Here is a 72,089-nt window from a genome sequence, read left to right on the forward strand (position 1 = left end):
TTTCTGGTGGGGCAGGTATGAGATTGTTTTGAAAGCGAAGAAACTCCACATTTCAGTGTAGAGCCATTTTTCAATTTATTTAGTTTCATATTCTGTGCTGTACCAGGATTCATTATACCAAAGATGGCATGCCCACTGTTCACAGCAGCTGCAGTGCATTAACCTAATGGATTGGAATTATGGGTTGCCGTAGGAATTGTCTGTTTTGTGCCAAATCCAAATGTAAACCCTACTGTGAAAAGTCTTGACATTATTAAATCAGATAAAATACAATGTGTTTGGAGTGAGGGAGGAAGAATATTGAGAAAGGGGAAAGGAGACATATGGCTAATTTTTAAAATATTATAAGGTTACTCATTGGAAGCTTCAGACATATCTATAAATGATGACTAAATAAACACAAGCTGGTGAACCTATTGGACCAGGGAAGATTGTGACCAACAAAGTTCATAAGAGAGGTGTAAAGACAGTAGTGCCTGGAGACACTGCAACTATAAAACTATGGACAAAATGAAAAGATGGGAGGAATAATATAATGTAATATGCAGTTGAGCATTTGGAAGATAAAAGCTGATTGACCATGAGCTGCTTGACGAAGTAGCAAGAGCATAACAGATTTGACAATGGGGGAAGATATACGTGGTTTGAAAAGAAAATATCGCTCAGGGAAGAGGAAACTGTTGGAGCTGTATATTTAAGAGGAAGGAAAGCTTGTCAGGCAGAGACTCAGGTCTCAAGCCATCTTCTGGAAAAGATTGCTGATATAACTTGAACCTCTTGGCTTAAATTCCATACCTCAATAAAACAGCTCATAATGTTGGAGATTATATCTGTGTGACTGGGTATATAATGACATCTACATTCATGGGCTCATAGATTTTCAAGGCCAGAAGGAAACATTATGATCATCTGGCCTGACCTGCATAGCACTAGCAAGGGATTTACATTCAGATTCCTGCTTCTAGCTCAAATCTTCTAGAGAACTGTCAGTAAAAATAGAATAGATATACTTGTCACTGAAACAGTACCAGAATTCTTAATACTTATATTAGTAATCTGCCTCATACTGTACTTTGTCTCATATGGCATGTGGCTTTTTTCTCCATCTCCACAAAGTGGGCATAGAAAAATCTGTTGGGCAATAGGGGAAGCCATCTTGCACTCCCATTCCAATAATGCATACAACTGAAAGACACATGCCATTATGCAGATTTGTTCTGAGACATTCTTGTCAGTGTTAAAAAGAATGCTATTGGTTTTGTCTGCTTCCACTTGAAGGGCCAGTGCTTCATTTTTTTTTTTTTTTTTGGAAAGCAACAAGAACTTTTGGTTGCCTTATCAATAATGGTAACCCAATACTGTTGTTGTTGTTGTTGTTGTTGTTGTTGTTGTTGTTGTGTTCCTTCAAGTTGTTTCCAATTTATTTCAACCCCAAGGTGAACCTATCACAGGGTTTTCTTGGCAGGATTTTTTCAGAGGAGGTTTGCTTTTGCTCTCCCCTGCGGCTGAGAGAGTAACATGCTGGCTCTCTAAATGAAAGTCTAAGAGCTGGAACAGACTGGCATAAAAAGTTGGCTTCCAGTTGGCTCGGGGGCATATGCATGACTCACACCCCCAAGCCAGCTGCACACTGCCTGGCTGCCCACAAGTGGGCCGGTTTCCAAGCACTCTGGTGGTGTAGTGTTTAGATGCTGCACACCGCTGGAGTACCTTAAAGCCATGGTGGGGCAGAAAAACTGGCTTTTTGCTAATGCAAAAAGGAGAGACTCTTTGCTGCTTTTTTTGGGCCCACAAAAAGGCAGATTGGGGCCATGGCTTCAGGGTGTCCTGTTTCACCCTTAAGTTAAAGAGATGACAAGTTTTACATTTCCTAGCTAGGTCTTTATTCAAATCCTCATTCTTTTAAAAACATTTTTATTTATTTTACAATTAGATGCATTATCATATTATGTAAACAATACTTCCATTCACTGTCAAAAATGCAGTACATACAAATTACTTATAAAGTCTATTGAAAAAAGTATGTTAAAAAGATCAATATCTTGCACTTCGTACTGTCTCACTGTCTTGTGTAAAATATTTTTTGCATTGCTTGTCAGCTTCTATTTTTTGTATTTTCCTATAGTTACTTCAGTACAAACAATGATAACTTAAGTTTAATATGTTTCCAACAAACTTAATATGTTTCCAACAAAGTTCATAAGAGAGGTGTAAAGACAGTACTGCCTGGAAACATTGCAACTATAAAACATTTGCTATTAAAAACTATTCCCTTCTTCCCTTACAGTATTCAATAATTGGGTTCCATTCTTGCTCCACCTTTTCTTGGCCACTGGAATGCGGCCAAATGGCTGATAAGACCAGCTTAGTTCCCAAGCAAATCCCAGTGTGAAGCAAAAGACAGTCTCTGATTCTAAATCCAGAAGCACAAGAGATATTACCAAGAGATTTGTCCAGAGGTCCAAGGTCCAGGGTATCAGATAGGCAGGTCAACAAGGCATTCCAAAGGTCAAGGGTTCCAGAAAGTCAAGATGGGTCAGCAGTCCAAGAAGCAAGGTTTTAGTTCAAAGAGTAATGGGAACCAGAGATAGAGTACTTTCCTCAAGAAGGTCAGATAATCACTGGCAACTAAAGAAACATCATACAGCTGTTTATATGGGCATGCTGCAGGCGTTCAGGTCTGATTGCCAGGGCGTTTCTGATAAAGTTTCCACCACCTTCAAAGGCACTTCCTTTTGGCTCTATGCTGACTGAAGGTAGGCTCACTCCCTTCATCCTCCTCCATGTCCAAAGACTCTGCCACAGGGAGACTAGGCTGCTGAGCCTCCTGAGAGGCCACAGACTCTGCTGGAGAGGGCACAGCAGAGCTAGGGCCAAACTTATGCTCCACAGTTGCAGACTCAGGTCCCAGAGGCTCTGGCTCATCTTCTGAGTTCTCCGAGTCCTCCTTTAGGCTGGGCATGACAATTTCCCATTTATTGCATTGGTTAATTTATCCATTTTAGTCTTTATCTGTCTAAGAGCTTTAACAGCCATTCGTCTGTAGCTGGGATATGTTCTGTTTTCCACTTTTGCGCAATAAGCATTCTTGCAGCAGAAACCATATATAGGATTTTTCTCCAACATTTTCTTGCAGGTGCATGCGTTATTTTGTTTGTCATATTGAGTAGATAGATTTCTGGTATCATTCACAATTTTATATTCAGTATTGTTTGATTGTTACAATAATAATAATAATAATAATAATTTGCATTCCATTTTTTCACAAAGGAATCAAAGTGGATTCCAACAGTATAATTAAAACATCAAACAATTAAAAATTACAGTTTTAAACCCCCCCAAACCCCAACTCTCCCCCAATAATAAAAACAATGATCAACCCATAAAAAGAGATTAAACATCCAAATTTAAAACTGTCCAATAGGAATACACTAAAATTTTAGGCAGATTAGCACAAGAAATGAGGGGTGTGTGTGTGAATGAATGCATCCCCAGATCTTCCTTATATGTGGACAACACCACCATATGTGATACCAAGTTCCAATGGTTGTTCCATGTTTCCATGAGAATTGTCGGATATTTACTTGGAAAGGCTTGAAATAACTTGAGTATTGTATAGCATTTAAAGGAAGAATGAAAGTAAATCTTTTTGTTCTTTTATCTTAAACTTTTATCTTTTTCTTTCAATCTTTTTTCTTTCTTTTTATGTATTTAGTATATCTGAAAACTTTCAGTATTTTTTAAAAAATTATTAGCAATGCATAGCTTTCTCTAACTGCCATGTTGGGAGATGATAGACAGAAATCTGCTACAAAGGTGTGTGTTACTAAACTCATGTGTTTTGTGGAGATGATTTTCAATCAAAATGTTAGTTGCTCTCTTGATGCTGTCATGAGTTATATGAGGAGTCTATCCTCTTTGAAGCAGACTTTGGAGATTATCGCTGCACCTCTGGTGCCCAACTTATCTCTTCCAAATTTGGCTCAAATTCAGAAGTTAGGCTGATTTTATTACACAACCTTTTCTGTCAGAACGGCTTCCCGTTGCCTCCAGGGCTGAATTTGGGGCCCGTAAGTCTATTCATAGGAAGGTTCCAAACTGGAAAAAAATGGCCTCTGAAGCGACTTACGGGGCCCAAATTCAGCCCTGGAGGTAACGGAAAGCAATTTTGACCAAAAAGGCCATGTTTCCTAATTTCCTAATCAGCCTAATTTTCAAATTTGAGGCAAATTCAGAAGAGGTAAGTAAGGCGCTAGAGGCGGTGCAGTAAAGTCCTTTGAATGTAATTTTTTTATATAGTCATTTTATAAAGTGTTACAGATTCATCTGATTCTTAGAACTAAGCTGTAGATAATACTTCTTTTAGTATGCCTGGAGTGGCAGGATCTCCAGTCCACCTAAGCATAAGCAGGTTATGTTGCTACATGTTAACATGGTTGTCAGGTGGATAGAGTTGACATATAATATAAACTTTTCTAAGCATTTCCCCCCTTACTTAAGACAATAAAGATGTCCTCAGTGTATTGCCACAAATTAAAGGGTTTATCACTTGCCTCATTAAGGATGTTATTTCCTAGTTTACCTATGCACAGATTTTCATAAGAAACAGCCATGCGGCTACTCTTAGCTGCACACCACATGACCTCAACTTAGAGGATAATACCATCATCCACTAGAGACAAATTACCTTGTATGCAGCTTAATTTCTTTTTAGCAATGAAGATAGAAATGTTTTGCTTATTATTATATTTTTCAATCCTGTTTGTTAATTATCACACCTCTATCTGTATATATTCATAAAGGATAAAATTAACTAAGCCTTTTCCACTTCATTATTACATGTATTTGTTAGCAGCTACCAAAGCAGAGAATCAGCAATGAAGAACATCTAAGAGAATAATCACTATAGATACACAAAGCATCAATAACAAATCATTAATGGCTACAAAGTTGCCAGGATTAAATGAAAAAAGAAAAAAAAACTTGATGGGGAGGTGATTTTCAGTCTATTGGCAACTCAAAAATAAGCTCTCAATAACTCCTCATGTTTTTTTCGTTGCATGTTAAATCTGAGATGGCTTGTTTCTCTTAATCAGAACAATCATGCTGGAAAAAAAAAGTATTTGTATTTCATGTCTGAGGGGGAAAAAGGATTTTAGCTCAGCCATGCTATGTCAAGGTTCTGATGAGTCCTTGCATGGCAGCTGAACAGTGTGTGAGAGAGTGAAAATGAATGACTGTCAGATGGACAGAGATGGACAGTCTTCTGATGAAAAAGAAAATCGCACGTCTGAATGTGGTAACAAGAGAGAAGAATTTCTGGTTATAAGTATGAGGTATGTATGATTATTGAGGAAAATCCTGTGAAAAATGACAGGATGGCATACTGGTAAGAATAGTGCCTAAATGACTGAAATGATGGAAAACTAGGAATGCATATGCGAATCTAGATCAGATCATTTAGCTTTCCCTGTTAGTTTTTGCTTGTCTCTATATTACAGTATCATTACAATATTTTATATCTGACTTTCTGAATCTGAAGAAAATCTAATGGAAAATGGAAAATCATTTTAAACCATTTAAAATTATTTTAAAAATTAAATAGATTTTTACTAGCTGAAAAACATAGCAATCAGTTTAAAAGTTGTTAAAATACCTTAAAATCTTATAAATACACAGATATGGAGAACACAATTAAATCGTAAATGCTTTGATAAAAAGCCATGGTTTAAGATGACACCAGAATGAAACCCGCATTAGTGCCAGTTGGGCTTCCAGTGGCAAGGTGTTCCATTACTGAGCTGCCACAGCAGAGAAGCCCTTCCCCGGTGTTCCCACATAGCGTATTGCTCCCACTGGTGGGACACAAAAAGAAGGCTGCTTCAGCGCCTTGAATTCATAAGCATATTGGCAGCCTTTACAGCAGTGTTGTATAGTTACAAAGGTTCCCATCAGCAGTCTAGCTGATTTCCAAGTCATCTTCCAAGTCATTGTTGTTTGTCATCATCATCATCATCATAATCACCATATTTATTTATTTCCTACCTGCATCTCTGAATGGGTTGAGGCAGGGAACAAGGACAGGTTAAACAACACATAAGATGCAAGGTAAAAATACATAATATTGGTTAAAAGAGTATAAAAAAATCAATACGTATTTTTTTTAAAAAAAACACTTCATACTCATAACTTAAAAATCATCTGGATAGGCCTGTCAGAAGAGACAGGTCTTTACTTCTATTTTGAATTCAGGAAGTAGCATTCCATATCTAGGGGTGAACAAGAAATTGTTATCTGCACAACAGTTTTCAGTAAATTTCCTCCAGAGGACCTGTGTGTATGACATGGATTACACAAGTAGAAGAGGTACCATAGGTAATCTGGAACCAAACCATGTAGAGCTTTAATGGAAACCAACAATGCCTTGTACCTTGCCTGGAAACTATTTGGGAGCCAGTGATGTGATTGCAATATTAGTACAATGGGATCACTCAGAGCTGTGTCAGTAGCCCCCAAGCTAGGGTTGCCAGGTTTGTCAAACAGAAAGATGAGAGCCCTCACTGTTGCTAGGACAATTCAAGATTGGCCAGCACATGCAAGACAGGCCTACATAAAGCCCACCTGAAATACTGTTTGAAGATGGCTGCTTTGAGAATTCCAGCCTTGCACAGGTTTAGAGATCCTGCAGGAGTCTGGAACTCTCCCCACTTTCTATAAAGCCTGCTTCTTGTGCTACTTGTCTCAGTCACATGGGAGTGTAGCACTGAAATAAATAAGAGCTGGTCATAGAATCATAGAATCGTAGAGTTGGAAGAGACCACAAGGGCCATCCAGTCCAACCCCCTGCCATGCAGGAACTCTCAGTCAAAGAATCCCCGACAGATGGGCATCAAGCCTCTATTTAAAGACCTCCAGGAAAGGAGACTCTACTGCACTCTGAGGGAGTGTGTTCCACTGTTGAACAGCCCTTACTGTCAGGAAGTTCCTCCTAATGTTGAGGTGGAATCTCTTTTCCTGTAGCTTGCATCCATTGTTCTGGGTCCTGTTGTCTGGAGCAGCAGAAAACAAGCTTGCTCCCTCCTGGTGTCAGAGGCTTGCAATAGATGGACTGCTGCAACATTTTTAAATGTAATTTGAGATAATTTTGCTGCATACCAAATACTCAGGTTGTTGGTCTGTTGTGAACATGGCTGGAGTCTGTGTGTCATGCTTTCTCTTGATCAGAACTATGGGATTTTGGATCCTGTACCCCAAAGACAAAAATATATCCAACGTAGTCCCAAGGACCTCTTCTGGATCCACCAGACCCTGGTAATTTGCATCAGCATCTCCCCATATGTAGCCCTGCCTGCAAGACATACTTATTTAAGAGCTAAAGATTCTTTGTTTAATGAAAAGAAAGAAGTCCTGATATGTCCTTATGAGTCACTGAATCATACTTACTCATTGAACCATTACACGAGACTGGCATCCTTAAATGCACAATTGCTTGGGACCCTGTCTTATTCTATTTAGTGGCATTTATTTGAAGAAAACATGTCAAGGATCAAGCTGCAGTCTCTCATTCAAAAGGTGAGTCTGAGTCTCCATTGTGCTCTTGCCTGAAGTTTTTCTTGCTGTTTCTGCTTGATTCTGCTACTATGGGTGATTCTGGCCCGGGACAGACCTCCTCCAAAGGGCAGCCTGCTGATGGCCTATTTTCCTCTGCAGGGAAGCCACAGCCGCCAAACTGGGCGGCTTCTCTATGGAGGAAAAAGAACCTTTTTTTTAACCGTAGGGGTGGCGTAACAAGTGTGCCACTGGCACACTCATTATGTAAGCGCCGCACGGCAATGTGCAGATGCTGCATGGCACTTACATAATAATGGTGGCACCCATTTACACAGATTACAGCCATTGTTACGCTGCCCGTATGTAGTAGGGTTTGGGATCATGCAGTTGGCGCAATCTCTAACCCTAAAATCGGCACCGGTTTGCCACTTGTTGGCAGTCTGTACCATGCCTCTATTACTTTGGGTGCTAACGGTTTCAGTGCTGTAGGGTTCTGTGGTATTTATTTGCACTGCTCAATATTGATTGACCTTCTTCAGTATGTGCTTCATGCAGTGCAAATTAATTATACAGATATCTCACTCTCCCTGGCATTGTTTTCACTTGGCCTGACAAAACTACCCTGTCATTTGTTTCTATCATCTCCATTTTTGATTTTTAGTTCATAAAGCACGCACTTGACATTCTGTTTCCTTTGTCTAGAGGGCAAAACAAGGCCTGCAAAGTAATTATGTTTAAAACAATGACAACAACAAGTCCCTGTGTGCAATGTTGTTATGCTGCCATAGAATACAGTGAAAATACAGATCCCTGGCATGTTAACAATGCATGAGTAAGTACAATGGTGTGGCAATCAGCACCAACTTTTTAAAATGAGTTACTAGTACCTATTTGTGTTGAACAAACATGGTATGGATCTGTAACCAAAGCACATACAAAGTTGGCATGTTTCTGATGCCACTTGTTTATTAAATGGTCACTCCCCCACATCTCTCTCACAGATAGATCAAAATAATTTACATTATGGCCTTATCCACAGAAATGCCATTCTTAAATAGTGCAACATGGTCTCTTATCTAGACTAAGAAGAGTGCTCCAAGGAATTTGATGATCCTACTTTGTACACCCACTCTAGATCTTTGTTTCTCCTCTATCCATATCAAGCCACTGAGTCAGTTTCACAGCAACAATCTATAAAGGATCAACTTCCATGGGGAAAGTCTTGTCGAGCCTCTGAATGTGATAAAGAGTTTCCAGGGCTCCACATCATACAGGGGTTTTCCCAAGACACAAAAATCTCCCCACTACAAACATTTGACTTGAAAATGAGGAGGGTGCTGACAGTGATAGGTGGCCAGAGCTGTCTGTACTCCTCATCTCATGCAGGTGCTGGATCAATGGTGGGATGAACCAGGAAGAGGAGCACAGGGCATTAATTATCTGCTAATGGTAATATTGGAACAGCTAAATAACACAGCTGATGTGACTTCTCCAAATTAAATAAGCATAAAGAGATAAACACATGCATACACATTTCTTCAGGCTTCCAGCCAGGTCAACAGGAAGAGTAAAGAAGCATCTGTACACATCTCATCATGTCTGAAAGGTACAGTTTAGCCTAGATCTCATCAAAATTCTAATTTGAATGTGAAGCATTTGTCATCAAGGAGGATGGTTTTGGGTGTCCACCTGGTTCAGAGAACACAACTCTCAATACACATGGAAGGAGTTTGCTGTAACCTTTGCTCCTTCAAAAAGAAAGTAACATGGGGGATAAGAAAGAACATTGGGCTCTAGGTGTAAAAAAGTCATATGCACTTAAAATTTATCTAAAATTCTTAAACAAACAAACAAACAAACAAACAAACAAGCTTCATTTATATACCGCTTGATACCGCCTAAGCAGTGTCTAAGTGGTTTACAACTGTAAGCTAATTTGCCCCCAACAACCTGGGTACTCATTTTAGTGACCTCAGAAGGATGCAAGCCTGAGTCAAGCTTGAGCCCTTTTGCTGGTCTTGAACTCGCAACCTTGTGGTTTTGAGTGAGTGGTTGCAGTACAGGCATTTAACCACTGCACCACCAGGGCTCCTTAATGGTTAACATTTTGAACCACCAAGCCTAATTTCACATGGGTATAAAACATTTACACTATTATATATTGATTGGAAAGACTGGTTTACTCTGGCAAACAATATTGTCAATTTAATATATGATATAATTGTTTCTCAGTATGTTCAGTGGCCTCCCATATAAGGCTTTTTGAGTCCTGTTGCAGTTACTGGGCAAATTGTTGCCTTTGAAATTCAGTACATCATGTTGTTGGACTCTGCAGTGTCATTTTATCTGCATCAAGATGATCATAGCTATTTTATTCTTTTGAGTAAATTTCACTTCCATTTCAGCTGCCTATCTTACTGCACCAGGAGCACAGATGTCTGGAAACACTTTTGAAAAGGAGGCAGACATGCTTTGTAGAAATGGAGGTAGATGTGCTTTGTCAAGTCTGAAATGACATTAGCCAGCCTTATGTTATTGGTTTTCTGGGTGGCACAGGAGGTGGTAACAGAATCAGAGTTGTTATGTAATTCACATTTTGCTTCATGTCTGTGCTCCTAGAGGGCCTCTGCAGCCAACAATGAAATCATTGGTAATTTTACTTTCATACATCACAAAACCAGCCAAGTATGCAAAGGCTGTATCAGTACTAGAACAAACCTCCTAAGTCCGATAAGGACTCCACAAGTGTGTTTTCCAGCATCCACACACTTGCTGTAGCTTTGGCACTCTGTTGCTGTAGAAACAGTGCCATCATGCCAGATAGCCAGAAAGAACTCTAGAACAGCTGGTGACAGTGCTTAGCCTGTGCCATATACAAAGCTCAACTAGGGGGTGAAAACCCACAGTTGTGTTCCTTTCCTTTTGAAGCAACCAAATCTAAGAGATTTTTGTTGTTGGGCTGTTAGGGGCCATAAAGTTCAATCAGCATTCTAGAACCATAAAATGAAATGCTCATTAACTTCTAATTATGTTTTATCCTCGTATCTCATGTTTTCTCATTTCTGTGTAATTACTATAAATACTACAGGTATCAGTTCACCATGAAAACAGCTTTACCATTTGCACCACAATTACAATGCAGTTCCATCTATTTATGGTGTATTAATAGTTAACCTGCAAGAAAATTAGAAAATTAGTTTCTCCTCCTCTTCTAAAAGGAATGCTAAACCAACCACAAATGTAATTTAAACATGAAGAGGCTTGCCTCTTACATCCAGGAGGTTCATTCTTTGAAATCAACATGTGAACAGAGCTACGCAAACTAGCTCCACCCTCAACATAGTACATGTTGACTAATCTGACCCCCTCATCTGTAAGGGTGCCATTGCTTATACTTGTGAAGGCTTCCACATGATTTTGAACTGTAATATTGTGGGATTCCCATTATGGAGAAGCTTTTCACATCAAGTCAAGTCTCTCCCTGTACCAGGGATAGGCAATTGCAAAATGTGCTTCTTATATGCCTTCAACATGGCTTGGATTTAGTGCAACCTTATTCTTGGATTTTCTTAGCAGTATTTATTTAGAGGATGTTTGCCATTGTCTTCTTCTAAGACTCAGAAAATATGACTTGTTCAAAGTTACCCAGTTGTTTTTCATGGCTGAGCATGGATTCAAGCTCTGGTTTGCTGGAGTTGAATACTTTAACCATTATACCACATACATAATATAGTTCCTAATTTGTGCTTCTCCTTCTCTCAGGTGCTATTGGTCCATCATGGTACAGTATAATGGAAAAGACATCATGTCCCTTCTAGTCACCATTTCGAGCCACTTTCAGCTACAAAAAGTGGAATGTGGAGGGGATCTTGGAAGATAAAAAGCCAAACTATTATATCTGTGTATAATTTTGGTGTGCTTGCAGCAGTTTTCAGACAAAAAATAAATTGGTATTTATTTTATTTGCTTCATCTCTATGCTGCCTTTCCTCCAGAAATGGATCCAAAATGGCTCACAAATAAAACCATTTTAAAACTTTACAATAAAAAAATTAACTTGGGAAGTTTAGGGGGCTTTGGGCGACTGCCAGAATCAGATTCTGAATTGCAAGTGGCTTGTGGCCTGTACTGTCCCTGTCCTTCACTTATCCTAATCTCCCAATTTATGATTATCTTTGGGGAATTCTTGTCATGACACTTTCTATGGATTTTCATGTTGTGGCAACACAGAAATCAACCTCCTTTGCAATGGTGTACAGCCTGTGAAGTGATCTCCTCTCTGAAATACATCTTGCCTCAGTGCTGCCATATTTTAAGTCATTATAAGAAATGTTCTATTTTACCTTTGCTTCCTCAGTGAAGAACTGTTTGAAATACTTTTTTTTATGTAGTATCACTGACCCCAAATCCCAATCTGTTGAATACAGTGCTGAATAGAAAGTCAACCCATATGTAAAGCCCACTGAAGCACTGGCTCTAGTTTAATTGGGATTACCAATTGGATTTAAGTTGCTATGCTTTTATTGAATTGCTTTATGGTGGTATTGTAAATCATTTCAGGATATGTGTAGATGAGAAGTCATGTAGAAATAGAATAATGTGTACAAGTCTGCACAAGTCTGTACACATTTATTTGGACTATTCTTAAAACAAATATAAATATAAATAAGTGTGTGCAGATACCAAGTGCACTACCAGAGGTGGGGCTTGTTAAACTGGATCTTCTTGCAAATTGATACAATGTGTCAACCAGTTTGTCAATACAAAACCCTTGGTTATAGCATGTTTAGGACACACTACAACATGTATTGTGGGATGGGGAATCATTTTTCACTCTATATGCTGTTGGACTGCAACTCACATCATGTCACAGCATGAGCTTTGCTGCCTAGAGCTGATAAGATTTGCATTTAGAGAGCCACATGATTTGCTGTAATGGATTATGCATTTTCACCAAATGCTTTCTGTTGGATTGTGGCCCTAGTGTGAAAAACAATTAAATTATGCCATGAAAAACAAACAGTATGAAATCCTGTTGTCTGCCATGGATTCCTCCTTTATGTATTTATAATACAAACTCCCCTGACCCTATCTGATTAATTTGGAAATGCCTAATCGAGGTTCCATTATTTATTCTGCCTTTGATATCATTAAAGAAACTTTCTAATGGCTGGTGGATCAAATAAACCTAATTGATTAAATGTTCTCTTGAATTTATGAGTCTGATTAGGGAACAAATGGTTTGCATACAGATCATTTTGTACTACTTGGGTTCATTTCAGTAGTCTCAGAGTGGCTTAGAAATGAACATGACATTTCAATACTGCAGCATTTTATTTACATGTAAGCAGCAAGGACAATAAATAAAATGAGCTTAGAAAAGAGAGTACACTTTAAATTATAAAATGTAAGTAACTCTGTTTGGCCATGATGTGAAATGTGTGGATGCTCTTATTGGAGCTTAAAGAGATGTCCCAAAAACTCTGCAATTTAGCCATATTATAATAATAATGGCAACAGCTGGTGACTGCAGCACAACAGAAGGATGATACTGGCTTGGCCACTCCTTACATTGAACAGCATGGAGAAACAGGAAAGAGGTTTAGAACAGGGAGGACAAATGTTGCAGTATATAATAATAATAATAATAATTTATACCCTGCTTTTCAGCTAAAAGGCTATCAGAGCGGCTTACAAATTGTTAATTAGACATTTCCCTGCCCTCAGGTTTACAATCTAAAGAGACAAGACACAAAAGGAGAAGGGAATGGCAGTGGGGAAGGGGAAAAGTGCAGCAGATCTTCTCTCCCTCTGAGGCCTGGACCATGGCAGATGGACTGGAGAGAGGGCCCTTCTTCTTACTCTGATTAGGCCCAATGGAGCTGACCTGTCCTTCTCTTCCACTTGATAGTGGGTGGAGGAAGGGCCCTTCTTCTTTCAGGCAAGGCCCAATGGAGCTGACTTGCCTTACTCTCCCTCTGGATGATGGTGGATGCAGGGGAGGGCTCTTCTTCAGAACTCCTCTTCAGAATTCCAACAAGCCAGGGAGTCAAACATGCTGCCCACCATAATACTTGATTCTCCCCTTTCTCCTTCCTCTCCTGGGATCAACAGTATTTGCTCACTGAACATGATCAATCTTTACTGGGCTGCTTTTGGATTCCCCTCACCTCACTAAGTGTTTTCCTCGCTCCCTTCTTATACAGTGTTTGCAGTTATGCAAACATTTGTATTTCCACACATCTGCTGATATGTCTTATGCATGGATTAGCATAGCACCTTTTAGGTTGCAAAAAGTTCTACAGTAGAGGAGTGAAGTGTGTGGAGTGGGCTACATGCAGCCACTAGATTCCACTTTTATCGCCACCAAAGCCCCCTGCCAGTTCCTGAAAACACTCTATAATGTTTTAGTCTGTTAAAATTTTATAATGATTTCATATATTTATAATGATTTTATACTTTTATTTTTCTTTTTGATATAGTTTTATAAGTGAAATTTTAACTATCATTTAATTTCACAATTTGATGATTTATTGTGATGTTTGTTGATTGATTGATGTTTGTTGATTGATGATCAATTGATCATAATAAATCTATACCTATATATCACTCTAAATCCCCGCTCCATCGTTTTATTTTGGGGGCTGTGACTTTCAGGTGAAAAGCTCCTAAAAATTGTGTCCAAAGCCTCCCAGTGAACAAAATCATCATCCCACCCACCAATATTTTCTTTTCCATCTGTATACCAGCCATAATGATGACCAGAAGTGAGGCTTTCTGTCACCATTTTGAAAAGAATATGAACTCAGAGAAATACAAAGCCTGAACCTGAGTCAGCTATTGCTTTCCTCCTGTTGTGTTTATATATAATGATGTTGGAAAATTAGGGGAAAGGAGATAAAGATCTTCATAATGCCAGCATGGTCAGATAAGATATGGGTATGATGCAAGATATCTATCCATATCTAATGATGGGACCCTTGATTGACTCACTGTACTAAACAGGAGGAGCTGTCATCGTTTGGGAGGAGAAAATCTATTCCTTATACAAATGATGTGTGGAGATGATAGCTTGGAATCTGGTGCCCATGATCAACTTAATGAGATCTACAATTTTCCAGCATGCCAAACCAATAAAATAAAAATTAATAGAGCTACATCAAGTTAAGCAATGAAGTACATGTCATTAGGGAGAAGGTATTGTATTGAAAGCTGTGGGGAATTTCAGAGTAGCCCATCAGAGGGAAGTGAATAGGCCTGCTTTATTTTTGATGTTTTTATTCTGCTGATTTATTTTGCATAATGCTTAATTTGCGTTTGGAAGGTCTGAAGGAACAATGGAATTGAAATTTTATTTAGTTCCCTGGGCACCTTGGATTACAGTTTGGTCCTGAAGGATGCTTCCATGCCTTGCATAACTCTTTGATGAAATGTGATATAGCTAATGAATGGGGCAGCTATTGAAATGCTGGTATTTATTTTCCTTACAGTGAAGATTTTCTTCTTTTTCTTTTGGAGGCGATTTCCCAGCGTGCAGGCAAGTGTGAAAATCTTCATTTTAATTTTATTTTAACTCTTACTTTTAACTTTGGTCTGAAACAGATGGGCCAAATAGAATGGCTTCTGGCCGCTTTGGGGACAGGGTGTTTAGATAATGCATCCCACTGAAGTGGCTGGAAGCCACACCAATTATCAGGTGGCCCAAAGCCACCAGCAAAAGGAGAAGATTTAATCTGCTCCCGCTGGTGGCCCATTTGGGACCACAGCAGTGGCCTGCTTTGGGAGCGGGCTGTCCAGTCACTGTGGTCCCAGAGCAATTGTGGCCAGTGATTGCTCCTTCTGGGTTGCCTGCTTCAGCCCTTTGCCCCCTTCCTAGTGCTCAAAAACACAAAAACACAAGCCACACAGGCCAAATGAAAAAGTTGGATATAAAATGTAAAGCAACCCAATCACTAACCCTTTCCCAGGTATGCACAAATGTAAAGGCCTTATAGTTACATGCCATTTAGACTACTGCAGTGTGCTGTATGTGGGACTGCCTTTTAAAGGTATTTGGAAATTTCAGCTGGCTCAGAGTACTGCAGCCAGACAGTTTACTAGGGGCAGTTGTAGTGATCATATTGCTCCCAACATGATGTTTTCTGCTTATTTCAGAGTGAACTGTCATGGCTATTTAATGGCTGGGGGGGGGGGGGCGGGCGGTTTAATATCCAAGCAACCTATCTCCTCAGATTTGTTCTTGTTATGTGCCTTCAAGTCAACTATGACTTATGGTGAAACTATTCTAAGGTTTTTCTGGCAATTTTTACTCTATGGAGGTGGGACTGGGGGCTAAAAGTGTGTCACTTGTCCAGGGTCACACAAGGGGTTTCCATAGCTGAGTGAGCATTCAAAAATCAATCTCCCAGAGTCCTAGTTCAACACATAAGCAGCTGTACCACAATGACTGTTGGGAAAGAGAAGGCTGATTTTGTTCTGGCAGACCTCCAGCAAGTTGCTGGAAATCTAAATGGAGGCCTCAGTACTCTTCCTCTGGCTGGAAGCTGCTGGACATCTCTGAAGATGCCAGCTACAAATGCTGGCAAAATGTCAGGAATAAACTCTTCTAGAACATGGCCACATAGCCTGAAAAACCCACAAAAACTGTGAATGCTGACCATGAAAGCCTTCGACTTCAAACTGCTGGACATCTGTCTGTCCTCCCTCTGCCTTGGCCAGTAAATGGTGTGGCAGTGTGCTCTGGCCTTTGAAAGCTGTTTTTCAAGGGCAGGAAGGAATCAGTACCATGTGGGTGATGCAATATACTCCTCCTGCACAATTTAGGACCATGGCCCATCAGTGCTTTTTTTTTTTTTTGGCAAAAATGTTCATCTCTTGCTTTGAACATAATTGGCTGGGGAACTCATTTTGTTGCTTCCTGAGCCAGTCTCTGCTCATTTTGAACTTTAGCATTCCTTTCACTATTCCTGCAAGCTTGGGGTACACAATTGCATTGTTTCTTGGTGGCCTTCCTTTCAACCTTTATATACTGTATTTCTTTTTTCTTTTTATTTCTGCCTCAGGTTTACTGTGGAACCACATTGGCTTTTTCAGATGTTTACCACTTTTGTTCTTCCACTGAATTGTTGTGATTGTGCTTTTAGCATCTCCTTCTTCATGAAATCCCACTCATGCTGGATGTTTCTCCTCCCCCTTAGTATTTCTAGATAACAATGCATCTCTAATCACATGCTCTCTAGAAGCTAAAGAGGGCTTGCTTGCAACATTCCCAGTCTACAGTAGTCACCAGTAAAAAGTTATATGGTTGTGTATTGACAAGCAATAGACAGTAATTTTTCCATGGTCTGTCTGGGAGAGAGAAATTGAGATTTTAAGTATGTAGGGCTCTAATTAGGGCAAATTTTGTAAATTGAAACCAATAGTTTGAAGGCTCTAGGAAAAGTATTGCTGTCTAGCAAATCTTTTCAACAAGATATAAGAAGCCCCTGTGAAATTCATTTTTAAATCTGTAGGTCCAGTGCACCTTGTGTAAAGGTTAACTTTTTGCAGATGTAGATTAAATTGCATCATGGAAGCTTTACTACATTTAATGGTAAGGAGAAAACAAATCCTTTCCAGGTTGACACAAAGTCCGTTTAAAATGAAACAAATTCTACATCTGACAGGAGAAATATATTTCCGCAATGTCAAATGTCTCAGGAACTCAATAATGATGTGACACAGTTTTCACATACTTATTTGTCTCCTGTTATCCTACTTAAAACATTCGTACACAATGTCTCATCCATTCTTTGTTGCCTCAGATCTCTGTTATTTTATTTGATTGATTTGCTACTCAAGGTTAGGAATCTCAAAATACATTGTTCAGCTTAGAGAGCAAGCACATGTGGATTATACATTTTGATGGGCCAGAAAGTAGCATCAGTCAAAAAAGAAAAAAAGAAAAAAAAAGACACCCCCCCGCCCTTCAAAATTCAGCTACAGGTCAAAAAATGTCAACTGCAAAGTATGGATAATACGCTACTGTCATATATAGTGCAAACAGAAGCCACTGAATGAAAAAAATGAATTTTATAAGATTTGTCATATTGAAGGCTCTGGTTATCTTACCTAAATATTTACATTTGTCAGGCTGATTGACTTGAGAGCACGGTGTAGTGGTTTGAGTGTTGGACTGTGGATCTGGACCTAGGGATTGAATCGCTGTTCACAACCATGGGATCCCACTGGTGACCTTGGGCAAGACATTGGAAGCTTTGGAACAAAGGGGAAACTAATAACTTGTTAAGAATTCATGGACTCCCCAGGACAGCTTCATAAATAGACTTTTCTGCTGGGCACTTCCTACAAACTTTTTGCAAGTTTGATTCTATATATATTTTATGTTGGTTTAAAAAAATCAGTTTATTTTGTTCTCTAATATAGAGCCTTGTGTATTGCTTATGTAGCATTATACCTTTTATAAGCTGCATTATTGCATACCTGTGTTTTATTTGGCACTCTCCAAGCCTCAGAAGAAGGCAAAGGTAAACACCCTCTGAACTAATCTTGGCAAGAAAACCCTGTGATAGGTTCACCTTAAATTGGAAATGTGTTTTAAGTTTTAATTACATTGATTGCTTAATGCTTTTTAAAACTTTTTTTTACCATATATTGTTTTAGCTAGTCTGTTTTTTAAAAAAAAAACAAACAAACTATTTTATAAACCACTTGGGGTCCCACAGTGGGAGTAAGGTGGGATATACTGTAAATCAATTAACTAACTAAATGAACAATACAGATAGTGTTGTCTGGCAATTAATAGTCTAAGCCTCCACCACACTGTTGACAGAACTGGGTGGTAATAATAGCCATATTCAGGCATATCAAATGAAAATGAGGGTACAGGGCTAATAAATTTAGGGCTGTTTCTCACTAAACCAGTGTTTCTCAAACTGTGGGGTGAGACCCCATGGGTGCGGGAGTTGCTCAAAGGGGGCCATGAGACCTGGAGTCCCTGACCCTTCCCCCCAAACCTTTTCTGTTCTGCAGGGGAAGAGAAAGAAAAGGAGGGTGCTTAGAGTCTCTACCTGATGGTGGTGGTGGTGGAGGAGGAGGACTATTCCTTTATAAACTGTTAAAATATGAAAATATGCACACTAAACCAACAAAATATTGTGATTCATATACTATGTTGAGGAGGGAGAGAGCAGCCTCTGCATGTAGACGTAAAGGGGGTCAGAAGCATAAAAAGTTTGAGAATCATTGCACTATACAATTATAGCACTACAATTCTGTGTCAGCTGCCATGGCAAGGTCCCATGGAATTATAGGGTTTGTAGTTTGGTGAGGCACTAAAGCTCTCTGGCAGAAAATACTTAGTGCCCTTACCTAAACTGCAAACCCCAGCCTTCTGTAGGATGGAACCATGCCAATTGGAATTGGAATGCCTCAAGTGCACAGCTGAAAGGGACCCTAGTTCTGCTAACAAAGTCCCCATTCATGCTGCTCTTACCACCTCTACTTCTACCTTTTCTATGCTTAGCTGGAAGTGTTTAGAAAAGGCTGGACGACTTCTAGGATGTTTGGGGCCATCACTCCTGAGCATAGCTGAAGGCTATGACACATGACCAGCTGCTGCCTTCTAAGGTTGTTTCCCATCAGCAGTATGAGGGAAAAAAGGGCGAGGGACCCTAGCTGTTTAAAAATATTTTGGTCCTTTCAAGTTGGGCAGTGTTTGCTTCTTTCCATCTAAACAGATATGTGCTTCTGGAAATAGCTCTCTCTCTCTCTTACACACACATCATTACCATGCTTACGTTCTAGGTTGCTACCTCAGCTGTGTATCTCATTTCAGACATTCATGCTAAATGTGTGTAGATTAGTAGTAGAAGGGGCAGCTGAGTGGCTGAATAAGGAGATTATCACATTCAATTTAAAGCAATTTATTCCTGATGGGATAAAGTTGGGTTTAATATTAAAAGTGGGTGTTATTGTACTCAGCTGCAGCTGGGTGAGCGCAACCCATCTGTAGTCCAGATTCCAGCTGGGTTATCCAGCAGCTTTTCAAAAACAACAACCTCCCATTTTTGAAAAGATGCTGGATAAGCACAGCTGGGACCCAGGCTGCAGACAGTTTGCACTCACCTGGCCACAGCTGAGTACAATAACACCTGTTTTTAAAATTAAACCCAACTTTATCCCATCAGGGATATGTCACTTTAAAATTGAATGTGATAATCTCCTGTGACTGAACAGGGCTTGTGCTTCAGCCTCCTCTCTGCATGGTAGGTGGATTATTTGACTACTTGGCTATTGTAAGAAATAATAAGATAATGGAAAATGAAGCACTTTGAATGAAATGAAGACCTATATGAATATCAGATGTTTTAATAATACTTTAGGTTTATATGGAAAAGTGAATCTTATGGTAATTGTGTTTGCATTGAAAAATGGATGTTTATTTTAATTAATATGATTCTAACTTAGTGTTTACATTTACTGTAGCAAAAATATTAACAGCATGGTAGTGAAATATCCCATCTATGATTTCTTTCTTGACCTCCCCCCCACCTTTTGTTGAGTTTGGGAGAAAAGGGAACATCTGCATTTTAACCACTGAGGAGGATGAAAATAAATGTGCACATACACAAAGAATTTTAAAAACCCAAACCTTTTATCTGTAAATATAAATTTATGTCAGACTCATCCCACCTCTCACTCCCACACCAAAACCCACAATTTTTAAAATAATTTTTATTATTATTAATATAACATACTTAAAATAATATTTAAAAATATGTTTTTATGTATTGTTGCCCTTTCACATCCCATGTGACCTTGAATTTTTGAAGTTGGCTTTTAACGATCTATATTTTAGCTTGTTTTTGTTTGTATTTGTTATTTTTTTCTGCTTTTTTTGTAAGAAATAAAATTTATTTAAAAAATCTTATACCTAATATTCTACATACAATATATAATAAATCACATTATTTATCCATTCTTAATTATCTTATCTTAATTGTATTCATATTAAACTATTTAATACTAACTAAACAATTAGAAAAAACACATGCAGTTATTACTAATATCTTCATTCTTATTTCTATCTTCTTTTTGACATATACTATTCATAATCCCACTAAAGTGGTAATACTATTAATTTATCACTAATTAACTTATCTTTATAATCAAATGCTCCCCATCACCAGAACCTAATATCTTCATGTTATTCTACCCTCCAAAATTGTAATTCTTCCTGTGGAGGTAAACCACCTTCCTCTTTTACTAGAATCTTTTGTACAAATACTGTATCTTCCATATTGCTTCAAAGTCATTCCTTTTCATTATTCTCTTTTTAACCTTAATTTCATATGTTAACTTATCATTAATTGCCATTTGCCATACTTTTTTATACCAATCTTGTATTTGCAGATCTCCCTGAACTTTCCATCTTCCTGCTATAATTAGTCTTGCTGCTGTTAATAAATTTGTGATTAAGTCCTTCATAGCCTGGGTGTAGTTGATCTTACCATATAAAGACAAGAATGCTGTCTTTGGCCATATTTCTAACTCAATTTCTGTTACTTCCTTTATCTCTTTAAATACTGATCGCCAAAATTTCTTTACAGCTTTACAACCTCACCACATATGAATATAAGTACCAGTTTCTTGACAACCGCTCCAACATATCCTTGAATAATTCTTATTTATATGATTTAACCTTACTGGTGGTAAATACCACCTCCAAATTATTTTATAGTAATTCTATTTTTCCATATAAATATATTTTTTAAATGACGTTGATTCCAATTTTTTCGATTCTTGAATATTTATCTTTTGTGCTAAATCATCTTCCCATACTTCTGTCGGAACCACCAGCTCCTCCTTCATCATCTGAATTGCCCCCTCCCAGGGTTTGACAGCTCCCAGGGCTTGACAGCTCATCACAGGAGGGGGACATAGGATCCCTCTGCATCCACACTCCATGAGAAGTGTGGAGGAAAAGGGGCTTGAAGGAGACTGTTCTGCTTTGGGATGAGACTTGCAGAGGTAATTTTCACTCCAAGGGAGATGGGTCACTGAGTAGCTGACCCCACAATGGCTGCCAATTAGCCCTGCATATTGTTTATTTTAAAAGGAAAGAAAAGATCAAGAAGACATAAACATTGACTAAAGCTGTTAACACTGAATGCCTGCACTCTTTTTGGACTCTTGGATACTAGCTCTCAGGACAAAAAAAAAATAAAAATCTTGCCTGAGAGGAGAGGTCAGTATATTATTTTTTAAAAAATCTTCTCCACTCATGCTGGGATTACAGTAACAGAGGCTGGGTGAGGAAGAAAAGGCTTGTAAGAAGAGACAATTTGAGACACAAATAAGTGAAAAACTAAATTAAATTTTGTGGAAATTAGGGACAGATTTCATGAAAAGAGAGAAGAGAGAAAGGAGAGAAAGAGATGCTATAGAGAATGTAGAACAACAAAGGATTGTGGGGAATAAGAAGTACGGATGAGAAGGAGGTGGAAGAAGATGGCAGAGGATCGAAAGTAAGAAGAAGGATGAGCAAGTCAAGGGAAAAGATAGGGAGGCTGAGAAAGGCAGCGTGAATATGAGCAGAGTAGAAAAAGCAGATGGGAAGAAAGATATGACGAAGGAGGGTGGGAGGATGGGATAATGGAACAAAAAGTAAGATATTCAAGAAAGGATCAGTGGAAGGAGGACGGGAGAATGGGACTGAAAGCAAGAAAGCCATTTAATTTTCAAGAAAGGAGTGATGGAAGGAGGATAATGGCAATGGTTTGGATGATGAGATTTTTAAAAGTATAAGAAGTGAGATACAACAGAAAGAGGATGGGCGGAGGGGGCTGCGACAATATTAGAATCAAACTTCAAATCAACCCTACAGTGGATTGACCCTGACAGCTTTTGTTGAATTAATTGTTCTGGGAGAGAGGAAAAAGGAAGATGGATGGGACAATGAGAATTTAATGGGGAGCAACTATAGATTTTAAGGATCACAAGTATTTCCTTAAAGACTCTAATCTCAGCTAATTCAATATTATTATAGGGTCACTTATTTAGATGAACTAATTAATTACTTTAATTAATTACTTTATCAATTAATTATATGACAAATTACTTGTAAGAACTATAGACACTGAGAGAATATTGCTTCTATGAGACTGGTGCTAATCAACAATTAGATTGCTAATTACTAAATAAATGCTGTGAATTCAACTTTTAGTATGATTATGATATCAAAGACTTAACAGAACTCTAGAATTTACTGATTGTTGTACTTATAAATTTATTAATTTAATTGATATAAGGGAGCTTTTTAATGCTATTTTTTGAAAGTTTTGAATAAATTGATAATTATTGATTATTGAATTAACTGACTGTTTCTTTGTGTGGAAAATTGATTCATAATAAGCTTAAGCAGTTTCAAGATAAGATAAAAGTGAGAAGGGCTGTATAGAATTGAATTGATTGGTACTACTAAATAATAAATAAGGGCAAGATGAAGACATTAATGAATTGAGACTTGATTAGTATATTTAAACAAGGTTATATTATAAAGGAATTGGTAATTGATTTACTTTTTAAAGCTGATTTACTGTATTTCTATAAAGGAAGGAAGTGAGTAAAGGATTAATGAACAAGGCCTTAATTAACTGATTAGATCTGATTAGTCTCAAAGAACAAAAATAAACAAACAAAAAGGGAAAAATTCACAAGAACAAGAACAACAATAATAGCAACACTAACAACAGTATTAGAAATAATAACAACATGGCAACAAGTATAAAGAAACCAACACTGACAGCTACCACAACTCAAAGAAGAGGATTCACAGTGACAGTGACAGTGACAGACCCTCTACAAGTACTTTTGGAAGAATTCCAGAAATTTAAAAATGAAATGTGCCAGGAGATGAAAATAGAATTGAAACAATCAAGGAAAGAGGCAAAGGAAGACTTGCAGAAAGAGCTAGGAGAATTTGGGAAGAAATCAGATAAAATTTCAAATGAGATGGAAGGTTTAATAGTTGAAGTGGAAGAACCGAAAGGCAAAACAAGTGAATTAGAGGCAGTAACAACTGAATTATCTAAAGCACAAAATAGGGAAATTAATACAAACTTGTTACAGGAGATCCATTACAGAGAAAGATGCCTGGAATGTAGAGGGGTTCCAAAAAAACCTGACAGAAAATATTTAAGACAAAATAACAAATCTTCACGATCTCTCTTGCTGACAAGAGAGAGAGGCTTGTCAAGGGACATAGTCGTATCTTCTGTCAGAACCCAACTAAAAGACTTGATTTTACAAAAAAGTTATAAGGAGAATCTTAAATTAGAAGGGAATATGATAAAGACGTCCCCGTGGTGGTGCTGAAATTGAGAAGAGAATATAAATTACTAGCACAGGAACTGACTAAGAGGAAGATCACGTACACATGGGAAAGGGTAAAAGGGGTTTCCCAAATATATAATCAATGAAGATACAGGTTAAATTCTATTGTCAAAGCCAAGGGTTTTTTAAAAAGGCTACATAAGGAAGAGAGGGAAGAAAGCCCTACAAAAGATGGGAGTAAGGAAGAAGAAGGAGATGGCAACGTAACTGGAGAACTCTTTTCCGATGAAGGCAAGGACCCGGAGGAGGGTCTAGGAGGAGCAACAGTAGATTATTAAATAAAAGAAGAAATCCCGCTGGGATCATGGTCCAATCGCTTCACTCTTTATCAATTACTTTATCAATTAATTATATGACAAATTGTAAGAACTAGTCACTGAGAGAATATGATTCTATGAGACTGGTGCTAATCAACAATTAGATTGCTAATTACTAAATAAATGCTGTGAATTCAACTTTTAGTATGATTATGATATCAAAGATTTAACAGAAGAAATAGATGTTAGAATGATTTCATGGAATATGAAAGGTCTAAATTCAAAATTTAAATGAAGTAAAATATTCCATTGTGAAGTCAAAGGCTTTCATGGCTGGCATCCATAGTTTTTTGTGGGTTTTTTGGGCTATGCGGCCATGTTCTAGAAGAGCTTCTTCCTGATGTTTCGCCAGCATCTGTGGCTGGCATCTTCAGAGAATGCTTGCCTGGAAAGGACTTGGGTATATATATTGTGTGACCTGGAAAGGCAGGAGTAATTTGCATGTGCATTGTTTGTTGCTAAAGGCAGGCCTCAGGGTGGGAGGGTCTGCAAAAGAGGATTAGTGTCTGCTTGATAGTGCTCATTGTTTCCTGGGAGATTTCTCATTTGCATTTGTTGAGTCTTTATCTTGCTATTTTTAAAGTAAATCAAGACTTATGTAAATTCAATTGGTTCAGTGAGTCTACTGTATTTGGAACTATCCCATATAACTAATCTGCATGTCCATATGGCCTTTGGTCTATTATTTCTCACTGTTAGGCTATTTTTGAAGTAGAACTGAACACTACTAGTAGATTCTGATAAAGTATAGGAAGGGTGTAGGTATATTTGGTTGTTAGCATTGCTCAAAACATCCTTTGAGCCTTCTGAGCATACAATGCTAAGTGGAGAGCAGGGAAGGGGATCAGAGAAGCATCTGACAATGTCCCTCTGGTCAAATGCATTCCACTGACATGATCCACTGAGACATCCAGAGGATCCATCTCAGAGTATGATGTTATCGGTCTGTGTCTGCAACATAGCCAGATGGTTTTTATCTTTCCTGCTCTTTTCTAGCCACAAAGGCTGTAGAGTGTGTTCACAGTGGCTAGATGCTGAGCTGGAAGGACTGGGAGAAGAGATGGAGCATGATTCCACCTGCTGAACTATTACACTATGCTGTCAGGGGGAGAATTTTGGCCACTGAGTCTCTTTCAGTTTTTGAGAATTCAAGAGAAAAATCAGAAAGGTAAACATTTTTTTTTTTAAAAAAATAGAAAGATAAAAATTTTCTATCATAGTGTAATAGTTCAGCAGGTGGAAAAATAGAAAAATGACTTGGAGGCAAACAACAACAAGCCCTAAATTAGTGACTGAATACTCTTCAGGATGTGCCATACCAAAAGTCAAGTGGAGATATCTAAACAAACAAACAAACAACTTTCATTTATATACTGCTTCATACCGCCTAAGCAGTGTCTAAGCGGTTTACAACTGTAAGCTAATTTGCCCCCAACAATCTGGGTACTCATTTTAGCGACCTCGGAAGGATGCAAGCCTGAGTCATCTTGTGCAACCTTTGTGAACTAGCATTTGTATTCCATGTCAGTTTCTCACCTTTTCTTACCAGTGAAAGTAGGTGGCATGCATCATTCAAAGGATGGAGAAGTTGCTTTTCTGGACAACGTCCATACTCCCCAACCAGGCTGGTGGTTGCACTGGTTGAGAAATTCAGGGAACTGTATCCACAGAGCATCACACAATGCACAAAGGGTCTGTATCACACAATTTTAAAGCCACCCTAATCTTTGCAAGCTTCTTGGCCTCCTGCTTCTAATCACTGTTGTTGAACTGAGAAATGAACCAAAGACCTTGCCATATGGATATACCCTTAATATCTTGTTTTGCAACAGATTTTGCATTAACTTTTCCTAATGACATAGCGTAATAAAGACACTCAACTTATCCTTAATGGTGATTGCATTCTGCATACTGTTCTGCTTGCTGATGGATGCATAATGGGGGTGTGTATTATGTAGTTAAATACTTTGAAGTCTTCATATTTTTTTCACCTCACCACATGAATACTTACATAAATACCATGAAAGAAGATAACCTAGAAGCATATACTTTCCATATACACATAGCAGTATGAGGCTTTCATTCCTTGATAGTATCCATAATAAATACTGTGTGTGTTTGGTATTCAAGCAGGAGCTTGATGTTTAAAGCCCATTCTAAATTAGTCTATTCCGCTTTCTGCTACTTTCATAACACAGAAGTGAAGCTATTTAGTGATCACATAAACAATTATCTTTCTGTAAAATGCCACCCCCATGTGTAATAATAGAATAATAGAATTGGAATGGACCTCAAGGGCATCCAGTCCAACCCATTGCTATTCAGGAAATCAATCAAAACATTCCTGACAGATGGCCATCCAGCCTCTGTTTAAAAACCTCCAAAGAAAGAGACTCCACCGCACTCCAAGGCAGTGTATTCCACTGTTTTATAGCTCTTATGTGTCAGGTGGAATCTCTTTTCCTGTAGTTCAAATCAATTGCTCTGTGTACTAGTCTCTGGAGCAACAGAAAACAACCTTGCTCCATCCTCAATAAGACATCCTTGCAAATATTTAAATGTGGTTTTCATGTCACCTCTTAACCTTATCTTCACCAGGCTAAACACACACAATTTTCTAAGCTGCTTCTCACAGGCCATGGTTTCCAGACCTTTCACCATTTTGGCTGCCCACCTTTGAATACACTTGTTGACATCTTTATTGAATTACGGTGCCTAGAAATGAATACAGTATTCTAGGTGAGGTCTGCCCAAAGTAGAATAGAGTGGTACTATTACTTTCCTAGATCTAGAGTCTACTCTTGATTAATTTGCTTTTTCTACAGTCAGAACTTATTGGCACAAGTATTAGTTTGATTATACATGAGCCTGTTGCAAGATATGTGTCTTATAAAAGATTAGTAAAGATGTCAACTCAAAATAAATTTGCACACATATGGTTTTCTTTTACTTCCATGCTTATTTAGAACTATGGTAAATGGAGGAAGAGAGGCTATAATGGAAAGGCTTCAGTTTCAGGGAAAGAGAAATTTGATTAAAGCAAATATTGTGGTTTGTCTCAGTGCCACTCCTTTTTCTTTGCTCAATACAGGGAGGACTAGCTACTCAGGGACGTAGCCAGGATTTTAGGAAGGGGGGGTGTCCAGACTAAGTGCCACCATTATAATGGGGCTTGGGTGCGGCGGCGCAGCAGCACACACCATTCATTTTTCTAACGGAAGGGGGGGTCCGGACCCCAAAATCCCCCCTCCCTTGGCTATGTCCCTGAGTTACTGTGCTTCTATCATATAGGCGGGATACAGACGGGCAGGAGAAGACGTCTTGGAGGTGTATTCTGCTGAATACGGAGCCTCCAGACTGCCCGCCCCGGGGGCGTGCTTCAGGTGTTGGGGCTTCCACACGGGGGGCAGTGAAGACGCCTCACCTGGGTCCGTTTCGGACCCGTAGCTTCTATACCGCCGCCTCGGAGGACGCCGCAAAGAAAGGGGCAGCTTCCGCACGGGCAGCCCAAACCGCGGCTTTTTTTTCTTTTGCCGCATGAGAAGTGCGCAGCTGCGGCACTCCAGCACCAGCCGGCAATTTCCCTTTTGCCGGCTGCGGAATGCGCATGTGCACATTTAAAGCGCCCAGGCCCCTTTAAACTTTTTCCCCCCGCCCTACCCAAGAACAAAGGTGGCCTCCTGCCAGTTGGTGATCAGCTGATGTTGGCATCCTTGCCCGCTTGCGCATTGCGAGTGCCACCACTGGCATCATGGATGCCTCCTCTCCTTTGTTCCCTTTGCTCTTACTGAAGCTGCAATCCGCAGCCACAGCTGTCGCCGGTGCCACCGCCGTCTTCTCCGCCTCCTCCGCCTCCTCCGCCCCCTCCGGCCCCTCTGCCTCCATTGCCGCTGCAATGGAGGTCCCATCATCCACCACCATAACAGCTGTAGACTTGGATGACAGCAGTAGTGATGATGATGATGACACAGAACAGCGCACGGCAGTGGCTGCCATAGCACTTCATCAGGCTACTGTTGGCGGTGCCATGGCCCTGGCCAGAGTGGCACGCCTCCGCTGATGCTGGAAGGTCCCTGCATCGCAAGACTTGTGGGACAACTTTGGGTCAACCATATGGTCTGATGAGCAATGGAGGCATTTCTTCCGAATGCCCCATGCCCTCTTCCACAGGCTAGTGGGCATCCTGCGCCCAGAACTGGAGAAGACAGACACAGTGATGAGGAAAGCCATCCCGGTGGAGAAGAGAGTGGCCATTGGTGTCTTTTCACTGGCACACAAGTCCAGCTACATTGTGACGGGGCCGCTGTTTGGGACTGGCGTTGCCACCGTGGGGGAGATCGTGGTGGAGTTTGCCCTGGCCATGGAGAAGCTGCTGCTGTCAAGGACCGTGTACCTGGGGAACGCACGTGAGGTAGGGACAGCCAGACCACCTTCCCTTTAATCTTTGGCAGCTCTGTGATATTCTGTGTCAAGTGTCACCCCCTCACTGTACATTTGCTGTTCTTGCTATGGTGCAGTTGCGCACGTGTAAAAGAGTTGTCATCTCAATTCCTCTGTTTCTCTCCCTTTCTTTCCCCCATAGATTATGGATGCCTTTGGTCGCCGCGGCTTCCCACAAGTGGTTGGCCTAATGGACGGGTGCCACTGCCTGATCATACCACCCTTGGGGCTGAGGAATGCCTATGTCAACAGAAGGGGCTCCTATTCTGTCATCCTGCAAGGGACATGTGACCACACAGGAAGATTCGTGGACGTGGAGCTGGGATGGAATGGGTCAGCCCACGATGCCAGGGTGGCACGGAATTCTCTCATCTACGAGGCCATGGAGGCTGGCATCTATGTGCAAGGGAACCCCAGCATCAACATCAGAGGCCAGCAGATCGGGCCCCTGATACTGGCTGACTGTGCCTACCCCATTCGGAAGTGGCTCATGACACCGTTTAAGACCCCCGGCACTCCCAAACAGAAGCTCTTCAACAAGAAGTTGAATCGCGTGAGGGGGGCCGTGGAGAGATCGTTTGGCAGATTGAAGGCGAGATGGCGCTGTCTCACTGCCCCACTCCTGGTGGCAGAGGAGAACGTGGTGCCCATCCTGGTATCATGCGTCATTCTGCACAACATCTGTGAGACCAAGGGCAGGGTCCTGGATGAGGGCATGCGATATAGGTGCCGTTTTGTGCTGCCCACCCTGGCACCAATCACAGAAGCTCAAGAGAAAGAGAAGAAGAAAGCAGGGGAGACTGTGAGGAATGCCCTGGCAGATATTTTCTGACAAGGAGAATCTGAAGGATGGCTCCTGTGCCATCATCTGTGATGTCAGAGTGCAATGTTCTGTAATAGCATAAGCACATGAATAAATGTATCCCATTATCCACAGTTTGAGTCTGCCTATCATTCCTGATCTGTGCTGTGGGCATGTTTTGCCACGTGCCTGAGGGGGACACACACAAACACACACACACAAAAGGTCTCCTGGCGCCTGTTTTCCTGGGTCAAAAAGATACATCAGCTCCAACTGCCAATTGCCCCTTTGACAATGTATCAATCCCCCTCAAATTCAAGCTTTCCTAATGGCTCATTTGAATGTATCAATAGGGCACCCAGAGGACATCTATTGGGGGAGAGATTCAAACTGCTCCTCTGAAAGCTATCATTGGCCTAGGACCACCTTGGCCTAATGGCCCTGAGCCGCAGGTGCCCATATATACCCGTGCGCAACTGTGCAAGACCCCAGGACGGCGATCAACATGGCAGCGCCACGCAGGAGGGTCCTGGTCCGATTCGCCTATTGGACCGATGAGGAGGTCGGGATCCTCCTGGACTCCCTGATGCCACAGGCAGCTGCGAGGAGGGTGATGGCCAGCACCAACAAGCCCAACCGGGGGCATTTTCTAGAGTCATCTCGTGCCCTCCGAAACCAAGGGTTTCAAAGAACGCTGCACCAATGTAGAGTTAAGTTTAAAACTCTCAAGGCAGCGTTCTTTGAAACCCTTGAAGATTTCGGAGAGGAGCCCCTGGTTGACAAGCGGCCACCATTCTTCTTGCGGCTGAAGGACCTGTGGGTCAGGGGTGATCGGCCAAGACCAGAAGATCGCCGTCCTCCAGGTAAGTCAGAGCTCTTGCCATGCCCTGTCCTCCCCTCCTTGACCCTTCCCTTGCCCTCCTCTCCTTCCTGCATGGTGCCAATGCCATCCCTCCTCTTCCCTTCTGCAGGCGTACGGCCGAGGCGGAGGCGGAGGGAGGGAGGGCACCGTTCCAGGTCGCCCTCTCCACCATCCTCGGGGGACGAGGATGTCCCCGAGGGTGGGCCACAGCCAGGACCAGCTGCTGTGGCCCCTCCGCAGCCAGAGCAGGCTCCTCTGGCGGAAGGTAGGTCCCCAGGGTGAGGGGTGGGGGTTGCCTGACTGCAGCCCCCACGACACTTGTGCCCTCGTCTGCCATGCCAGCATGGTAACTTGGGCCTTTCCTTCCCCTTTGGCAGGGCTTCATGTCCTTGCTGCTGCCGCCGCCGCGCAGGAAGAGGAGCCTGGGCCGAGCCGCCGCCTGCCAGGGGAGCCAGGGAACTTGGCCCTTGATGCCAAGGCCCTGGATCGAGTCCTCCAAGCCCGGCAGCAAGGTAAGTGCGGAGGTGAACCCAGGGAAGGGAGCGGGGGCACCCAGAAACCCTGCCTGTGGGAGTGGGTGATGGGCTCCACAGGCTGATCCTAACCATCCTCTTTCTTTTCCCCCCACAGAGAACCGGACGGAGAGGAGGTTCGCTGCCCTGGAGGAGAAAGTGGACAAGCTGGCGGAGAGAGTGTCCTCCATGGAAGAGACCCTCCGGGAACTCCTCCGCCGGCTGCCCGCCCCACCGCCTCCTCCCCCTCCCTGAAGCAGCTTCCCTCCCCTGCCCCCTCTGCCATCCCCCCTTCACCACCCCCCTTCACCCTCCCCCTTCCCTTTGTATATATTGTATATAGTTAAAAAAATTTTATTGTTTGTATTAATAAAAAAGTTTATTTTTTAAAAAAACTTGTGTGGTTCATTATGCGCAACTGCGGCAGTGTAGCTGTGAGTGTGAATGTGACAGCTTAGGCGCAACTGTGCAGTCTAAAGCTAGGCAGGAGTGCTGTGAGGTAGCAATGTCCAAACTCTGTCCTTCCAGGCGTTTGGACTTCATCTCCCAGAATCCCAGACCACAGGGCAAGGTGGCTGGGGATTCTGGGAGATGAAGTCCAAACACCTGGAAGGACAGAGTTTGGACATTGCTGGTTTGGGGACCAGTGAGCCAGGCATGGTGGGAGGAGAGAACAGGAAGGGTAGAATAGATTAGATAGGGCTGGGAGGGAACACATGCCCTGGGAGGCGAAATGATGTCTTTATGGGACATCATGGGACCTAGTGCCTTGTCAGTGCTCCCTGCCCCTTGATCCCAGGCCCCCTCTAGTTGCCCTTTGCCTTTGGGGGCGAGTTGTGGGCGGTGGGACTGCCAGAGAGTCACTGAAGAGGCTGGAGGATGGCCCAGCAAGAGGCTGCTGAGAAAGTTCCACCTCCATGGCAACTCCCTGCTCCTCAGCTGGAAGGATTGCTCTTGCTGGGGGCAATCCTTCCAGCTGCTGCCCTACTCCTTCCTCCACGACCCTGGGGACAGCCCTGGCTCTTCCAGCTCTTGCTGGGGGCTCCTGCTGCTCAACCCCTTCGTCCACGACCCTGGGGACAGCCCTGCCTCTTCCACCCTGCTCCCTACGTACCCTTCTGCGTCTCGGGCCACCCTGCCCTCCCCTCATGATCTCCAGCATTTGCCCCATCAGAACAGTCTGCGCTTCCATGGTGGTGTTGAGTCGCCTCTGCTCCTGGTCTGACCTGTCTATTGATCTCTCCTGGTTCTGAACGGCCCTCTCTTGAACTTCTAGGTTCCTCTCTTGAAATCCCAGTGCCCTCACTTGAACTTCTAGGTTCCTCTCTTGAAATCCTAGTGCCGTCTCTTGAAATCCTAGTGCCCTTTCCATGATCTCTCTGCGGGACTGTCTGCCCCTCTCCCTGTCCTCAAAGGCTCGCTTCCCCTGCTGCATCAGTGCTGCCATGTGCTCTTCTGAGCAAGCCTTGAGCTGATCCACAGCCGCCACAGTTTTAGTAGCTGCTGACGGATGCACCCTTTTCTTCTTGGTGGCAAGTCTCTCCTCTGCTGACATGGCAGCTATGGGATTAGCTGGAGGTGGTTCTCCTTCTCCTTCTCCTTCTGCTTCAGTTCGTCCTCCTACTATGGGACATACAAGCAGAGAGTCACAGAAGCCTACAGTTAGCAGAGACCCTGAGGGCCATCTAGTCCAACCCCATTCTGCCATGCAGGAACTCTCACTCGAAGCTGTGGCAAAGGGTAGAGCTTCAAACTAAGGGCGTGGGGAAAGGAGAGATTTACATGCAAGGGAGGGGTGCCTTAGAAATGTGGGACACATGCAGCACATGACCATGCCAGGGACACTCACAAGCCTACTTGCACAGCAACCTTGCAAACATACCAGCACAGTAACCAGTGAAAGAAACATGCCACAATTGCGCAGTTGAGCCATGCACTTATAACCATAAATATAGGGTTTAGATTGCATATTCTCGTCGGCCTCACTGCCATCGCTGGCGGGTGCACTGGCCCTGGAGACAGGTGAGCGGTCATGGTAGCTGCTGGTCGTGGAAGAGGATCCAGCACGAGATGGTGGTCTCCTTCTGGAGCTCCCGGCCCCAGCAGACATTCGTCTGAGCAGGGCGCGGGGGTCCAGAGGTCTCTGGCTGCTGGAGGAATCGCCCGAGTCGGGGTGTTCCTCCTCCTCCTGCTTCTGATCTGTATGACAAGGGACAAGGGTCATCTCTGCCCTGTGCCCACCCCGGAGCCACATCTTCCCCTTCTCCCATTTCCCCCTCCCTTCCCCCCAGGGGCCCTGGCGCATCTTACCCTGAGGGGGCATCAAAAGGTCTTGGGCACATTCAAGATCCGGGGTCTCATCCTCGTCCTCCTCCTCCACCGCCACAGGCTCCGCTCTGGCTGGCTGGCCCGCCGGGACCCTCACACGCTCCCCACTGGTGGCTAGTCTGTTGGGTCTGATGCTTCCATCACTTTTAATGAAAGCATGCAGCTCCTTGTAAAAGGGCAGGGGGGTGCCCTTCTTAGTACCTCTGGCCTGGGCATCTCTGTATTGTTTGTATTGAGATTTTAGCGACTTGCATTTTCGGCGACACTCCTCCAAAGTTCTGTTGTGGCCCTTGGCTCTCATGGCTTCTTCCACTTCTCGATATGTGTCAGCATTCAGGTAGGACTGCTCCAATTTTTGCAGAATGTTTGGCTGGGACCATATAGCTATAAGGTCAGCCGTCTCCGCATGAGACCAAGACGTCCCCCTGCCTTTTTTCGGGGTGCTGGTGGATGGCTGTGCCATCCTGCCTGGTGCCAAAGGGGAGCCGCCGCACAGCTGTGCCAGGAGCAGCCGAACTGTGCCCGTTCCCAGGTGAAAATGGCGCAGGAATGTGTGTAGGGGGTCACTTTAAATTCCAAACTTTCCCTTATCACTTTCTACAACCAAAACATCCGCCGGCAAAACTTCCCGCGATTCCAGCAACGCATGCGCACATGGAGCTCTAGGGTTAGGGTTACGAGACTTAAAATGCGCCGCAGCTGTGCCGCAGCTTCCACAGCTGCATGGCAGCGGACGCTGCAATTAAAGCCTGACTGCAAACCACGCATGTCCCGGACCCCGACCCATTATGCGACGCAGCTGACACGGAGCTTTTAAACGGGTAACTTATATTTGCGGCGTGGCAATTGTGGCGTACCGGTGCAGCAGCTTACAGACGGAGATGCGCACGTACGCCGCAAATCAAAAAGAAGCTGAAAAAAGCAGCACCTTTTTAATGCCGCTTCTTCCCGCTTGGGGCGTGCCGGCGGCGCGTTCATGACGGCATTCAGGTAAGGGCCGTCTGAAGGCTCTACCTTCATGACGTCATTAATACACCCGTTTTTGCCCGTCTGTATCCCGCCCATAGTTTCTGTTGGCCCTAAACAAATCTAATGTGGTTCTTCTCACCATCTTGATCCCTTTCTCTTTCTGCCAGACCACTGGCACCTGACTCCACTGACTGCTCATGATTGTCCATAGATGACTAGTTTCAGCCTCAGTTTCATCATCTAGGTTTGCAGGGAGAGTTCTGGCTTGATATTTCCTAGGACCCTTTTGTTTGTCTTTTTGGCTTTCTAGGGTATCCTCAGCATTCTTCTCTAACAACACATCTCAAATGAGTTGATTTCCTTTCTATCTGCTTTCTTTATTGTGCAGCTCTCACTTTCATACATGGTGATAGAGAATACAGTGGCTTGGATGATTCTAACTTTAGTGCTCAGTTGTATATCTTTACATTCTAGGATCTTGGCTAGTTCTTTAATAGCTGCCCTTCCCATTCCTAGTCTTCTTATTTCTTGGCTGCAGTCTCCATTTTGGTCAATATTTGATCCAGGGTATGGGAAATCTTTATTTCAATTTCCTCATTATGTAAGTTGAATGTATGTAGAACCTCTGTGGTCATTATTTTTCTTTTCTTTATGTTCTAAGTAATTGTTCCAAGTCTCTAATATTTTCTGTCTGATACATACTCCTCCTTTTTCTTTTCTGTCAATGACAGTGTTTTTCTGCATTCTTCCTTGACTATGTCACTGGCTTCTGACCATTCCTCTCTGGCTTCCCAGTCAATTATTATGCTTAATAACTCAAACCTATTTCTTACATTTTCTGTGAATTCTGTTGAGATGTTATTCAGATCATATTTTGGCATGATGACTGATTTTGTGTCTTTCTTTTACTCTCATTTTGATATAGTTCATAATCTGTCAACACAGGGACGTAGCTAGGATTTTAGGAAGGGGGGTCCAGACTAAGTGCCACCATTATAATGGGGCTTGAGTGCAGCGGCGCAGCAGCACACACCATTCATTTTTCTAATGGAAGGGGGGGTCCGGACCCCAAGAATCCCCCCCTTGGCTACGTCCCTGGTCAACACCTGGTCTAGCTTTGGCTAGCTTCTATAAGATCATATATTCCACATGTATCACCTACCACTACTGCTGATACACAGTATTTGTTTTTCCCCTGTTACTGTCTACAATTTTATATTAGTCTAGATTGTCTCCCTCTCTGTTCCCTTCTAACTCTCTCCCTTCCTCTCTGTTCAGAAATCCTGAGGTGGTACTGACATGCAGGCTTCCCTCCCATGACCTTTTCTTTCCTTTTGTCTACTCCCCATTGAGTTCTGTTTCAGGGAGGTGGAGGTGATACTGACATGTAGACTCCCCATCCAGGCTCCTCTCAGTCCTGCTGCTTGCCTTCCCCAGCCCTCAGCTGGGACCTCAGTGTTTTTCTTTGGCAGCAGTGGCAGTGGTTCATTGTAGGGTTACCATAAGTTGGAAACAACACAAAGCAATAAAACATACAAACAAAACACTGATAATGAAGAAAAATAAAATATTAAGCAACCTAGAGGATATGGACTGAACACAGGGACATTCTTCAGGATATCTTAGATTCTATTTCCCCTAATTCATAGTCGTGCCCTCCAGGTTCTCTCTCTTTCTTATTTTAACAACTGCCATTAAGGTCCCAATGAACAAAAGTAATTATTTCTACTGTTGAACTTGTAGGAAGAAAGGAAGTTCTTGTATTGCTAGTCTTTTACTGTAACCTTCTGATCACAATTACTGCATCATGAATAAGGTTTGATTTTCCATGTGTTTTATATACTGGAAGCTTCAATGAGAAGGGCAAGGAGATGGATTGTTAAGCACTGTCATTTTGCTATTTGTATGTCATAATAAATTTGACTTTAGACATATTTCTCTCTGACGATGTTGCCCTCCAAAGCATTTAAAGAGCACATCTACAGATAAAATATAGCAGAAGAAAAGGAACATCATTCCAGTAATAACTTCTGGATTTACCATCTGTCAAATACAAAGATATAATGGACTTTACTGCTAATGTAGGCTCTGGCCTTAATTTGTTTTTAGTGTTTTTTTTACAGATGTCAGAAAACTTATTTGAAAAATAAAAGTAAGAAACATAGAGCAGAGGGTTTAATCATTACATTTTCAAGGCACTTCCCCCCTTCTAAACATACACCTTCACATGTATTATATAGCTCAGGGCACAATATACAGCAGGAGTGGGGAACCACAGAACCTGGAGTAAAATCCAGTCTTTCTGCAGGTTAGCCCTCTGGCCTTTCTATCACTGGAAAGTTTCACAGCTTTTATATGTTCTTCTCTTTTTCCAAAATGCTGCTTCTAAGCTTGAACCAGATCCTGTCTGATCTTGAAAGCTAAGCATGATTAGGCTGGTTAGTACTTGGAAAGGGTTTTCCAAATACTGCCAGATGCTGTAGACTTTATTTCAGAGGAAGGAAATGGCAAACCACTACTGATGTAAGAAAATTGTATGAAATGCGCGGGTTCACCATAACTTGAAGGAACAAAATAACAAAGGATTAGTTAATGGTGGTAAGAGGTCTAAACCAAAATATATTGATATTTTTTGTTCCACCCTTTTGCCTTTACCCACATTCACTGCAGAAATACAGTCTCTTGGGAGCATTCTGTAACTAGAAAAGGATTCTAGTTTCTAATCCTTCATATAAGGCAATTATGGTCAATTGCATGGGGCAAGGGAATGATTTTTGACCCATGCATTCACACAGGAACCTGAATTGATATGTCCCTGACAAACTCGATGAGACATCACATCTGGTTTCATTTCCAACCACATTTTGCCCCCCACCCCATCCTGCCTTCCTCCAATTACCTTTTCTTTCACTCCTAAATTGCTAGTATTGCAGAGAATAATGCATTGAAATGGTAGGAATTCTTCTATTTTCTGTGTTTGCACTTCATGGGTAACTTTGCTTGCCCCTTTTCATTGGATGCTATTGTATCTCTAAAAGCTGAATTGAAGGCTTAAGTTATTTAAATGCTATAAATTTGTGGAGTGACAGAAAAATTCTTGGGGGGACAATTACTACCTCATCACTCTGAGTGTATATTTGGAGCAGCAATGACACTTCTGAATGGTGATCAATGTTAACACTGTTGATCACGGTCTTCTAGTTGATATACTTTCTGACCTGGGGCTCTCAGACTCTGTTCTCAACTGGTTTAGATCTTATTTGTCAAGCAGATCTTTTGCAGTGGTCAGATTTCGTCCTCTGTTCCCTTATCTGTTGGAGTTCCCCAGGGCACTGTTCTGGGTCCCCTTCTGTTTTCTCTCTACACACTGTCCTTAGGTAAACTCATTAGCTCTTTTGGTTTTTCCTACCATCTGTACACCGATGACACCCAGTTGTATCTTTCCACCCCTGACCTTTCTCCAAGGCTTGAACAGCAAGTTTCATCTTGTCTCACAGCTGTCTCGCAGTGGATGTGCCATCGGCGTTTGAAGCTCAACATGTCCAAGACGGAGCTTCTTGTCTTTCCTCATAAGTCTACCCTTCAACACTCCTTTTCTGTCTCTGTGGACAAAATTTCTATACAACCAGTCCAGCAAGCCCGCAGTCTTGGTTTTATCTTTGATTCTTCTCCGTCATGTATCCCTCAGATCCAGACCACAGCCAAGGCTTTTAGATTCTTTTTTATACAATATTGCCAAAATCCAACCATATCTCTCCGCCTCCACTGCCAAGATCCTGGTCCATGCCCTAGTGGTCTCACGACTTGATTACTGTAACTTCCTCCTGGCTGGGCTTCCTCTTTCTCACCTCTGTCCTTTAATTTCTGTCCAGCATTCAGCTGCACGCATTTTCACATCCGGCCACCGCTCTGACCACATCTCTCCTGTGTTGGCATCCCTTCACTGGCTCCCCCTCTCTTTTCGCATTCAGTATAAGCTCCTGCTGTCGACATTTAAAGCCCTCCATGGGCTGGCCCCTCCTTACTTATCTGACCTTCTTTCTCCTCACCTTCCCACTTGGGCCTTCCGTTCTAGTAGTCAAGGTCGGCTATCCCAGCCCAGAATTTCCTCTGCCCCATCTTGGATTCGCCCCTTTTCACTCACTGCCCCTCATTCCTGGAACCTTCTTCCCCTGCAAGCAAGAGCCATCACTTCTTTAACCAGCTTCAAAACGGAGTTGAAGACCATCCTGTTCAAAGAAGCATTCCCAAGCATTGCATGATTATCACTTGCTATTTGATGTTCTTTTGTTGCTTTTTTTATTGAATCATTGCTATGTATTTTATATGTATTATCCTACTAGAGAGGCAGGCTAGCTCCAACAGGCCTCCCTGGAAGAAGATTACCCATCCATTAAGAAGCCAAGCCCTCCCTCCAGTCCATCTCCCTTGGTCCAGGCCTCGGAGGTAGAGAAGAACTGCTGGACCTCATCCTCTTTCCCTTCCCCTTCCCCACCACCACTCCATTCTCCTTTTGTGTCGTGTCTTTTTAGATAGTAAGACTGAGGGCAGGGAACCGTCTAATTAAAAGATTGTATGTACAGCGCTGTATAAATTTACAGTGCTTTATAAATAAAGGATTATTATTATTATTATTATTATTATTATTATTATTATTATGTTAGGGTATCACCTCACATCGATTTAGGGGCTGGAGGACAGTGGCTAGGCAACAGCTGGCTGTATTCCTTCTGTGAGACCATGGGGAAAATGTCATCCTTCTGAGAACACCCAGGAAAGCCAGATCCACAAAAAGGCCTTCCTGCCAAACTGGGAATATTTTCAGTACACAAACCCTTGGGAGTAGCTCTTAGGCATTTGTTGGATAAGTAAAAAGTTAGCCCACCTAGTGCATTTGAGTTTAGTTACCTTATTTAGCAGAACTCAGCTGACATAGGATCACAACATAGTGAATGTTCGCCATTCTTGGAGAGGTGAAAGCAATCACATGTGTCTTAGCTATCCTTGCCCTACTTGGCTGATTAAACAGGCCAGAGGGAGGCTGGCTGAGTGGGTGAAGGAAGTAGTAAATGCCTCTCTTTAACAAGGCGAAGTCCCAACATGCCTAAAAAAGGCAGTTGTGAGACCTTTGTTAAAAAAAAAAAGCCATCTCTGAATGCCACTGTAATAGATAATTATAGACCAGTGCCCAACTTACCATCAACTTACCAGTACAAAGTACAAAATCCAAAATACATAATAATAAATAAGATATAACATAAATTAATCTAATTAACAATTTCCAACTCTCCTCTGGTAGCAAAAAAAAAATACTATACAGTATAAAACAACAATAATACAATAGCAATGGGAGACTAGTCCTTTATACTCCCACAAACATTGACTAATAACAACATTTCTCTCAGTTTAAAATAAATTAAACAATTAAAACAGTTCAAAATCCAGTCAGATACCGCAGTCCATCTCTGCATCTGCCGCCTCCTCAGTAGACTTCCACAGGACTGAAGATGTGCTGGGGTGATGGTAATTGGAGCTGGCGTTTGTAGAATGCCGCTCTCCATCTCTGTCTCCCTGTCAACGAGTTACTTGAGCATCACAGCTGGCCCTTGTTGGTGCTGGGTGGAGGGGGGATGGGACTCCAGGTCTGACTCCCTGTCAGGCTGGTGGAGGATGGTCTAGAGGAGAATGCTGAGACTTTTAAAACCTGGCCTTGGCTTCCCTCAGCTGGCTCGTGTTGGTGCTGGGTGGGGTGGGAGTGTGAACTCCAGGTCTGACTCCCTCTCAGGCTGGTGGAGGATTATCTAAATCCATTTCAGTCTAGTTTCAGGCCTGGATATGGAACAGAGACGGCTTTGGTCACCATGGTGTATGACCTATGCAGGAAACTGGACAGGGAGAGTGTGTCCATGTTGGTTCTACTGTACCTCTCAGTGGCTTTCGATATCATTGATCATGGTATCCTTTTGAACTGCCTCTCTGGGATGGAGCTTGGAGGTACTGTTCTACAGTGGCTCCATTCCTTTCTGGAGGGGCAAACCCTGAAGGTGGTGCTGGGGAACTCCTGCTCAACCCCCTGGCCATTGGCCTGTAGGGTTCCTCAGGGTTCTGTGCTGTCCCCTATTCTATTTAACATACATATGAAACCTCTGGGAGAAGTTGTCCGGAGTTTTGGGGTGCAGTGTCATCAATATGCGGATGACACTCAACTCTACTACTCCTTCCCACCTCAATCCAAGGAGGCTGTACTGGTCCTAAACCAGTGTCTGTCATCAGTAATGGCCTGGATGAGGGCAAACAAGCTGAAACTTTATCTGTTTTAATACTGTAATAATTCAATCCCTTTTTAATGTACCTTTTCCTATGTTTTTAATTGTATTTTTTTAATGTTGTGAAGCTGCTCTGAGTCCCAGGTCTGGAAAAAGAATGGGATACAATAATAATAATAATAATAATAATAATAATAATAATAATAATTCATGCCATTGACCAGGTACCTCCCTTCTTGCATGGTCCTGACTTTCCTGGTACTTGGTAAAGCAATCAAGACTATATTCATCAGGTGTGGGAAGAAGGGTATGGTACTAAATATGTCAAAGGCTTGTTAGTCTTGTCAGCGCAACTGCTGGGGTCCAACAACCCTTGTCAGCAACTCAAACGAGTCCTGGGGTTAAATCAGACCCTTGGAGCAGAGCTGGCAAATTTCCAGAAGCCGAAGCGTGGCTCCCAGATCCAATTGGGATGACAGCAACTGGATGTCTTCCAGGAACTGCAGCAATGCAGGAACCTCCAGGGACACACAGCAAACCGATGCTGTAGCTTCTTCTGATAAACCACCAGAGAAACAAAAGTCCCCAAAGTGCTCTTTATTCACAGTGCTATAATACAAAACTAGATCTCTCAAACTCCACAACATACCAATCCATCTCCTACTTCAAACCCACACCACACCCTTGCAACCCCTGGGTTTATATAGACTCCAGACCATGTGGTCTCCCAAACCCAGTGAGTTCAGGTGTGTAGCCATGTCATGTGTCTCCTGTGCAACCCAGACACATGTTTCATCATCCATGGCTACGTGCACTTGGATATTGAAGTGTCCTTGGCCCAATGAGCATCAGCTGTGGATGATCAGCCTTGCCACTGTGCTGAATGCTCATGGCCAAACACACACACACACACACACATCAAGTATTTCCCTGTGTGCTGTGTTTTAACCCTTCAAATCCTGACAAGTGTCTATGGTGAATATAGCACCTAGAATAGCCCTAAGTTAGAATAAGGCTTAAAGTCAATATGTGTTACCTTTTCCCCCCAGCTTCATGATATTTAGTGTTATCCACTTGACCAAAGCAGCAATTTTCATTTGACTGCTGTGCCAGAAGCAGTAATTTCTCCCAGATCGAAGCAGAGAGATGTGTTCTCACCAACAGACAAGTTCTCACCTGATGAAATAAGTACACTACAACAGTTCTTTTGTCTACTCAGCTTGATAAATCTTCAAAACAAATTAGTTTTCTAAAAGACTAGCGTGAGTGGAAAACACAAATCCACTATGTGAATATACTAGATTTGGCCTTTACTATTACACAAGATTTGTTTAAATAGCACTTTAAGCATTAGGACTACGGAGACATTAAATTGCTTTAATCTGCAGCACTTTTGGACTATTCTTTATGAGAGTGATAGTGGAGTTGAGATGTTTTTCTGATTGTAGTAGAAAATCTTTTCTTATTTGTCCTTAGGGCATATTGTTTGAATAGCCCTCTATGATTCTATCCAACTATCTAATCTAATTATACCACACTTTAAAAAAACCTCCTTACAATGTGGCTGTTTGACTCACTCCAATCATTTACTATATACCTATGTGTTTTATGTTGGAAGATGGTCTCACAGAAAGCACTGAAAAATAACACTTGGGTCAAATCTTGCATCACACCAGTGGAATTTAAGCTCTGCTAGGTGTAGTTATACTTCCTTCCTGTCTCTACACATACACAACCTACATTCCAGCTTCTGGGTTACTTTCTCACATCCATTTGGTGGTTGGTGAAGAGTATAGGGTGGCCTGGCAGTGGCTGGTTATGCTCCTGTAGCTGGACCATGATGAATATATAATTCTTGTGGACTTCTGGTGGATCCCAGGAGGTTCAGGAACACGACAACTTTTTAATGTGTTCAGCTGCATGAATGTAGCTGCCTGTCCACTTGTTCCCTTCCTGTCCATCATGGGAGTTGTGCACTAGTGTCAGAAATATAGGTTGTATACCTAGGAATATGTTGCAGGAAAGCAGTACTAGATCTCTCACTCCGCAATGACCCCATAATGACATAAAGAGGAATAATGCCCGCATAGTTGACCTTCAGGATTTATTTCTAGTGCAACATAACATTTTTATTGTAATATTATGCAAGAGGGGTGGCTATCTGCAGCAGGGATGGAAGCCAGTTTTCACCCCTGCCCCTCCCCCAATAAACTAGATCAAACATTTTGGGATGACTGATATTCTACAACAGCTGTTTAGTTATGTAAGTGTAAATATTGCCTCCTGGCCCTAGATGCATACAAATACCCACCAGATCTCACAATCAATATTTATTGATCCCCACCTTATTTTTACATAGCACAGCACTGCTAGTTGTGAGCCAGATATTTAGAGGGAACGTTGCAAAGAATGTAAGCATGAGTATGAGGAATTTCTATTAGTCAGAGATATTAAGCTATGCAATCTGTTAGTTTTAACATGTGACAATTTGTATAATGTTGGACTTATTTTTAACAAGCACCACATCCCTGCCCCCAGAACAAATGTAATAGGGGCGCAAAATTGCAAACCAGTCTTAATGATATTCAATTGATGGTTGGGGATTTACTTCTTTTGTTAACAGAGCATAATGTGTGAACCATACATTAGCACTGCTAACAAAGAATTTTGCTCTGCACCTGATAAACACCACACATTATTTTCCTGCCTAGTGCTCTACTATTAGGGGGGGAAAAAGGAAACAAATGAATAAGACAGGCATGAGCTTAAAACATTATTTGAATCATAGAATCATAGAACCATAGAATCATAGAGTTGGAAGAGACCACAAGGGCCATCCAGTCCAAGTGTGCATGCAGGAAAACTCAATCAAAGCATCTACGACAGATGGCCATCCAGCCTCTGCTTAAAGACCTCCAAAGAAGGAGACTCCACTACACTCCAAAAGAGTGTGTTCCACTGTCAAACAGCCCTTACTGTCAGGAAGTTCCTCCTAATGTTGAGGTGGAATCTCTTTTCCTGCAGCTTGCATCCATTGTTCTGGGTCCTAGTCTCTGGAGCTACAGAAAACAAGCTTGCTCTCTCCTCAATATGACATACCTTCAAATATTCTTGCAAACAAGCTTGTAAAATGTGGGCTAGACAAAGTAACTGCTAAATGGATCTGTAATTGGTTGGCCGAACCCAAAGGGTGCTCAACAATGGCTCCTTTTCATCCTGGAGGGAAGTGATCAGTGGGGTCCCACAGGGCTCTGTCCTGGGCCCAGTGTTAATCAGCATCTTTATCAATGACCTGGATGACAGAATTGGGAGCATACTTATCAAATTTGCAGATGACACCAAATTAGGAGGAATAGCTAATACTCCAGAGGACAGGATCAACACAAAATGATCTGAATAGACTAGAAAGCTGGGCCAAAGCTAACAAAATGAAATTCAACACAGAGAAATGTAAGGTACCGCACTTAGGGCAGAAAAATGAAATGCATCACCTCTTAACCTTCTCTGCTCCAGGCTAAACATATCCAGCTCCCTAAGTTGTTCCTCATAGGATATGGTTTCCAGACCCTTCACCATTTTAGTCACCCTTTTTTGGACACGCTCCAGTTTCTCAATGTCCTTTTTGAATTGTGGTGCCCGGAACTGGCCACAATATTCCAGGTGAGGCCTGACCAAAGCAGAATACAGTGGCACTATTACTTCTCTTGATCTAGACACTATACTTTTATTAATGCAGCCTAAAATTGCATTGATCTTTTTAGCTGCCGCATCACACTGTTGACTCATGTTCAACTTGTGGTCTACTTGGACTCCTAGATCCCTTTCACATGTTGTTTCGTTCAGCCAGGTGTCCCCCATCCTATATCTGTGCATTTCATTTTTTCTGCCCTAAGTGCAGTACCTTACATTTCTCTGTGTTGAATTTCATTGTTTTAGCTTTGGCCCAGTATTCCAGTCTATTCAGGTCATTTTGAATTTTGATCCTGTCCTCTGGAGTATTAGCTATCCCTCCTAATTTGCATCTGCAAATTTGATGAGTATGCCCCCAATTCTGTCATCCAAGTCATTGATAAAGATGTTGAACAGCACTGGCCCCAGGACAGAGCCCTGTGGGACCCCACTGATCACTTCTCTCCAGGATGAAAAGGAGCCATTGTTGAGCACCCTTTGGGTTCGGCTGGTCAACCAGTTACAAATCCATGTAACAGTTACCTTGTCTAGCCCACATTTTACAAGCTTGTTTGCAAGAATGTCATGGGAAACCTTGTGAAAGGCCTTATTGAAATCAAGATATACTATATCCACAGCATTCTCTTCATCTACCAAGTTGGTAATTTTGTCAAAGAAAGAGATCAGATTTGTCTGGCATAACTTGTTTCTCTGAAACCCATGCTGACTTTTTGTGATTATGGAATTGCCATCTAGATGTTCACAGACTCTGTTTAATTATCTGCTCTAAAATCTTTCCTGGTATTGAGGTAAGACTAACTGGACGATAATTGTTGGGATCCTCTTTTTTTCCATTTTTGAAGATGGGGAGAACGTTTGCACTCTTCCAGTCTGCTGGTACTTCTCCTGTTCTCCAGGAGTTCTCAAAGATTATTGCTAATGGCTCCGATATTACATTTGCTACTCTTGGATGTAGTTCATCTGATCCCCTTTTTGCTCTTCCACCTTTCAGACAATGAAATTGTCTTCCAGGCAAGTGAGAAATTTGCTAGACCTTGAGGATTTGGCTGAGTTTGACTTCCAGCAAATATCAGGATAGTTGAAGTCACCCATCACTACTACATCTCTGCTTTCTGAGTGGTTCCTGAAAAAAATCCTGAAAGCAATGGATGAGATCATACATCAAACATATAGTCACTATGATGTTTCAGCTATGCTTTAACTTGTCACCTGACCCCTGAAACTCACCTTAAAAGCCAGTCAGCCATCTGGATGAGGGGGATCTGTGCTGCTGCTGAGTATGGTACACCAGGATGACATAACCAGCACCTGTCTGCCAATGAGCAACAATGCAAAGAAGAGATCCCTGCTTCTGCTCCTTGGGGTCTCTGCTTCTGTTCTTTGCAGCATCACTTGCTGGCAGAAGGGAGCTGGTCATGTTAGCCTTAGCATGCTAGTCACCAGCAGAATAGATCTCTGTAGCTCTGGGTGGTTTACAGGCTTATAAGGTGAGTTTATGGACCATTTGTGGTAATCCTATTAAAAACATTAGTTTGAAACAGGTTTTTTTTCTGAAAAGAAAAGCACCAGTTAAAGGGGTTGTCTCATCATGGTGTTTTCTTGATGAAGTTACTTCTGAGAAGAGGCTCATTGTAAACTGATCACCACACATCTATCCTAATTTTGATCAGTTATGCCATGCCATATGTAGCAGAGCTCTTGTTTTTCATACCTGGGAGCCAATTTACATTTCACACAGAATGAGGGGATAGGACTGGTGTCTTAGAAAACTGGACAATTCTAGCTGCAGGTGCATGCTGCATTTTTGGGAAAAAAAAAACATTTTTCCATACCTCCTTTCCATGCTGCAAACTAAAATATCACAAAGAAACATTTAGTAACTTTTCCATGATATACTCCGTTATGCTATGGATGGGGCTTGCAGAGGAATTTAGTCAGAACTTCACTTGTAGTCTATAAAGACATAGCCCCAGAATCCTATTAACTCATTCTGTATAATATTTTACTTTATTTTTATTAGAATATTTACATCACACCCCTACCAAAAAATTTAAGGAGGAACATATGTACAGCATAACATTTTAATCAACGGAGAACCATATAACAATTTAAACCAACTTAAAATGATTTTGAATTTTTCAAAACAATTTCAAAACAAACAGTATGACTAGAGATGGAACCTCCCAAACTATACCAGCTGTGACCCTTTGACCTCCACATTTTGAGAAAGTGAAAAAAATTAACTTAGTGTTGAAATGAGGCCAGCATAATCAGCAACCATATGTCCAAAGAGAGGTTGTTCTATAAGTAGGGTGCCACAGATGAGAAGGCCATCTCCCACATTCCCACATAGTCTATTGAACCCAAAGGCGAGATGCTGAGATGGGACTATTTGGCAGATTTCATTGTTCAGGGAGAGGTTACATAGCAGGGGAACAACTTCAAGCAATTAACAGACTGGCTCTGAGTTTCTCACACTAATCGGCATTAAAGTCCCACTGAAATCACACATATATAATTCATATTGAAATTGTTATTCTCTGATCTGAAGGAATTGAATAAGGAATATGCCACTTGACATCAGGGATAAAAGTTATCTGTTGTCAATTAATATAGGAAAGCAGTCTTATAATGTTGAGTGGCTTCACTGGAAATCTTTGATAACATTTCTTGAACTATGATGTTTTCATGCTGATCAAGATAATTCTCCGAATCGAATCAAATTGCCCAGTGTGTGATTTATTTATGCCCAAGCAAAATTGTTAAGTGAGGTGCTGAAGTCTAATGCTTACCATAAACCAAACTAAAATGTCAAATCCATTCCAGCTGCCAGGAACAGATTCCTGCTGCTTCATGACAGATTATACTACACTCTCTACACTTCCACAAAATTAAAATCATTTTCTACTATCCAAACGCACCTGGCTACTACCATAAAATGATGTTTTCAGAGTGTGAAATGAAGAGAAACTTTGCTTTGGCACAGCATTAGGCTTTTTGATACACAAAGAAACTCTCCTACTTAAATATTACAAATGTTAAAGTCACTTAAAACAAACGGACACAGATTGGTTTAAATTTTGCAATTATTGTTCAGCTGTTAGTTTGGTTGTGCCCAGGCTACTCTGATAAAATGAAAGCTATAAGAGAACCAGATTTTCTGTTTATGAGACAGATGGCTCTAGAAATTGCCATTTGAAATAAGATGGTAAAGATGCAGGATGAGGAACATGACTGTATTGTATTGTATTGGTTCTTTTTCTCTTCCTTCATTTTAGTCAATCTCAAAAGCAGTTGCTAAAAACCAATGTTGTATGTGGATACAAAAGGTTACTTTTGTCTCCTCCACCTCCTGGTCTAAAGTATCCTTAGTTGTTAGGCATGATGTACAAAAATGATATAAGCTCCACAAGGAAACCAAGAAGGTGACAAGATTGCAATGGAGGGAAGGTGACTAGATCAATGGTTCCATCACTAAGGACCATTCTTATTGAGCAACATGGCCAAAGAAGGTAAACCAAGATCAAAACAGACATTAAGGATATATCCATTAGTTGTGGGGTGGTGGGAATCGCAAGTGTGTGTTCATATTTCTTTAACAGTTTTGTTTAGTTTGCTGCTGTTGTCTGTGTTTTGCATAACATTTGTTTGTGATTGTGTTTATGTTTAATAAAACTGATTATTAAAAAATAAAATAAAACAGACATTAAGGGAACACTTATTTCTTGCAGTGAACTCAGTTTCCCCTCATACAACATGGTTTCCTTAGAGACACATGTTTCAACAATCAGACTTGTAAAATTAAAGTTATAATTATGACCATTAGAAAATAAAGCATGCTGGATGCAAGATATGCAATTAATCATGTACTATGGGAAACAAGTGTATTTGAAGGTGTACTTGAAGAATAATCTCTCATATATACAAGCTAAACCTTTTTTGTAGTGTGAACCTGAGCTTCCATCCCTGTCTACATCTTCTAACCTTCACTTTACTTAAATGGAGCAGGGAGTCCAGTACAGTACATGGGCTTCATGAAGGTCAAATTATTTATCCCAAAATGCCCTCTAGAGGGTTTGGGGGCATTTTTGCTACCTTTCTGGGCTTTTTACTTTGCCAATGGAGGGCCTCTGAAACTTTTGATCACTATCTGTTTTTCTTAAAGTCCTCTCCTAGACCTAAAATGGCTGTGGGGGATAAACACATGGTAGAAATGTTTCCATACTGCACGGAGGGTCTTTGGGGCATTTGGGAATATTTTTGGCAATGTGGAGCTAGAGTGTAAATGTGGCCTTTCAAGGTCTCCTAATGTAGTCCTCTAGCCTCCTGCAATAGTTGGCCACTCCTGTCTTAAAAGATGGCGATTTTTATAGAATAACTTCCTTGGTTTGCAGATTATTCCTCCTTTCAGTCATCTCCTGCCTATAGCACTGTCTGCACTGGTGGACAGACATAATATAAGAGGCTCTATCATGCTCAAAGTAAGACATTCCTAAATTTCTTGGCTTCATTTCTTTAGGCTCTGTTTCAACAAGCTCCTTTCCACCAGCAACAGGATCAGTTGACTCACCTCCAATATCTGAAGCTCTATTGAGTTCTACAAGCACAGCAACATCTTGCTTAGATAGTCTTTTCTGTTCCCCTGATTATGAGGTTAGGGTTCACTTTACAAATAAGTGTTTCAATAAAAACATGTTCTATTAACCTGTCAACTTTTGGCTTAGCCTTTCCATTTTAGCTAACCCTATGATTCTATTTGAGCTATTTGCTGGAAGCTGGGGCTTCTCTTCCTCACTTCCAGTCATGCCATACATAATAGTTGTCTCTGTTCTCCAAATGGCACATTTTCAGGCTATTCTCTGACTGAAAATAAATGCACTAACCTTCTTCTAAGCCTTGCTAAACTGAGATCCTTTAACCAATAACCAATAGTTCAACACTGACTTTGTTGAAAAACATTTCTTCAGGAACATTAAATAGCCCTGGATTCCTAGCCTTTGGGGTTACATTTTACATTTTAAGAGGATTGTGTGAACATTGTCACAAAATGACTGATTTCACACAATTCAAGAGTAACAACCCAGAAACCTGGCTAGGTATGAGGCACAAGTGGAATCTAAATCTACAAACACATCATCACTCTTTGAAACCACGACTTTATGCTCCAGCAGAACATCCATTCCTCAGAAGGCAAACCAATTAATTTCTCCCAATCACTTCTAAGTAAATTCCACTCAAATGAATTAATTTTTCTAGATTAATGGGAAGGTCATCCCAAAATCAATTTCTCCTAAATTCATTATCCAAATCAATTAATTTTCAATCAGTTCATTTTCTCTTAACCAGAAAAATCTGCTTTTCTCCCCCCCGCCCCACCCACCTCAACCTTTGAGAGCCAAGTCACCTGAGCCATTTTGCTGCCTGTGGCAGGAGGAAATGATATTTCTCCTGTCTCCTTCTTCCCTACCCAGAATCACAACACAAATGCAGATGTTTCGATTTTCTATTGGCATCATTCACCCTAGTCATCATATCTCACTGCTCTCTCTCATTCTCTCTACACCTCTCAACATCATCTGTTTCACACACATATTCCTTACACTCATCCATCACACACATACACCATCCATCCATCCATCCATCCATCCATCCATCCATCCATCCACCCACACCAACATAATGGAGATTATCACACAAGACAGGACATCATTGTCCTGTCCCTGTTCCATCGTTCAAGTGCAATCGCAGGAAAAACTTCCAGATGCCGTTGTACTTATTGAGACATTATCCTGTCTGGAAAGCACAAATGACAGTGATTGTGTGAAAGACTTTCATATGATGTCACATTGATTCTGTCATTGCCCCATCATTGTCCCGTCATTGAAGTGGCATTGCCGGACATTTTGCATTAATGTTAATGCAATATTAATGTTAATGCAATGCCACTTCAATGACAGGATGACAGTATCAGTGCTACATTATGAAAGGCTTTCGTGTGCTCACTGTCATGGACAGGATAAAGATGGGGGAGCGATTCCATCCCTATCTAATTTTTGTGTGATAATCTCTACAGACAATGCAGACACACCTCCTTCATCCATTATGAACACCCTCACTGTTTTCCATCATCCATCAAGCACTGCCCTCACCACAGTTACCTTCTAAGTCTCTCTCACTCCCTGGTGACACTCTCTAGCCCTTTAAGCATTATGGTAATGGGGGTCCCATTTTCTTCTCCACTCCATTTTTAAAAGAAATTTTCAGTACAGTGTGTGTCCCAGCCTGGTTTTTAATGCTAGTTTTTAGAAGAACATTTAAGGAAGAGGGCCATGGAAGTGCTAAGGGCCATGTTTGGGTAGCTAGTTACTCAATGCATAGGGCATATAGAATTAATGTCATCAGAACTCTATGTACTTGTCCTTACATACATGGACTTTTATTCCCACTCACTGCATTAGTTGTATCTCAGAGCTACATGTAGGTAAACTGCATCTTAGAAGATTCTTTCTGCTTTACTGACTCTTTAAATGAAGATAATCAGATTGGTGATTTCTCACAAAGTTTTTATGTTATTATTTTTAAAATAAACCCTGTTAACACTAAAACAGCAATACTAAACACATTTATGTATATGGGCCTTGCTTCTGAGCAGACAGGCGTAGAACCATACTGTAAAGAAAAAGAGCAAATATGGGGAATAATCACTTAGGAAATTACTAGATATATTCCATTTTTTCACTTTTTAAACACATTTTGGCAAATACTCTTGCAGAATTTTGAGAGGTTTAAATCTCACAATCAACAACATTAATAGCATAAAGTTGATTTATTTTATTGTAGGATATGGCTGATACATAAGAATACATTCTCTAAATAAGTTCAAATATAGGGAAGTAGTATGACTAAACTTTCATTTATATGAAACTTGATTTAATTTAACATTTATTTAATATATGCTGTAGTTTCCACACTAATATAGTCACTTTTGTGCCAATACTTATTAAGGACTCGTTTTTCAGATATGTTGTCAGGAGGAAATTAAAAAGGGGCTTTTCTAAAGGTCAGTTAATTACAAACAGTAAATTCTCTTATGTAGACATTGACTCCCAAATGATTTAATTTTCAAATAAGCATATCAAGCAAGTAAATTAAAGCTTACCTATTGTTTTCAGTGTTAAATTACCAGTGAAATTAAAGGTGACAGAACTAGAAAGGAAGCCTTCATATGCACTGATGTGATTTGGATGAAAATGTAATGGAGTGTGCCATAATTTATTTTCTTACATGTAACAGGTAGGTGTTTAAAAGTGCAAATGAAACACATTTTGTTTAACATGCATAATATTTCAGGTTGTACACACTGCAAATTGACCAGTACTTTACAATGTAATGAAATTAGGGAGAGTTTATATAAAGCACTGTTGCCAAGTTGCCTCTGTGTTCACCGTTGCCTTGTCAAGACCTGTAGATGTGTGTAGTGTGTTTTATGGAAACTTTTGATTAAACAGGTAACTTGTCTGACTCAGAACAGGAAGGATAAAACCAGCAACTGAGAAGAATTCTCCCTCCTCTCATCAAGTAAAGGTAAAATAACAGATACATAACTTCCAAGTAATATTGACTATGTAATGTTGAATAATCCCAGGATGTGGGGAGAAATCAATTTTACAATAAGCATGAACATCTCCCAGGCAGTGAATTTACTTGCAGCTGGACATCTTGTCTCTAAACAATGAACATATTGACATGGAGACGTAGTGGTACCGCAGCCACTCACTCACAAACCATAAGGTTGTGAGTTCAGTACCAGCCAGGGGCTCAGGCTCAATTCAGACTTGCATCCTTCCACTAAAGTGAGTACCCAGCTTGTTGAGAGGCAATTAGCTAACACATTGTAAACTGCTTAGGAAGTGCTTAAGTGCACTAATAAGTGGTATAGAAATGTACTTGCTACTGGTATTGCTGTTGCTATATGGTTCACGTCAAATATTTTGCAATGCTGTCTTCAAATGGGTGTTTGTCCTAGACCAGGGTTTAAAATGTGAAACTCCAGATACTGTTAAATTGCAGCTCTCAGTCTCCTAATTATCATAGTCAATGGTGGAGAATGCTGGAAGTTGTAGTTCAACAACTGGAGGGCTGCAAAATTCCTACTCCTGACTTAGACATTGGCATATTTTTATTAAGTTAAAAACCCAGTTATTTTGGTCAGGAACACCAGTAAGGCATCCAAATGTGCTGTTAGATCCTTTGTTTCAGAAGACTTGTCTTAACCAAAGGCACTTTGCCCTGTGTCAAAATCAAATTAAAGCAAGCAAGCAAGCAAGCAGACAGACTTCAAAGCTTATTTCATTCTGAGGAAGGGATCTGTTTGCTGCTTCTACCACATACAAAGAGTTATGATTTCTAGAAGAAACATTTGACCTCCTGGTTTTTTGAGGTCTCTTGCCATAAGAGAAATAACATTACTGAAGGATTCTCACCCCCCCACCCCCCAAGATACATTCGAGGCAAGACAATGACCAAGGAGACAGTGTGGTCACTGTTCAGTAAGGATGGTCAAATGTTGGCAGATCACAATGAAAAGGAAAACTCAATACCTATTTTGCTTTAGTCTCCCCCCACCACCATAGAACTATGTGCTTCCATTCAGCAGCAGAGACTTTAGCAAGCAATCTGCATTGAAAATCAAGATCGATAGAGAATTAGTCAGGGATCACCTGGCTAACCTAAAGGAGTTCAAATGTGTAGGGCCAGACACACAGTATCCCAAAGTACTAAATAAACTTGCTGGTGTACTTTCTGGCTGGCATCCATAGTTTTTTGTGGGTTTTCCAGGCTATGTGGCCATGTTCTAGAAGAGTTTGTTTTTGATGTTTTGCTAGTTTCTGTGGCTGGCATCTTCAGAGAAAGCTGGCATGGAAGTGTGTGTGTGTATTAAAAATATAATCCTGGGTTGGGAGGAGTGATTTCCATGTTAATCTGTGTATTGTTCTGTTGTTGAATGGCAAGACCTCAGGGTAGGAGGATATACAAAGAGGATTTGTATCTGTTTAATTAGAGATCCATTGTTTGCTGGGAAAACCCCTGGTTTTCATTTGCATTTGCTGGGTCTTGATTTTAGTGTTTTTCAGGCTGGTAGCCAAATTTGCTAACTTTAAGGGTTTCCATTGTGGAGTCGAAGGCTTTCATGGCCAGCATCCACAGTTTTTTGTGAGCTTTTTGGGCCATGCAGCCATGTTGTAGAAGAGTTTCTTCCCGATGTTTTGCCATCATCTGTGGCTAGCATCTTCAGAGAATGCTTGCCTGGAAAGGAGTTGGGTATATATATACTATATGACATATGGACAGATACCGGCACAAGAATGCCAACCATCACCCAGGACAAAAAAGAAGCACAATCAAAACATTGGTAGACTGGGCAAAATGGATCTGTGAACCCCAATTCTTGGAAGATGAACTGAAGGCAACTGGACTGGGCTCTACAGGCTAATGGTTATTCCAGCTCAGCCATCAGAAGGGCTGCCAGGCCCAGAAAAACCCAAAGGAGGGAAGACAAACAACCACCCAAAGGGAAGGTATTTTTACCATACATCAAATGAGTCACAGACAGAATAGGGAAACTGGTGAGAAAACACAACCTTCAAATGATTTACAAACTGATGAAGAAAATCCAGCAAATGCTTCGCTCAGCCAAGGACCAGAGAGACCCTCTCACAGCCGCAGGAGTTTACCGCATACCATGCAGCTGCGGACAAGTCTACATAGGGACCACTAAACGCAGTGTGCAAACAAGAATAAAGGAACATGAGAGACACTGCAGACTGAGTCAGCCAAAAAAATCAGCAGTAGCAGAACATGTTACAAACCATCCTGGGCATAAAATACTGTTTGAAAACAATGAAATTCTGGACCATGCCAATAACTACCATGTCAGGATGCACAGGGAAGCCATTGAAATCCACAAGCACCTGGACAATTTCAACAGGAAAGAGGAAACCCTTAAAGTAAACAAGGTTTGGCTACCAGTCCTGAAAAATAGCAAGATGAAGACTCAGCAGATGAAAATGAGAAATCTCCCAGGGTCAGGAGTTTCCCAGTAGACAGTGAGCACTAATCCAGCAGACACTAATCCTCTTTTGCATACCCTCCCACCCTGAGGCCTGCCATTAGCAACAGAACAATCCACATGCAAATCACTCCTGCCTTCCCAGGGTCACACAGTATGTGTATGTATACACACACAAACACACACACAAACACAAACAAACACACACACAAGTCCCTTCCAGGTAAGCATTCTCTGAAGAAGGCAGCCACAGATGCTGGTGAAATGTCAGGAAGAAACTCTTCTAAAACATGGCCACATAGCCTGAAAACCCCACAAAAAACTATTTAAGGGTTTCTTCTTTCCTGTTAAAGTTGACTGCTTTCAAGTTGTTGGTTCCCGAATTACATTAGAATGACCCTGCCCTTCAGAACCAGTTTAAGGCTGGGCTGGCGAAGGATATCCTGGATGAGCTAGCCTGTGTCTCATCCCCAGCAACATTACAACTGTTAATGGAGCAAGCTCTGTGCATACATGCCAGGCTGGAGACATGACTCCGAGCCCCTCAGGGGACTATGCCTTGCTTCATGGCTCAGCCCGCTGGGACATAGGCTGTGGCTCCTTGACCTGCTTCCCAGTCCACATGGTCATCTTCTGCACATGTGGGATCTATGTCTGTGCCTGGAGAAGCTGCAGTTGAGCCTATGCAACTTGGCCTTGCCTCTCTGCTACTGAAATGGACTGCAGATGCCAGGCAGGGGTCTGTTTATACTGTAGTGAAGCAGGCCACTTTGCCCGTAATTAACTGGCCAAAGGGCATGGCTCTGTTCCATTTCAGGAAAAACCCGGCTCCCCAGGTCTAGGTGGGCTGGCTAGTCTGGGGAAGTGTGGTGCCGACCTCTCAGCACTCTCCAAAGAGCTCAAAAAGGATCCTCTGTTGGTAGCTGCTGTGGCTCACGTGGGATAAGGCTGCTCATGTTGGGGCTATGCTTGACTCTGTGTCATCCAGTAACTTTATGGACTTGGACTTTGCGGCCCAACACCACGTGCCCTGGCAAATGCTGCCTGAGCCTCGCCCAGCGGAGACCATTGATGGTCACCTCTTGAGTTTGGGACCTGTGACCAGCGAGATGGCGGTGCTGACCCTGGAGATTCAAGGCCATGTAGAACAGGTGCAATTCCTTTTGGCAAAGGTTCTGCACTTCCCCTTGGTGTTCGGTATGCCCTGGCTCACCAAACATGACCCTCACATTTCGTGTTCTTGCCAGGAAGTACTTTGTGCTTCAGAGTTCTGCCAGGTGCACTGCTGGCCTGATTGACTGCAGGAAACTACTGTCTCCAGCCAACAGCCACCTCCTGTGGAACTGCCCTCAAAGTATTGGGACTTTGCGGACATCGTTGATAAAAAGGAGGCAGACTGCTTACCACCTCATAGGGTCTATGACTGGGCCATTGACTTGGTCCCTGGGGCTCCTATCCCAACGAGCGGATTTATTCCCTATCTGAGGCAATGTTGGCAGCTCTGAGGGACTTCCTAGAGATGAACTTGTTGTGGCTTTATCCGCCCATCCTCGTCTCCTGCTGGGGCTCCTGTGCTCTTTCTATGCAAGAAGTGTGGAGAACTCTGGCTATGCAACAACTACTGGGCATTGAACAAGAATATGATCCAGAATCGATACCCACTGCCCCTCATCCCAGAGCTTCTAGAGTGGTTGCGCCATGCCCGAGTGTTTACCAAGCTAGACCTCTGAGGGGCCTATAATTTGGTGAGAATCCAAGCCGGCAATGAATGGAAGACAGACTTCCAGATGAGGTATGGGCTCTATGAGTATACTGTGATGTCCTTTGGCCTGTGCAACGCCCCCACTGTCTTGCAGCACTTTGTTAATGATGTTTTCCACAACTACCTGGATCACTTAATCATGATCTACTTGGATGACTTCTTGATCTGCTCAACCAACCGGGTGGCTCATGATGCTCATGTCTGGGTGGTGTTGCAGCGTCTCCAGGAACATCGACTTTATGCCAAACTTGTGCGCCTATGACCTCCCCACTGTGGACTTTCTGGGCTATCAGATCTCATTCCAGGGGATCGAGATGGACCCTGCAAAAGTGGAGGCCGTGACTTCCTGGCACTCTCCCAGAAACTGGAAGGAGGTCCAGTAGTTTTGTGGATTTGCCAGCTTCTACTGGAAGTTCATTCTGAACTACGCAGACCAGATGGCTCTGATTTTCCAGCTACTCCGTGGGAAGATTCCTTTCCAGTGGACCCCTGCAGCAGAGCAGGCCTTCCAGCAGCTGAAGCAGCAGTTCACCATGGCACCACTCTTTCAGCAACTGGACCCCAAGATGCCCTTTGTTGTTGAGACTGATGCCTGTGACGTCGCCATCAGCACTGTCCTGCTTCAAGCCTTGCTCTTGGGACCGGGGCAGCTGCCCTGCGCCTTCTTCTCTCAGCAGTTGAAGCCTCTGGAGCACAAATAAACAGTTTGGGAGAAGGGGTTGCTGACTGTCATGGAGGCCTTTGAGGTTGGGTGGCAACTGCTGGAAGAGTAGGCTCATCTGGTGGAGGTCCACACTGACTACTGGAACCTTGAATATCTGTAGACTGCTAGGAAGTTCAACCAGTGCCAGAAGCAGTGGTCCTTCTTTGCTGCTTCAATTTCCACCTGACACACATCCCTCAGGCCCAAGTATGTGGCCTCTTCTGAGGCAGATCTGCCCTCAACCATCTTATGTCCCAAAAATTTCACTGTTATCAGAGAGATTCACACTCTACGGGACTAGATCCAGGAAGGGCAGAGTCAGGACCCCTTGGTGAGGGCCCAACCACAAAGTTAAGCCCTCACCCCCTTATGCCATGTGGGATGGACTCTTGCATCAGCAAGGCTGGCTCTATGTCCCAGCAGGTAACTGCAGGAAGGAGGTGTTATGCCTTTGCTATGACAATCGGCCCACAGGTCATTTTGGGATCCAAAAGACACTACACCTATTGACCCAAGAATTCTGGTGACCTCGTCTCTGAACAGAGGTCTTCCGCTACGTCTGCTCCTATCCTGTTTGACATCTGGCCAAAGACCAGCCTGGGAAACCCGCCGGGCTGTTACATCCCTTGGAGACTCCACCAGGTCCCTGGAAATGGGTCTCTATGGACTTCATTACTAACTTGCCCCTCTCAGCTGGTGCCATCACCATCCTGGTTGTGGTAGACATGTTCTCCAAGATGGCACACTTCATACCTTGCGCTGGCTTGCCTACCGCCAAGGACACTAGCTGCCTGTTCCTGCACCATGTCTTTAGACTGCATGACCTGCCCAAGGGGATTGTCTCAGACTGTGGCTCACAGTTCATGGTGCGGTTTTGGCTCAGTTTACTGAAACAGTTGGGGATCCATGGCTAGTTGTCCTCAGCATATCACCCCGAAAGTGATGGGTAGATGGAGAGGATGAATGTGATTTTGGAGCAGAACCTCCGGTGCTATTCTAACTACCAGCAGAATAACTGGGTGGAGTTACTCTCTCTGGCGGAGTTCGCTTACAACACCACCTTACATTCCTCCACTCAGCAGTTGGCCCTCTTTGGGAATTATGGTTTCCAACCACACCTATTTCTGTCCATCTCCTCTCCAACTTCGGTCTCTGCAGCTTATCAATGGGTGCAAGAGTTACATGCATTGCAGGAACTCCTCAAGGAACAGTTGGAACAGGAAAAACAGGCCTACAAGCAGTTTACAGACTGGAAATGTCAGCCAGGACACCTTTTGAAGGTTGGTGATGGAGTATGGCTTTCTGCACGTCATCTGCCACTCAGGCATACCTATTGGAAGCTGAATGCCTGTTTTGTTGGTCCTAAACTGGATTACTGCCCAGATCAACCCGGTTACAACTCCCTCAGTCTCTGTGGATCCATCTGGTGTTCCTCTTGGTTCTTACCACAGATGTTTGTCCTGATGCTGGCTCAGTGCCTGCACCACCTCCCGTCCTGGTCGATGGGGAGGAGGAGTTTGAAGTGGCCCAGATTCTGGACTCCCAGAGATGGTGTAGTCGGCTCCAATACCTCATTGACTGGACAGGGTACGGGCCAGATGCCTCAATAGTCCATGCTCCTGATTTGGTCTGTGCCTTTCACCACTGTTAACCTGCTAAAGCAGGTCCCTCGTTGGCTGGGGGGAGGGAAGATAATGATAGGAGGGGGAGTGGTGTCATGGACCTCCCTGGGCATGACTTAGAGGCACAGTCAGAGGACTCAGACTCTGAAGAAATGGAGGAGGCTGAGACAGAGGCAGATCTGGGGCTATCTGGACCAGCAGTCTCAGAACAGGTTCAGGAAGCTGCAGAAGGAGAAACAGACTTTATGGACTCTAGGATGCAGGTGCTAGGATATGTGGAGAGAATGCAGGTCATGGAGTCCTTCAGGAAGTCTTCCAGGCTAGAAGCCAAGAGGAGAGATAATATGTTTCAATTGATAGAAGCAGAGGCCTTTTAAAAGACCTCCAGCTTTGCAATCAACAACCAGTCTTGCAGCCTTGCTGTTTCTCTATTCCTTGCTCTTGGATTCAAGTTATCTGACCCCTAGACTTGCTCTTGCCTTTGCCCTTTGCTGTGACTGACTGGTATTGTGTGACCCTTGGAATGGACTCTGGACTTCTCCTTTGCATATTCTCCTGCAGTAGATGTAAGCAGGAGAGGTATATGGTAAATTCCTGTGGCTGTGAAAGGGTCTTTCTTGTCTTTCACTGAGTGCAACATTTGCTGAATTTTCTTGGTTGGTTTGTAAAGCATTTGAAGGTTGTGTTTCCTCACCAGTTTTGCTATTCTGTCCATGACTCTATTGATATATGGTAAAAATACCTTCCCTTTTGGTTTTACTCCTTTGTGTTTTTCTGGGTCTGACATCCCTTCTGATGTCTGAGCTGGAATAACCATTAGCTTATAGAGCCCAGTCTAAGTGATTCAGTTCATCTTCCAGGAAGTGAGGTTCACAGATCCTTTTTGCCCGGTCCACCAGTGTTTTCATTGTGCTTCTTTTTTATCATGGGTAATGGTTGGAGTTCAGCACGAGCTGAAACCCTCACTGGACACCTCACGAACCATCATCAATCTCACACAGTGACAGCTTTTGAAAGAGAAACATCCATCCTGGTCAAAGGAGGCAACTTTGCAGTAACCACCACCAGAATCCCAATTTAAATCACTCCTCCACCATCTCCCAGAGTAGGAAGCAGAAGAAATAAGAGGAGAAACAGCAAGGATTCTGAGCAAGGCAAAACCACCTCCCAGCAACATAACCATAAAAGAAAAGAAAAGCCATCAAGAACCTCAATTTGGACCCAGAAATCATCATTCTCCCAGTAGACAAAGGCAATGCCACAGTAATCATGGAAACAGAACAATACAAACAAAACATCAATGAATTCCTGGATCCTGCAGTATACAAAAAACTGAAACAAGACCCAACCAACACAATCACCAGGAAAACGAATATCCTGATCAAGAACTCCTCAATTCAGCCAACCATGAGCCAAAATTTGTGCAAATCTGAGGCTCTCCCACCAAGACTGTATGGACTTCCCAAGATCCACATGGATTCCATTCCACTCCAACCCATAGTGAGTGTCATTGGATCCCCCACATATGATGTGGCCAAGTATCTGGCTACACAATTACAAACCCATATAGGGCAAATTGCCACTACATAGTCATATGCCATAGTCACTACATAGTCATAGTTACTACATAGTCATAAGAAAAACCAACAACCTTGAATTAAAACCCAGAGACATACTAATCAGCTTCAATGTGGTCTCCTTGTTCACCAAACTCTCCATAATGGACACCATGGGACTCACCAAGCAAATTTTTTCCAGAAGACATCACAGCCCTGTTTGAACCTTGCCTCACCACAAGCTACTTCAAATGGATTCTACAAGGAGAGAGATGGGTTAGCAATGGGAAGCCCTCTGAGCCCTGTGATAGCAAACTTTTACATGGAACACTTTGAAAAGCAAGCCCTGGAAACAGCACCAAAAAAGCCCACAACTTGGTTCCGATATGTGAATGGAGCCACAGGAAAGAAGATCTGACTGTGCTTCTGAACCATCTGAACAACATCTACCCTAACATCCAATTCACAATGGAAAAAGAAGAGGAAGGAACATTGCTATTCTTGGGTGTCCCAAACTAATGTTTGGGCCACACAGTATACAGAAAACCTATACACACAGACAGATATCTGAAAAAGAACTCCAACCAGTAGATGTGGAGTAGATGGGGACACTTGTCAGATGGATCTATAATTGATGGGAAAAACCATGCTCAAAGAATTGTTATCAGTGGTTGTTGAAGGAGATATCAATTGGAGTACCTCATGGTTCTGTTCTAGGACCATCACTCTTCAACATTTTTAGCAATGTCTTAGTTGAAGAAGTGGATGGAATCCTTTATGATAAACTGAACATGAGCCAGCAGTGTAATGATGCAGCAAAGAAGGCAAGTGCTATTTTAGTAGGCCTTAATAGAAGTATAGTTTCCAAGTTGAGGTAAATAATAGTCCCATTATGTTCTGTGGCAGTTAAACCTTATCTGGAGTACTGTGCTCAGTCCTGGGCATCTCATTTTAAGAAGGATATAGACATATCAGGATTCAGAGAGAACATATGGAGAACTATACATATGAGGCAAGGTTGAAGAAATTGGATATGTTCAGCTTGGAGAAAACTGTGTGGTGACATGATTGCACTCTTCAAATACCTCAAGGGCTTTCATGACAAAGAGGAGGAGGCAGGCCTGTTCTCTGCTGCCCCAGAAGGTAGGACTGAGTCCAATGGTTTGAAGTTACAAGAGGGTAGATTTTGACAGAATATTAGAAGGAACTTCTTGACAGTGAGAGCAGTTTAGCAATGGAATAAATTGTCTAGATATATCTCCAACATACGAAAGGGCAGTATTAAAAAAAACTCTGAACAAAAGTAAGCTGCAAATTCTACTCAAAATATCATTAAAAGCAAATGGTTACTATTTAATGATTATAATAATCAAACATAGTAGTAAAATGCACACACCCTGTTCACTTGCCAAACACAGGAATGAACAGACTTCCAAAGACCATAAATACTTACAGTAAATATTGCAAGGAAGAAAAACAGAATGGAAATTGCATCCTTTTATGGAAAACTGACATTTTTAATGCTCAAGAACAATCTATCAATGGACAACATTGTTATTTACCAGACACATTTCAATAATGTAGCCTTTTTGTGTGGTACATCTCCAACCTAAATTAGCTACATGATATCCAGTCTTTTCTACCACTAACTGTTAGAAAAGATACCATGAAGGGCTTTTCTAGTCAGAACTGAAGACTCTGAATAAAACTTTGATTCAGATGCTTGATTCAGAGACCACAGCACACAGTCCAAACATCCATCCATCTTCAACAAAAAATAGCACTCACTGCCTAGCTACCTGTTTTTATACATTCATTTGCTTGTTTAGTTTGATGATTATCCCAGAAGTGTATGTCGTATCAAATAAAGTTAACCAATTAGAACTGCATGCAAAAGCATCTTGCAGCACCCTTGAGACCAATTGAAAAATAGAAGTTGGTGGCATGAGCTTTCATAGACTTAATCCTGCATCATCAGATGCATCTTTTCTATAATAGCTCCAAACTAATTTCTTCTCTCTGTGTTATGTAAATTCAGTGATAGCTGATGGCTTCCATGTCACTGGGCTAGTGAAACTGCTCGGTTTATGCTGAACTTTAAAGGAACTAGCCCAGGTGATTCCTAAAATATTCCTAACTATTCCTGTTCCTAAAATAGGTTCACCACCTTGGACCACTCCTTTTGCATTCAAAATAAAAGCCAGAGGCATTCAATATCCCACTGACATGGGAGCTGCCAGCTGCTACTGATGTTAACTGTCAGATAAAACAGCATCAGTGACAATTTTGGTGTAAAAATACCAACTGGGAGAAATGAGCTTTACTTTATATAATATTTGTATGGCACACATTCTAAGCATGCACTGCTTCTGTAACTTGTCTCACATTTGTACCATATCTCATTTTTATGGTGTCATGCCCTCAATTTCCTTTTTCTAAATATATTTCTTTGCTTTGAATCTGCCAATGATGTGGGACCATAATAGGGATACATCACGATTAGCAAAGAGAAATTGAATTTATTAAAAGCTTAATTAGATTTAAATGAAACAATCCTTTCCTTCTAATCCTGCGCTTTTAACAATGACTGCCAAGTATGACAGACTCATGAAATGTAAGGAAACAGAGAAAATGATTATATGTTCTCCTGTAACATGAAGGGCAGTGCTTCTTTGTGTGAAAAAGCCTATCCAAAATATTACATCATCCTTTACTAACACAATGTTTGTGTCTGGTTTTGTTTTAGATTCCCCTGACTGAAAGGCAGAATTAATTTCCAAAATTATACTCCACAGTGTATCTTTCATTTTAAGTCCCCTCGACTTAATTTATGGTACCAGTTTTTATGTAAAGCCTTCAGTTCAAAAAACAAACAAACAAAAAACCTGTGCACTTTACAGCATATTTGACTGTCAGCATGCTGCAGCAATCACTTGTAAACAAACAGCTCATATTTTACAACCAAATGAAAATAGAGGGCAGATACTGGGTCAAGCAAAACTAAATAGGCAGCTGGACAAAACTGAGTGCTCTTGTTTTTTTTCTTTGCAGTTAGAAACCAAGGATAGAAAACCATGTGGTTGAAGCTGGTTTAACCATTTGACTTAGCTAAGAAATAAAGCTTCTTTCAAACTAGAGATCCAGAACACACTCTGTGGATTGACCTATGTGTTATGTTAATTGTATGTGAGCAATTAACATGTTTATTTATTTATTTTTAAAGCTGCCATGGGGAGAGGGTAGATAAGATCAGGACTGAAAGGCACAAGGAATAGATTTTTAACCTTTTTGTTTCCTTGGCAGTGCAGATAAAAGACTCTCAATTTAAGCTAGTTTAAGCCTGAAAGGGAAATCCACATAGGTATTCACTGTGTGTCTCTTGTGCATCTGCATCTGTGGCAATACATACTATATGCTGAATAACATCTGAAGCAGTGATTCTCAACCTGGCAGGCTTCAGATATTACTGGATTTCAGCTCCCAGAATTTCTCATGTTGGCCATTATGGCTGGGACCTCTGGGAGTTGAAGTCCAACAACATCTTAAGACATCCCCCTCTCAAGGTGAAAACTAGTGATCTAAGTCCTAGGGTTCATTCTCACAGTGATGACACCAGAATTTATCAGGAGATGGATACTGCCTAACTCCAGCTCTTTTGAGTGAGGAAATGCTCTTTTCTCCCAGGGACAAAAGTATCTGATGTTACTTGGTCCTGGTTGTAGGTAGTATTCAGGTGGGAGGTTGTCTATTTGATAACCAACCATGAAATAAAAAGACCAAACACAAAACATTGGGTTAAACTAGGGGACTTTATTTTACCTAAAACCTATTTAACAAATTGAACCTGGGGATGAGTGGGGGAGCAACGTGATGCCAGTCCAGGTGACATGAGGTGTCAACCTTGATCACCTCCTTAGCCTTCCCATGGGCAAAACACTCGATCCTGTTTACTGGAAGGCAAACTCCAGGCACTTGCCCTCAAGTCTGGAGACTTTGCAGGAGAGAGCTAACCCTTGGTCAGCCCCATGGGGAGGCTCCTTCTCTGCCACCCAGTTCCCCAGACCTGTGAATTCCATTCCAGAGTCCAATCCTTCACCAAATGTGCACCAAGGTGTACAGTGAGCTCTGGTATTTCCACCCGCATTACTTGCCAATGACATCCTATCTATAGACAAGCAGTTTTGCTGTCTAGACATATGGGACTCCCCCCTATTCATTTTCTGTTACACTTTATAGAAATAACTTTGACCAAAAACTATTCCAAATTTGGTAACCAATTCTATTGGCAAACCTCTGGGGTAGCAATGGGTTGTAAGTTTGCTCCAGAATTAGCAAACTTATACATGGACCAATTTGAATGCTCATATATATTAAGTAATGAACTATTCTCCACCCCCCCCCCCATATAAATGCATGGAAGAGATTTTTAGATGATATTTTTTGCATATGGGTGGGAACTGAAACTTCTTTGAAGGAATTTTTGTTTTTTCTTAATGGTATCCATGAAAGCATCAAATTTGATATGATATATAATTCCTGTACAGTTAATTTTTTGGATGTTAATATTCATACAACAAGGGGCTCGTTTGAAACAAACTTATACAGAAAACCAAGGGTTGTTAATTCTTTTTTAAGATATGACAGCTATCATCCAAGGCCTCTTAAAAATAACCTTCCATATTCACAATTCTTACGTATCAGATGTAATTGCAAAACACTGGAAGGATATGAAAGAGAATCAAACATTACAAGCCTCCAGTTTTTGGAGAAAGGGTATCCTTTGATGTCATTAAAGAGGCATATGACAAAGTACGTAGGATAGACCAAAAGAAACTTCTGTTTGAGTCCAAACCCAAAAAGGTACCTGACAGGGTGGTTATACCACTTACTTTCAATACACATTCACAGAGAGTGAAAGAAAGTATCATGAAACATTGGCACCTGCTGGAAAACATACCAGGATATAAAATGTTATCAAGTCTGGAATTTTATAAAAATACCCCCAAAATCCCTATCCCAAAATGCATCTGTGGGGGTAATCAGGTGGCCCCTTTTCCCTGGCATCACTTGGTCATAGGAGCCTCCAAGCAAACTCTGCATCTATAGGGTGAAGTATGTCTCCTGGAAAGGCATTATGGGAGCCGCCCCTGGCTGCCATGACCTGAAAGCGGAGAGACCACGTAGGCAGCCAGCCTTAGTTAGGAGTTGCAAACAGGAAGATTTCCTTCACACCTAGGAGACAGATTTACAGATACAAGCCATTCTGGTATCAATCGTTCTCCCATGACAAAGGATGCCTATAGATCAAGTGATGTGTAGATTTGGTTTTACTTTGATGTAGGACAAAAGCCTCCACTGACTACGTGACTAGGAACCTATTTAAAGTCCAGGTTTTCCTTTGTTCGAAGATCCATGTTGGTGGCAGGCAGGCACTCTGTCAGTCTGCTTCTCCTGGTTCCACGCACCCCTTTCCCCATTTTCCTTCAGTGTTGCTGCAGCTACCTTGATTCTGAGGGAAACCATTTCCCACTGCAGGCGAGTATTTCCATTAGAAGGCCTTGTGTTCTCTTTCCATTTTTCCTCCCTTTCTTCTATTAGCCTTGAGTGATTGCATGAGTGAATGTATGTGTGTGAGTGTGTCCCCCCCCTGTGTATCAATAAACTAGATTAAAATTCAAAGACTTTGCCTTTGCCTCAGTTCCTGGAAGTTCTGGTCCCTTTGTAAACACTGCTGGGATTCGATCCGACAAGGGTACTTGTAAGGAGTATTGGTGTGTTGAGCTAATTAATATTCCCCAAACTTTGAGCAGATATCCTTACAAAAACAAACCGATGTTTGCCTATAAACGTACTCAAAACATCAAGAACATATTAGTACGGGCAGACTCTGGCTTTCCAGTCATACAAAAGAGTCTGACTGTCAAGGGACATCATATCTGTGGACATTGTTCAGTATGTAGACATAGCAGCAACTTGAAATCTTTTGTGAACACTGCTAATGGCAGAAGGTTTGAAATATATAAGTTTTTCACATGTGCAAGTAAAAATGTTATATACATAATTGAATGCCCTTGTAAACTACTGTATGTGGGTATGACCAGCAGAGAGATAAGAACACGAATCATTGAACCAGAAGTTGTATAAAAAACCATAAAATAGAAGCCCCATTGGTAAAACATTTTTAGAAGAACGCCATGCTTTTGATTCATTCAAATTTTGGTGCATAGATGGGATTTCCAATATTAAAAACATAAAACAACTACAAATATTGGAACTAAAATGGATTCATTATCTGAAATCTGAATCCCTGGTGGGTTTAAATGAAAATGTGAATTGGTTAGTTTGAGTTTTTGTATGTTTTCCATACCCTATGTTTCTCCCTTAGTTCTTACTCTTTAAGTTTTGACAGAGTGGTTCCCACTACCAGTTTGGCTAGCCAGATAAGAGACTCTGAAAATAGGAGAAGAATTTAATTAAAATTTGGATGCATGGATGGGATATTTCTTCCAAAGAATTGGAACCCATATTGATTCACCATTGGAGATCTGAATCCCTGTTGTGCCCAAGTGAAAGTTGGGTATTTGAGTTTTGTATTTTTATTGTTCTTTTACACCCAGGGTTTTCCCTTGGTTCTTTTCCTGAGTCTTGGCAGGATTGTTCCAATTACCAGAGCAGTTGTCTATATAAGGGCCTTAGTGAGCAGTATAAGATCATTGTTGCTTCTGAGTTGAGCGCAGACACGTTGTGTTTAATAGATATATTATATTTTAAATAATTGCAGGCCATTGAGGAAGACAGTTGTCGAAACGCATCTGGCCTCTAGTGTTTTATATCATTTTATGTTTTGATTTTTTCACATTTATAGAATTCTTAGTGGGGTATTGTTACCCTTTTAGAAATGTTACTGGCTTCTCTATTTGAGGGTTTAATTTATCCTTTATTTCTTCACAGTTGTGTGTTTTGGTAATTGGAGATGGGTTACATTTTATTCGGATATATTTTACATACATAAATATTGTCTTTGGTAGAACCCTTCAGTTTGGTTTTGTATCCTATCTATAGACACCACCAATGCTAATGGACAAAAAACAAAAACAAAAACAAAAACAAAAAAACAAAACAAAAAAAAAACACCAAAAAAAAAAAACAAACATGTAAAAGGGAAAAGATTCCTACTTCGTCCTAAAGCGACCAGCAAAGCTCACATTGCACTGCAGCAAGGAAGGAAAAGTGGATCCCAAAACAAAGATCACAGAATGTTTGTGAGGAGGCAGGCAGGGCTTAAATCAACTCTGACTCTGCCCCCTGCATGTGATAACTTGGCACCTTGCACTAAGCCAAATTAATACTGGCCTCAAATTATGGAGGCCATCAAACTACACCCTGCAATGCAGCATCATTTGATGCTCGGGTTCAGGTATGCATTGAATCTTCAAACACCAGTACTTGAAACATCAGTAGTGTCCTGGGAAAGTGGCCAAGTATGCTGATAGCAACACACTCAGAGCTAGATAAGGTTTCCCAGTCAAAGGACACAACAAAGGTCTGTGCAAAGACAGAATAATAATAAATAATAAAATTTTATTTGTATCCCACCTCTCTATCAAAGATAATCGAGGCAGATTACATATTAAAACTCCATACAAAATCCCAATATCTCCTTTCCTTCCCTCCCCTAAAACAGAATTAAACAGTAAAATACTAAAATATCTAAAGTAAAATAATCCAATTAAGATAACCAATGAGCATAGAACAGTCAACCGGGTAAACATATTAGGTGCGTGGCCTGGATTGCTATTTGGGGAAGGCCTGCCAGAAGAGATCTGTCTTGACAGCCTTTTAAAAGCTGTCTAAGCTAGTAATAAGATGGCTCTCCTCTGGCAGGCTATTCCATAGTCTGGGAGGGACAGAGGAAAAGGTTTTCTGGGAGGTTGCAGTCAATCTGGTCTTTATAGGTTGCAATAGTTTTTCCCGAAAGGCCCTAAGTGCATGGGGAGGACTGTACAAATGGAGGTGGTCTCATAAATAGGTTGGATCCAAATCATGTAGGGCTTTAAAAATTATAACCACCACCTTGTACTGCACCCAGAAATCAATAGGCAGCCAGTGGAGTGATTTGAAAACCGGTGTAATGTGGTAAATCTAGATTTTCCCGTGACCAGCCTGGCTGCCATATTCTGCACTAGTTGAAGTTTTCATACTAATCACAATGGTAGCCCCATTTAGAGTGCATTGCAGAAGTGAGTTGTGAGGTTACCAGAGCATGTACCACAGTTACCAGGTCCCCCAGATCCAGGAAAGGACACATCTGGTGTATCAGCTGAAGCTGATAACAAGCGTTCCTGGCCGTTCCATTTACTTGATTTGTCATCTGGCGTCAAGGAGCACTTCCAGACTGCAAACACAGTCCTTAGAGAGTGACCCCATCTAGGACTGGAGGTTGTATCACAATACCTGGATAAGGCCCCCTACTATGAGTACCTACATTTTGTCTGGATTCAGTTTTCGTCTGTTTTTCCTTTTCCAGTCCATTACCACTTCAAGACATTCATTGAGAGGAGAGATGTCATCTGAATTTGAAGCTGAAGACTGAGAAGTCAATGAGCCAAAGTCCAGGGTTCCAGAGAGCAATGAAATAAGTAAGCAAATCCAAAGGTTGAGAAGTCCAGAGAGAAATGGCAACCAGCAATCCAAGGAGGAAGGTTTTCAGCCAGGAAAATAAGATAGGTCAGTATCAGATGTGCTTTTGCAGGGAAGCTCAGATAATCTCTGACACCTAGGCAGACATTCTGCACCTGTTTAAATTCCCAAACTGCAGGAACCCAGTTGTGCCTGATTATCTTGACATTTTTGATAAAGACTCCTTGAATGCCAGAGGCCCTCTGTTTCTGCTCATCGCTGGCTGAAGGTAGGTACTTTAGCTGCTGCTGTCCCTTCTCCCTCATCCATGTCTGTAGGCTCTGTTGCTGGAAGCCACAAACTCTGTAGGAGCTGGTAGGGTCCTCAGCCTGGCTGGGCATGACAAGTAGCACATTAAAGCTTAGATAGCCGATATTTTCCACCATCTTCACGCCAGAACCTTCATTTCATGATTGATTTTTAATGAGTCTTATGTGTTATTATAAAAATATTATATATTAATAAGGTGATAACTTGGAAGTCTTTCATTCATAGGATTGTCATGTTGAAGTTGACAACAGTTAATAACAACATATGTGTGATGGAACCATGACACATGGCTATCAGTAACATTATCAGAAATGCTCAGGAAGGAACAGAAAGAGGCAGTGACAACTCTTTATAATTAATTAATACAGAAAAGGAAATCATGATGCAAATAATCAACATTCAGTTTTGCACTGTTTCATCAATCCACAGCATCACTGTTGCACATCAGTATTGCTACCCTACTCCTGGAATAAAGAGACCAGACACAAGATGTATGGGATAAAAACAGGGCCTTTTATTGACCTATTTATTAAGTTCTTAACGGAACAGCAACTAGTATCATAACCAAAACAAATGTAGGAGACAGGAAAAGCTGTATACCGGTGTCTTACCATCCGCAGACTACCTCTGCAGCTTATCAAGGACGACAACACCTGGGCCCTCAATGACAGTCCATAAGTTAGGTTGCCTTTGGACAGTGTCCTTAAGGAAGCCCAGCAAGAAGTCCCTTCCCAATCTGCAAAGATTAAAGTTGGGGTATACCTTCAAGCCAGACCCAAGGTCCATTCCTTTCATCCACCTCCCAGGTTGCAAGGCCTGTAGAGGTGCTTCCAGAAATTTTCCTATCACCCAGTAGGGTGTGCAAGGTGCTCGCCGAGATCAAATCCAAAGATTTATGCAAAATATAAATGTTAGATACGTCCAATTAAAATCAACAAATTTCAAGATAAATCATGTATTATTGTGACACCACCTCAGCCAATCTCCTTTATGCCACTGGAAACAGTGTGGTGTAGGCGAAAAACCCCATGGAAAAGGGGGAAAATTCCTACATGGCCCATAGGTGACCAAGTGAGACTTCACACTACACCAGCAGCGGGTTGACGGTTAATCCAGGCATGAGGCACCTAGGGGATGACAGGCAAAGCGTGCCCTTAACCACTCGATGGAAGGGAAAGGAAATAAGAAATAGATAAAAGAGAAAAAAGGGGGTTGATGAGAATTTTTTAACCAAACCCAGGGACCTCAAAGAACTCAGCCACAAATCTATGCTGCTGCTCTTCTCGACAGTTAACCCAGGAATGAGACACCTAGGGGATGGCAGGCAAAGCATGCCCTTAACCACACCCCCTAGGAGCCTCATGCCATAGCAACCAGCCATAGCGTGACTTAACTGCTCTGGTCTCCACAAGTAGGGCGGCAGCAAAAAGCCCATCCCAGCTCCACAGACTCTGGCGTGGAGGGATGTGGGATGGCCAATGTAATGGGCAGTTATTTGAATTCAAATGTAGGGAAAATCCATTATACAAAACACTAGCAACTAGTATTCCCTTATATCAAATTTAAGGATTTCACTTTACATCACTAACAACAACAAGATCAATAATAACAGACACAAGACTCCCCCCCCTCCCCCCGACTCACACCATGCTTTATTGAAATAATATTCGGAGATGTTTGCCACCATGCTCGCTTAAGCTTGGAATGTAATTTATTTTATGTTCCTCCCTTTCTACATGCAACTAGGAGTATCATGTTAACTCCACAACAGGCTAGATTAGGTCTCAAAGGTGATGCTGTGAGCTTGCTGACTGAACATCAATTTGAACATGGGTCTGAGAAACTGGTACATTTGCTATAACACCATAAAACCTTACAACAGGCCCACTATTATCTATCACCAGTGGTATAGTGGAGCAAAAGCTTACAAGGTCAAAGTGCTGGGAGTGTAGCTTAGGCATAAAAATAATGCTAGTGGAGTTGAAAATCTCAACAAAAGTAGTGTTTTTGCACCTCATCAGACTTGTTGCAAGAAGAAACCCACATATTAGCACATTTGTCAGGCTTGTCTGCAAGAGAGAAAAAAGGCACACAAAACTATCATGCAAAACTTTCCAGTGTGAATAGCTGAAATGCATACAGTGGAAAAACAAACACTGTGTATTAACACTCTTCAGTTAATAGGAGAGAATACATACAATAGATAAAATGCATAACTAAATGCATATATAAGATATAAATAAGCATATTAAGAATGTGATTTTTAAATTCTAATGCAGGTCTCACAATATGATTTAAAACGAGGAAAGGAAGGGATTCAAAGAAACACAAAGAAATCAAGACTAGGAGATTTTCATTCTCCCATTTTAGCTACATTTATCATAATAGCTAAAGGAGTATTTTGTGGTGGCTTAGGCAGACATGGACATTTAAGACACAATAGTTTTATAAAAGATCTGCTCTTCATGGAGATGAAAACTGTGAGAACTAGTTGGCTGGCACAGATCAGATCAGCTGCATACATTTTTGAATTCTCCTTGAAAACTGCAGTGATGTATCTATACACCAGTATCTACCACTATGCAACACAGCCCAACATCAGGTATGTTCCAATATGCTTCTTTTAATCTCCACATCTCACCATGAAAGTAAAGATAAATGACCCTCTGCTTCACATAGCTTCATATTAATCACAAAACCACAAAACAGTTATTTTAAGCAGAATATATCAAATGGTATTTTGGATGAGCAGAAGGGATCTAAGACAATTCATTTTTTTCAATCTTGAATGTTTTCATGATTTAGGATTTTTGAAAACTTAGCCACTTATAGCTTCCCCTGAGGCTGAACTTAAGCTATGTTTGTTGAAGTAAAATAAAGACTAAACGTTCTGCACGGGAAATTGCTTATGAACATAAGAGGGGAGAGAGAGAGAGAGAGAGAGAGAGAGAGAGAAAACAGAATTTATTTGGGTCTCATAGCAGAGGAAAACAACAACAGTAGCAGCAATACCCAACAGAGCTGCAGATGCAATGGAGTCATTTACATGCATATATTATATTACTGTCATTATATTTTCCATCAACTTTACTATAAGGGTAAATGTGTTTGATTTCATTCTGAGAGGTTTGTTTGCATGTAATAGAGAAGATATGGCAGTGTTTGGATAATAAAAAGTTGAAATGATCCTCCACTCGTAACTTTCATTGTGCCTAATGTAGTGTTACATCTGGCTGACAAGAAGGGCTGCCCAGGATCACTGACCCATACGGAACAGCCATATTTCTGGCAGAAATA

The sequence above is a fragment of the Sceloporus occidentalis genome, unplaced genomic scaffold, assembly GCF_023333645.1.
Source record: "Sceloporus occidentalis isolate IW3139 unplaced genomic scaffold, rSceOcc1.0.p SCAF_2, whole genome shotgun sequence".
NCBI classification, from domain to species: Eukaryota; Metazoa; Chordata; class Lepidosauria; order Squamata; family Phrynosomatidae; genus Sceloporus; species Sceloporus occidentalis.